Source organism: Glycine soja, chromosome 14, assembly GCF_004193775.1.
Source record: "Glycine soja cultivar W05 chromosome 14, ASM419377v2, whole genome shotgun sequence".
NCBI lineage: Eukaryota > Viridiplantae > Streptophyta > Magnoliopsida > Fabales > Fabaceae > Glycine > Glycine soja.
In genome coordinates this window covers 43,170,651-43,242,739 of record NC_041015.1, presented here as the reverse complement: position 1 = coordinate 43,242,739, position 72,089 = coordinate 43,170,651, and the positions used below count along the sequence as shown (strand labels likewise).

Genomic DNA, 72,089 nt, shown 5'->3' with positions numbered 1-72,089 from the left:
TCAGGGCCATTCGTTTACAGTCACCCTCCACCTCTTACCCATTAGCGATGCTGACATAGTCTTGGGTATAGACTGGTTTCAACAGTTAGGGCCAGTGGTTACTGATTACACCATGTTATCCATGAATTTTCACCACTTAGGCTCACCCGTGGAGCTTTGCGTTGATGTCCAAACTGAGCCGTTGCAATCCTTTGCCAAACAATTCAAAAGAATGATCCAAACAGGATCTACATCATTCTTATTTCATCTGGCCCTTTAACCCGTTACCACTCACCACCCTAAACTTGGCACACCACACCCCATCCCCGAAATACAATTCCTCCTTACCAAGTGTCATACCCTAATTTCTTCCGGGGGTTATTACTTGATGACATGCAACCTTTGGTTAGCCGCTTTGAGATACTTGGCGTCCTTTGTTGCACAATAAATGAAGTCCTAAGACGTGTCAGGAATCAAAAGGAAGCAGGCTTGCGCGATCCGTGAAATTCCGTAATGTGGCGGAAATCGAAAAGAGGTGTTTTTGCGCAATCCGTGAGTTTCCGTAACTTCTTCGAAAGCTAAAAAAGAGTAAATACATAATCCGTAAGGATTCGTAACCTTGCGGAAGGAAAATAAGTATCGTTACGAAATTCGTAAAGTTTCGTAACGTTACGGAAAAAGAATTACCAAAAAAATAGAAGGGGGGTGCATTTAGTAAAAAGGGGGGTACAAATAGCAATCTGGCCCACTTGGGCCTTCCAGATCCTTCCTCCAGAAGGCTGTTGCTTCTGGAGGAAGCAACCTTGCTCGCCTGGGCGAGCTGGGTGGCAAGCTCCTCCCCTATTTTGCTATAAATAGGGGGAGGAGTGAAGGGAGAAGGGGTTCAGCCTTCTTGGCACTTCTCCTTCTCTCGAAATTACTGAGGAAAATTATTTTCGTGAAGAAAATCCAAGCCGAGGCGCTTCCGTAACGTTTCCGTAATGTTTCCGTGAGTAATTACGCGAAGATTCTCGACCGTTCTTCAATATTCATCGTTCGTTCTTCGTTTTTCTTCAGTCTTCAACGGGTAAGTACCTCAAACCGAGCTTTTCAATTCATTCTATGTACCCGTGGTGGTCCACATTTTGTTTCATGTATTTTTATTCTCGTTTTCACTTGCTTTTCATACCCCCTTTTGACGTGCTTAAGCCATTTATTTAAGTCATTTCTCGCCTAATCTAAAAATAAAATAAATTTCCACCGATCGTTTGAATTGTATCATCCGTTAATTTCGGTTAAAATGAATTCCGACCGTTCGGTCGTGCCGTAACCACGTTGGAAATAAAAAAAGAGGTAAAATAATAATATAATAATCAAAAAATACCTTTTAAGTAAAGTAAAGCGAAAAATCAATCGGACGTTTTCTCTTTGGGATTTCTCATTCTTAATTGAATTGACTAATAAACTAAAGTGAAACTAAGGCTAAAATCAACTCGCCTAGTCAAGCTCGTCCACAAAAATAGGGTTTTGAAAGTTTATCATTTCAGTTTCTTACCAAGTAAAATGGATCATTTTTAAGGTCCAACGCCTTAAAATGATCACCTTTCAAGTAAAAAGAATCACTTGATTCACGCATAAGGAAGAACTACGTAGGTCTGATTTCCTCTTCGATGGAGGGTACGTAGGAGCAAAAGCCCCGCTTTTGTCGACCTCAAAAATAAAAAAGGAAATAAAAGGTAAGATAACACAATTTCACAATTCTAAAAATAGGCTGTTGTCCTTTGAGACAAACGTGAGAGGTGCTAATACCTTCCTCAAACGTAAAAACAACTCTCGAATGTAGAATTTTCATTTTGACCGGTTTCCTTCGGTTTTTCCGACGTTTTCCACAAATAAACGTTGGTGGCGACTCCGCGCACCTTTCCTCCTTTGGAAAGCGCACCCGTGAGCCTCGCCTTCGCTCGCCCGCAAATGGGCATGTTGCGACAGTTGGCGACTCCACTGGGGACTTCTTTTTGTGAGTTAGGCCTATTTTAGGAATTGTGGAATTGTGAAACTTTGGGTGTGCTTTTATTGAACTGTGTAAAATGTAAATAAACTGTTGTCTATTTCGCATTCTTTACACTGCATTCTAAGCACCCACGGGTTTAAGTAAAAAAGGGGCCCTACACTCGGGTTCATGGGAATTTAAGGAGTGGAGGTGAATCTATCATCATGCTAGGTCTCCGACTTGCTTGATAATAGTAAAACCTCGTCTAGAGCTTTCTCTCTTTATAATGTGTTGTCGCTGGTATTCCATGCCGCCACAATATTATTATCTTGAGTGATGATACCTCTAGAGAACGGCCGTGTGAGTTATAAATGGTTGGGAAGTAGTTATTAGAGACCCTTAGGTATTATCCCATAGGTTCCCAAATAGGGGCAAAGAGCAAACACGCTCCGTGCCATTTGTTCTCATGCATCTTTTGATAAATAGCACTAGTTTATAGTTTTTTGCTAGTGGTATTTGGTTTCTTTAGAGTAATACGTAACCTTTTTAATGCTACGTCGAGGCGCCATCATGCCCAAACGTAGCATTAAAATTGGGTCTCTACGGTCTCGTATGTATGAATTACCCCTTTATTTTGTTTTCTTTCCATTTCATGCATACGCATTGCATCATTCATGTCGGAGTCTTGATCCACCCCTTTTTTAGGTAAATGATGGGGACAAATCAAAACGGCAAAAGGTTTTATCAAGTCAAGGTTAAAGGTCTAGATGTCACTAGCCTCAAGGAATTGGGACGATTGATGGGACCCCTCCAAAGGCAAGCCTTCCGCAAAGTCTACGGGAATATTCTAGATTTAACCGCAGCGGAGGTATTTACGGAAGCTGTCGTATCCCTCGCCCAATACTATGACCAGTCGTTGAGGTGTTGCACGTTAGGGGACTTCCAAATGGTACCAACTATTGAAGAGTTTGAGGAGATATTAGGATGCCCTCTTGGGGGGAGAAAACCGTATCTTTTCTCCGGCTTTCTTCCTTCCTTGGGCAAGATTGCAGCTGTGATTGGAGATTCAGCAAAAGAGTTGGGTCGCATGAAACAAACTCGCAATGGAGTAGTGGGCCTGCCACGGAAATACTTGGAAGGCAAGGCAAGGGATATGGCGAGCCAAGAGAAGTGGGACCCGTTTGCGGATATTTTAGCTTTGCTGATTTTTGGGGTTGTCCTCTTTCCGAACGTTGACGGTTTGGTAGACTTAGCCGCCATTGATGCTTTCCTCGCATATCACCATAGCAAGGAAAGTCCAGTGGTGGCTATCTTGGCAGATTTGTTTGACACCTTTGATTGGAGGTGTGAGAAAAACAGTGCACGGATTGTCTGTTGTCTACCCGCTCTCTGTGTGTGGTTGATTTCACACCTATTCTGACAAGACACGAGACACCCATGTCCGCTTCAAAGCTATCGCTCATGCGCCGAAAAAGGAAGAGTCGATTGGGACCAACATTTGGCTGGGATAGGGGGCAGCGCGATCAATTGGTTTCCTCGTTGGAAGGAAGGCAAGGAAGGAGTTCTTTTCTCGTGTGGGGACTACCCTAATGTTCCACTGATAGGGACTAGGGGTTGTATTAATTATAATCCCGCACTCGCCATAAGACAGCTAGGGTATCCCATGAGGGGAGCGCTAACCGAAGAAAGTCTCTCGCCTTTCCTTGTGAGGGATCTAGGCGCGCAAGGTCTCAAGGTTATACAAAGAATCCACAAGGCGTGGAGGAGTCCGTTGAAGAAAGACAAGGAGCTTAGAGGCATCCGAAATGGCGTCATCAGAGGTTATCATGGATGGCTAAGAATTCATATACGCGAGGGTTAGATTGGCTCTCCAAATTGAAAGTTATCGATGAGGAGAACTTCGAAGCTCCAGAGGAAGATGAAGAAGTCCGAGCTCTAAAATTAGAGCTAGGGAAGGCGAGACTCGCCAAGGAGAAGTTCAAATCTGCCGCTACACACATCCAGAAGGAGTGCACCGAGTTACAAGAGGAAAACGCGGCCACTGCAAGAGCCCTTGAACAAGAAACCAAAAGGGCCCGTAAGGAGGAATATGGCCGAGAGAAATTCCAAGGAGCATTGTGGGGTAGCAACAATGAGCTCAAGCTCCGAAGAGAGGAGAGAGATCGGTCACGGGTGCATGGCATGATCTTAAAAGAGGAGTTAGTTGCTAGCGCGAGGTCCAAAAGGAGTTTGGCTCAGCACTTGGAAGCCACGGAGCAAAGCATGCTGGCTATCATACGGCAATACAAGGAAGAGTAGAACCAGTCTGTGGCCCATGAACAAAAGCTAGTGGAGGATTTTGCACAAGTGTATGCCGAGAAAGAAGCAAGAGGGAGGGTGATTGATGCGTTGCATCAAGAAGCGGCTATGTGGATGGATAGGTTCGCCTTGACATTGAATGGAAGTCAAGACCTCCCGCGTCTATTAGCCAAAGCAAAAACCATGGCCGAAGTGTGTACGGCCCCCGAGGAGATTCATGGGCTAATCAATTACTGTCAACACATGATAGATTTGATGGCCCATATAATTAGGAATCGTTAGGCTCTCTTGTAACACCTTTGTATAATCTTGGCTAGATGAAAGCTTTGTTCTTTTTATAAAATGAGAAGTTCTGGACTCATCACGTTATCTAAAAACCTTGGGGTGGATCCAAGTGCTCCGATCATCCATTTGCATACTCATGTTTTGGTGGCATACTCACCGTTGTTTATTTCTTTAGGAATTTCATCATAACTAAGAAAACACCAAGGCACCCCTATAACACTCGATCCAGAAAAATGGATAATGAAGAGGGCGTGTAGGAACAGATGAAGGCCGAGCTATAGGCCTTAAAAGATCAAATGGCTTCCATCTCGGAGGTCATGTTAAAACTCCAGAAAACCATAGAGGATAAAGCCATGGCAACCGCCTCCAGTACGGTTAGGGAAGTGGAGCCGGTACTGCAACCCGCTTTAAATTCGGGCCGAGACAGAAACACGGCCGTCTTTGGTCGAAGGTATAGTCCGCAAGCTTATCCTTATGGCTTGCCTCCGGACTTCACTCCCCGTGCCACCCCGGAAGATTTAAGCCAAGCCCCTACTTTTGAGGGGCAACTCCCGCCTTATGACGACTATCCCGGGCAAGACGATGAGGAAGGAGATACCCATCTTGGCCCCCTGCTCCACCTCAAAGATCCGTCCCCACATGAACTACCCCAACCGAACATAGTCCGCCATATCCCGGCTTCACCCACACCTGTAAAAGAATCTGTTCCCTTCACGGAAGATAAGGGGAAGATGGAGGCACTTGAAGAGAGGTTAAGAGCAGTCGAGGGCCTTGGCAATTACCCATTCTCAGATTTGGCGGATTTATGTCTCGTGCCCAACATCGTCATCCCTCCCAAGTTCAAAGTACCAGACTTTGATAAGTACAAAGGGACGACATGTCCAAAAGGGCATCTCTGGATGTATTGCCGAAAGATGGGGGCGTATTCTGCGGACGAAAAGTTGTTGGTCCATTTCTTTCAAGACAGCTTGACCGGAGCAGCAGTAGCATGGTATACCAATCTGGAAGCTTCCCAGATCCGATCATGGAAGGACTTGGCAACTGCCTTCATTAGGCAATACCAGTACAATACGGACATGGCTCCCGATCGGAACTAGCTTCAGGGTATGACTAAACGAGAGCATGAGTCCATTAAGGAATATGCCCAAAGATGGAGAGATCTCGCAGCCCAAGTCGTACCGCCCATGACGGAGAGGGAAATGATCACAATTATGGTAGATACGTTACCCATGTTCTACTATGAAAAGTTGATAGGCTACATGCCAGCTAACTTTGCGGATCTCGTCTTCGCCGAAGAAAGGATTGAATTCGGACTACGAAAAGGCAAGTTCGAATATGCTGCCAATATGGCCCCCAACAACAACAGAAGAGCCCCAGTAGTGGGCGCGAGGAAAAAGGAAGGAGACGCCCACGCGGTCACCACCGCCCCAACGTGGATGAAAGCACCCCAAAATATCCAAAGCTCATACCAGCCCAATCCCCCAAATTTTTTAATCCGAACCGGGAATTCCCTCCCGACTCAAGTAAAAGGACCACCCGAAGCAGAAAGAGCGCCGACCCAACGCACAGCTCCAGCCGCTCCCCGGCCAGTTAATAATACAGCCCCCGGCGCGACCTATAAATATGCACAGCACCCGCCCCCGTAAGACAACTTCCCCCCTATTCCCATGGCATACTCCGAGTTATGGCCTTCATTATTGGAGAATCATTTGGTGGTGGCCATACCCGGGAAGGTCCTCCAGCCACCCTACCCCAAGTGGTATGACCCGGGTGCCAAGTGCGCGTACCATAGTGGAGTTCCCGGACACAACATTGACTCCTGCCTCCCGTTCAAATATAAGGTACGGCACCTAATCAGTGCCGGTTGGCTATCGTTTCAAGAGGAAGGCCCAAATGTTAAAACCAACCCGCTAGCTAGTCATGGAGGGGCTAGCGTGAACGCCGTCGAAGAGGATGGGCCATCGCGGGCAAAGAGATTTGGAGAGGTAGCTACTTCTAGACGCTTCATCTATCAATCACTGCAAGCGGCGTGCATGGGCAGCTAGAAGTGTCCATAGGAAGGAGGGAAGAACCACAAATTTGCATGCAGTCGGAAGAGAAGAAGGTTCCTTTAACCCCCAAGGCCCTAGTGATATGCTTTACTAGGAAAGGGACCGGCTCCACACCCATATACCCCCGGACGGTGCCCAAGCCAACGCCATTTGCATATCAAAGTAATAAGGCCGTTCCGTGGAAGTATACCCCTCCCGCGTCCAGCGAAAGAGTTGCAACCGAAGTTGACTCCCTGTCGGCTAAGGTAACCAACATCACCGGCCTCAGTGGCGTAACCCGTAGTGGTCGGGTGTTCGCTTCCCCTCACCTGGCGGAATTGCCCTCCAAAGGGAAAACGCCCATGGTCCAAGAGCCCACAGACATAGCCACCCCCTCGAAAGAAGAAGATCCTCCAGTGGTAAGAGGGGCCGAAAAGAAAGAAGGACTTCAAGGAAAAACAGTGACTATGGAAGAGGCCCAAGAGTTCCTCCGCCTTATCCAACAAAGCGAGTTTAAGGTAGTCGAGCAACTGAATAAAACTCCGGCAAGGATCTCTTTGCTTGAACTACTCATAAACTCCGAGCCTCATCGTGCGCTGTTGATAAAGGTCCTTAACGATGCCCATGTAGCACATGATATCTCAATGGAGGGCTTCGAGGGCATCGTTAATCATATAACCACCAACAATTATATCGCGTTTGCGGAAGAAGAGATTCCCGTTGAGGGGAGAGGACACAACAAGGCTCTACATGTGTCGGTGAGATGTATGGACCACGTTGTCGCAAAGGTACTTATCGACAATGGATCGAGTTTAAATGTAATGCTGAAGACCACTTTGGAAAAGCTTCCTTTTAGTGCGTCACGTTTTATACCGAGCTCAATGGTGGTGCGAGCCTTTGATGGTACTCGGCGGGAAGTGATGAGGGAAATCGACATTCCCATTCAGATAGGCCCCCACACTTGCAATGTGGGGGCCTATCTGGATCGAGTTTAAATGTAATGCTGAAGACCACTTTGGAAAAGCTTCCTTTTAGTGCGTCACGTTTTAAACCGAGCTCAATGGTGGTGCGAGCCTTTGATGGTACTCGGTGGGAAGTGATGGGGGAAATCGACATTCCCATTCAGATAGGCCCCCACACTTGCAATGTGGTGTTTCAAGTAATGGATATATATCCCGCCTATAGCTGCCTCTTGGGAAGACCTTGGATTCATGCCCTGGGAGTGGTCCCTTCAACGCTTCACCAGAAATTGAAGTTCGCAGTGGGTGGACTTTTAGTGATAGTGTCGGGTGAAGAGGATATGTTAGTGAGCTGCCCCTCCTCCGCACCGTACGTAGAAGCGGCGGAAGAATCATTGGAAACGGCTTTCCAATCCTTTGAGGTGGTGAGCTGCGCCTCTGTGGAACCAAGTCCGTCGCTACCTTCTCTCTCCAATGCGGCCATAATGGTGGCACGTGTTATGCTCAGGAACGGATTTGAACCCGGAATGGGTCTAGGCAAGGACGGCCTCGGAAATGCCGATGTGGTCGATATCAAGGTAAATCCATATAAGTATGGATTAGGGTATGAGCCCGGGATGCCAGGGAGGAGGAACGTGCTGTCAAGATTTCGAGCGGATAGGGTATGGCCCGGCCGTATTAGCCAGTGTTTCACCAGTGCTGGAATGGTGTCCGAGGAGGAGGTGGCCGCGATAGAAGAGGAGTTCCCTCAAGACCCACCAAGTTTTGTGCAACCATGCCACCCCGATTCCCAAGTGGGGAACTGGCGCGTGATAAGCCAGTCAGAAGTCTATACCGCTGATTCAATGTAATTAGAGCATATAGATTTCCTTTCTCCTTTGTTTTGTGAAACCTATCTTATTAAATAAACAAAGAGATCTTGTTTCATCTGTTCTTGCGGTTCCACCTTTTCTCATATCATTTTGCATGTTTTTGTTTCTTTTGTCTTGTTTGGTATAGATATGAGGGTCGATTCTTTGAGGATCCTAACAACGAGGGTTTGACAATCGATTTCGATCGAGATATAAGCCAAACGATAAACGAGGAAGAGGAAGAGGACGTCCTGTCACCAGAGTTGGAGAGGTTGGTCGCTCAGGAAGAACGTGAAATGAAGCCTCACCAAGAAGAAACCGAATTGGTAAACTTGGGAACCACGGAGGAAAAGAAAGAAGTAAAGGTAGGAACCGGTATGACCGCACCTATCCGTCAAGGCTTGATAACCCTTCTTGAAGAGTATCAAGATGTCTTTGCATGGTCATATCAAGACATGCCCGGTCTGGATTCCGACATTGTGCAGCATAAGTTGCCTTTGAATCCTTGGTCTTCCCCGGTTAAGCAAAAGTTACGAAGAATGAAACCCGAGATGTCTTTAAAAATTAAAGAAGAAGTAAGGAAGCAGTTTGATGCAGGTTTCTTAGCTGTGGTGTGGTACCCGGAGTGGGTGGCCAACATTGTCCCAATCCCGAAAAAGGACGGCAAGGTTCGAATGTGTGTAGACTACCGGGACTTGAACAGAGCCAGTCCTAAAGACAATTTTCCCCTGCCTCACATTGATATATTGGTAGATAATACATCCAAATTTGCCCTTTTCTCATTTATGGATGGTTTCTCGGGGTATAATCAAATAAAGATGGCACCCGAAGATGTAGAGAAGACCACTTTCGTCACCCTATGGGGGACATTCTGCTATAAAGTGATGGCCTTCAGGCTGAAAAATGCTGGGGCAACCTATCAGCGTGCCATGGTGGCGTTGTTCCATGATATGATGCATAAGGAAATAGAGGTCTACGTAGATGACATGATTGCCAAGTCTCGGACTGAGGACGAACACCTTGTCAATCTGCGTAAGCTGTTTGGAAGGTTGCAGAAATACCAATTAAAACTGAACCCAACCAAGTGCACCTTTGGGGTAAAGTCGGGGAAGCTGCTAGGATTTATCGTAAGTCAGAAAGGGATAGAGATAGATCCCGAGAAAGTGAAGGCCATCCTTGAAATGCCGGAACCACGCACGGAGAAGCAGGTTCGGGGGCTTTTAGGCAGGTTGAATTATATCGCGAGATTTATCTCACAACTCACCCCTACCTGTGAGCCCATTTTTAAGCTGTTACGTAAGAACCAGACAGTCCTATGGAACCGTGACTGCCAAGAGGCCTTCGAGAAGATCAAACAGAGTCTCGCGAATCCCCCGGTACTCATGCTACCTGTAACAGGAAGACCTCTTTTCCTGTACATGACCGTGTTGGACGAGTCTATGGGGTGCGTGTTGGGTCAGCATGATGATTCTGGGAAAAAGGAGCAAGCCATCTACTATATGGGCAAGAAGTTTACCACATGTGAGATGAATTACTCAATGCTGGAAAGGACATGTTGTGCTCTGGTATGGGCATCACATCGGCTTAGGCAGTACATGCTCAGCCATACCACGTGGCTTATTTCCAAAATGGATCCCGTGAAATACATCTTTGAAAAACCGGCCCTCACGGGACGAATCACTAGGCGGCAGGTACTGTTATCTGAATTCGATATCGTTTACGTCACCCAAAAGACGGTAAAGGGAAGTGCCTTAGCGGATTATTTGGCCCAGCAACCCCTCCAGGATTATCGGCCGATGCACCCCGAGTTCCCAGATGAAGATATCATGGCCCTGTTTGAAGAGAAGCGGACGCACGAAGACATAGACAAATGGATTGTTTGCTTCGATGGAGCATCTAATGCTTTGGGCCACGGAGTAGGGGCAGTCCTTGTATCCCCGGATGATCAGTGTATTCCTTTCACGGTTAGGCTAGGTTTTGATTGTACCAATAATATGGCCGAGTACGAAGCATGCACCCTCGGGGTTCAGGCGGCCATTGATTTTGATGTAAAACTACTCAAGGTGTATGGAGACTCAGCTTTGGTGATACGCCAGTTGAAAGGAGAATGGGAAACTAGGGATCCGAAGTTGATACCCTATCAAACTCACATCTTGAGGTTAGCCAAGTACTTTGATGACATTTCCTTCCACCACATACCTCGGGAAGAGAATCAAATGACTGATGCAGTAGCCACCTTGGCGTCCATGTTTCAACTTGCCCCACACGGGGATCTGCCGTACATCGAATTCAAATCTCAAGGCAGGCCGGCATATTGTTATGCAATAGAGGAAGAACGGGATGGGAAACCGTGGTATTTCGACATCAAGCAGTATGTCGAGAACAAAGAATACCCACCAGGGATTTCTGACAATGACAAAAGGACGTTGAGGAGATTGGCTACTGGTTTCTTTGTAAGTGATACTATCCTGTACAAACGAAACCACGACATGACCCTCCTACGATGCGTAGATGCCAAAGAGGCGAACTTCATGATTGAGGAGATCCGCGAGGGTTCCTTTGGGACACATGCCAATGGGCATGCTATGGCCAGAAAAATCCTTAGGGCCGGTTATTATTGGCTCACCATGGAAAGCGATTGCTGCGCTCATGTTAGGAAATGCCATAAATGTTAGGCATACGCGAACAATGTCAATGTTCCGCCACATCTTCTGAATGTTATGTCCGCCCCTTGGCCTTTTTCTATGTGGGGAATAGATGTCATTGGGGCCATCGAACCCAAAGCGTCGAATGGTCACCGCTTCATTCTTGTGGCGATAGATTACTTCACCAAATGGGTCAAAGCAGCTTCTTATACTAATGTCACAAAGAATGTGGTAGTTAGATTCATAAAGAAGGAGCTGATTTGTCGATACGGACTCCCCAGGAAGATCATTACTGACAATGGCACCAATCTAAACAACAAGATGATGCAGGAAATGTGCGAGGACTTCAAGATCCAGCATCATAACTCTACTCCTTATCGGCCAAAGATGAATGGGGCTGTGGAGGCTGCGAATAAGAATATTAAGAAGATTGTTCAAAAGATAACAGTGTCATACAAAGATTGGCATGAGATGTTGCCTTTCGCCCTACACGGATACAGAACCTCGGTGCGAACTTCTACTGGGGGAACGCCGTATTCCTTGGTTTATGGGATGGAGGCAGTACTCCCATTTGAGGTAGAAGTTCCTTCTCAAAGGATAATAGCAGAATCCGGCCTAGAAGAGTCAGAATGGGCTCAAGCACGCTACAACCAACTTAACCTTATCGAAGGTAAGCGTCTGGCCGCCATGAGCCATGGGCGTTTGTATCAACGAAGGATAAAGAACGCATTCGACAAGAAGGTACGCCCGCGCAAGTTCAACGAGGGGGACCTCGTGTTGAAGAAAATGTCCCATGCTGTTAAAGATAATCGAGGCAAGTGGGCCCCGAATTATGAAGGACCTTTCGTGGTGAAAAGAGCTTTTTCTGGGGGTGCTCTGATACTCACCCACATGGATGGCGAGGAGTTGCCTTCGCCCGTGAACTCCGATGTAGTTAAACGATATTACGCTTGAAGTCTGGGGCAATCGAGAGGACCGTAGCATGTTTTTATTTCTGAGTTTTTCTCGTTCTTCTTGGTTTCCTCTAGGGATTCCCATTCACTGTATTTGTCTCGTTTCTTTGAAAAGAAAAGATGGGCGAGGTTTCAGTCCTCCCTTTGGTTTCAAACCTTGTGTTTTAGATTTGTTATAACTTGAGCCCTCTTCGCTCGGTGTATGGGGTGCCCCAAACGCTTATCTAAAATTGAATCTAACCAGCCTTCACTAAGAAAGTCATCACATTAGGAACATTCATACATGCACATACACATACATATTTTGTGGTAACAGGGGCAGGGCCTTCTTAGGTCACGGTTAGAAGTCGAGACAAGTTGACTGTGGAAACCAACCAAGGTAAGACGATGACCGGACACGATTGGCCATTGGATTTTTTGTTTCCTACTTACAGGTACATAGGGACGGTTACAAGTGGAGATAGGGTCGCGACCGACCGATCGTTGCCCCTTCTCGGCGCTAAACAAGCAGAGAACGTCGCTGCAAGGCAGCCCAGTATCCTTTGCATTCGCAGTTTCTTTTACTATTATTTGTTTTAAATAAAGTAATCGGCGCCTAATTCTAACTTAAGTGGATTCAAGTAGGCAAAACGCTAACCCATAAGAGGGAAGGGAGGGGCATGGTTAATGTTTCTCAAAAAAAAAAAAAAAAGTACAGGTTAGCTCGCCTGGGCGAGCAATCCCTGTACGAAATTATAAAGGGGTGGAGGGGGAACGCTTTCTTCACCCAAAACTCTTCCCCCTCATTTCAAAAAAACCCAAGCTCACGGAAATTACGAGAACAGCAGCCCCCGAGCTTCCAATGTTGAGTTTTTTGCTTCCCTTTTTCACGCTTTAATTCACTCCAACAAGTAAGTATTCAATCCTTGAGTTTTTGCTTCCCATTGGAGTATTTTCTTCATCTTTTGGTGCTCTAAATTGTGAGAACGTGCTTATATTTGTGGGGCAGTTTTGATCTGTTTTTTTATGCTTGATTTCTTGAGTTATGGATTTGAATGAGAAGGCCTTAGGCCTATGTTGTATTCTGAAGCAATGGGGCATGCCACATTGTCCCCATTCTCTTGCAATTTGTGTCCAAACGTGCGCCCACCAAGTGCTCGGTGAAATGCCCCAATGATATATGAATATGATTTTGCAAAATTGGGATGGTGGGGCTGTTTTATGTATGTAGAGACGGCATAGGAAAGTCAAAATAGATGCCCAAATGCAATCCCAAGCTTAGGAACCCAAACTTTTTAAGCTTCAATGCAAGAAAACATACTCATGACTAGGAACCCAAAATTTGGTTTTAGAATTAGAAAAGCATGAAAATAGGGACTTGTTTGTAAGAATTTGGGCTGCCCTATGATTGGTACATTGCACCTAAGTAACGTGGGAAATGCTTTTCAATGGTGTGTAGATATGTGTGTAAATATAAGGGGCATAAAATTCCTCGCCAAGTATGAATAAATTGTTTTCCTAAATGAATGTATGATAGCATGGAATGCCCTTTTGAATGCAAATGTGTGCAGGATGTAATTAGCTTTCCAATATGCATATAAATAAATATGAGTGAAACAATAAAAATTGGTATGGTGTACTTCAAATGTATGTAAGTAGTTTGTGATAGCAAAATGTTTAGGATATAAATTAGGTGTAAAGTTTGACGCCACACTTTGAGCATGAAAGTGTGTTTTCTTTTTCAGAATGTATATAGGTGTATGGCAATTAGAATATGTTGGATGTTCTTGTATGTTGACATGAGTAATAGGATATTTTCTACAAATACGCGTGTGCATGAATGGATCATATGAGTTTGGTCTAAATCAGAGGGATTAGCACGACATTTTTGCGTTAAAGATAAGCATTATCTTGTAAAACTAACTTCCAAATGTTTGTTCTTGCAGGAGATGGCCCCGAGGAATCTTGCCTTAAAGAGATCCAGGAAGGATAAAGCGGTCGAAGGAACCAGTTCCGCTCCCGAGTATGACAGTCATCGCTTTAGGAGCGCTGAACACCAGCAGCGCTTCGAGGCCATCAAGGGATGGTCATTTCTCCGGGAGCGACGCGTCCAGCTCAGGGACGATGAGTATACCGATTTCCAGGTGGAGATAGTTCGTCGGCGGTGGGCATCACTGGTCACCCCCATGGCCAAGTTCGATCCAGACATAGTCCTCGAATTTTATGCCAATGCTTGGCCTATAGAAGAGGGCGTGCGAGATATGAGGTCCTGGGTGAGGGGTCAGTGGATCCCGTTTGATGCAGATGCTATCGGCCAGTTCCTGGGATACCCTTTAGTGCTGGAAGAGGGCCAGGAATGCGAGTACGGCCAGAGGAGGAACCGGTCTGATGGGATCGATGAGGAGGCCATCGCCCAGTTGCTATGTATACCGGGGCAGGATTTTGCCCGGACTGCTGCCGGGAGATGGGTGCGGATCATGCGCACCAACATGACCACCCTGACTCAGATCTGGATGACTTTGCTGCTCAGCAACATCCAGCCCAGCGACCATAATTCCGACCTTCCCCTGCCGAAGTGTCAGCTGGTGTACGCCATCCTGACGCGGATGAGCATTCACGTGGCTCAGTTAATCGCTGATGCCATCTATATATTTGCAGGTATGGCGCCTACCAGGAACCCTCTGGACCCGGATAAGTCCAACAGGGCCCTGGGATTTCCCGCCTTGATCACAGGACTCTGCCAGTCGTTCGGAGTCCCTGTCGCACCTAGCAAGGTGATTCGGCCGCCCATCACCCGAGCTTTTATTGAGAAGTATTGCACGCAGAGATAGGCCCAGGGGGATGCTCCGCAGGCCGCAGACGCGCCGCCACCTCATCAGGCCGGTCCAGCCGGATCGTTTGATACGGAGCAGTATTTGCGGCATTTGGTTCGCCAGCAGGCGGCCAACCACTGGGCACATGTACAGACCCATGATTGTTTTTATCAGATGAGTCTCAGCCTACAGAGCCAGGGCTTTACTTCTTTTCCGTGCCCTACTCCGGACCAGTTCAGGGCAGAGGTCGCATGGCCTGGAGATTGGCCTGAGGCCCAGGCAGGAGAGGCATCAGCAGAGGCACCAGCAGAGGCTCCCGACGAGGCAGATGAGGCCCGCGAGGACGAGGAGATGACTGATTTACTTGATTTCTTAGGAGGAAGCGGGGCCACATGATTGGGAGATTCCTTGATCCATATTTCTTTTTGTTTCCATTTTTCTTGGTATATATCATCTTATTTTTGTTTGACTAAGGGACTAACGTTTGTTTCATGTTTTGACTTTTGTTTTGTACATACATATCGTTTGAGTTGTTACGTCGGTACTTGTTTCATTGTTGTCAATAGTGTTTGTTGAAATTCCGGAACCGTGTAGAGTTTTTCATTTAGGAACGTCGTCCTAAAAATAAAATGAACCAAAAATCCTAATAAAAAGAAAGAAGCGTTGTGAATAAAAGTCATGTTCATAAAGAAAAGAAAAAATGTTTTTATTTATACATGTATGTAAAAGGAAAATGTGTATAGAAGGTTTTTGTGTGTAAATGATGCATGGAAAGGAATTCTTATGTGTGTGAGCAACGAGTGTATATGAAGAAACTTTTGTGTGAACTATAAGTGTGTGTTGGGAAAAATGAAAGATCTTTGAATGTAAATAGGGTTTGTATATAGACCGTGTGACGTAAAGAGAAGAGTTCTAATGCGTGTATAGAAAAAGTTTGTCATGTATAAAAATGTAGATGTACAAAGAAAAGTTTTCCTCATAAAAGGACCACAGGTGTATAATTTTAGTAAATATATATAAAAATAAAACAAAAAGAAAAAAAGAAAGAAAGACCGTGAAGATCGACATGTTATAGTTAAGAAGAATAAATCATTCGTAAAGAGCAAACTTATCTTCTGGAAACAAGGGACTGATGCTAAGAGTTTATTTTCCGGAATGAACCGAGAAAAGGATGGATGAATTCATCAAACTGATGAAAGAACATAACTTGGGAACGTTGGGTCTGTCTGTGTAAATTCCCAACCATAGTATTACAATGCCATAAACGGGATGCTTGAGGGCCCACCTGGCTGTAGCCATGACTAATTTTGCACGTTGTTTTCAAATCATCATTGTCACGCGTGCCTTATGGAAAAATATGGAAGTTCGGCCCAAAATCGACACCTTGACACCCAAATTTGTTTCGCCCCAGATATCAAGATTGGGTTCCCACGATAAAAGACCCCATTGAAACACAACCTTAGACCTTTCTGAACATTGGCCTATAAAAAAGGAATCCTCATTCTTTCCCCCGAAACAAAGGACAGCGGAATCTCCTCAAGGGAGAGCGAATAGAATGCTAAAACCCGATTTCCCAAAGAAAGGGATGGGGAAAGGAGAAGAAAAAAAGAAGAAGGAAGAAATGGAAAGAAAGAAAAAGAAAAAGATGAAAATAAAGAAAAGAACAAAAGAAAGGATAGAAGGATTCCCGATCAAAGATCGAAAGGAAGTAAAAAGGGAAAAGAGGCAATTCTCGATCAATGAAATAAAGAGAATGGAAGATCTTTAGACCAGATAAATTTTCAGCAAGGTAAGGGACTGCCGGCAAAGGAAAACCCATTTTTGGTGTCTCTTCCCTTTAGATTGCCATTCAAGGTCGTTCTCGACTGGCGATATCCCACCCTAAACAAAGAGGAAAAGACCGAAACACCCAGCTTCCTCTCAAAAAAAAAAAAACACTACCCTCGAGAAAATCCTATTGGTCTGTGATCGTACGTTTGATCTTTCATTCGATAGGAAGTCGTGTGCATAATAGAGTCATGGTGCAGTTATGGTGTGGGAATAGGATAAAACACTTGCCTTGTGAGTTTTATACACTATGAGTGATTTATTTTCAGCTTAGCCCGATGTTTCCCCTGCATGTTCATTTTAAAGCTAAAAGTTGACGTCCTGCCCTTCATTCTCGGTTACAAGGAAGATTACCCTTGGCACAAGTATATTGTTTCTCAAAGATATGGTGCTCTCGCGAATGATTTATTTTTCTTTGCAAAAAGCATGTTGTTCCTTTTAGGTGAAAAAAAACTGGTGGACCGTTCGGTCCCGCCCCCTTTTTTCGGAGCCCCATGAATGTTATTGCCTAGCGCTGTTCATGTGTCCTCCACCTTCGAGTTTGGAGCTACGTTTCATGATTGCCTAAGTGCGGACTCTAAAGGCAATCCTCCATTCTCCCCCCTTTTTCGGAGCCCCATGAATGTTATTGCCTAGCGCTGTTCATGTGTCCTCCACCTTCGAGTTTGGAGCTTTGTTTCATGATTGCCTAAGTGCGGACCCTCAAGGCAATCCTCCATTCTCCCCCTTTTTCGGAGCCCCATAAATGTTATTGCCTAGCGCTGTTCATGTGTCCTCCACCTTCGAGTTTGGAGCTATGTTTCATGATTGCCTAAGTGCGGACCCTCAAGGCAATCCTCCATTCTCCCCCCTTTTTCGGAGCCCCATGAATGTTATTGCCTAGCGCTGTTCATGTGTCCTCCACCTTCGAGTTTGGAGCTATGTTTCATGATTGCCTAAGTGCGGACCCTCAAGGCAATCCTCCATTCTCCCCCTTTTTTCGGAGCCCCATGAATGTTATTGCCTAGCGCTGTTCATGTGTCCTCCACCTTTGAGTTTGGAGCTATGTTTCATGATCGCCTAAGTGCAGACCCTCAAGGCAATCCTCCATTCTCCCCCTTTTTTCGGAGCCCCATGAATGTTTTTGCCTAGCGCTGTTCATGTGTCCTCCACCTTCGAGTTTGGAGCTATGTTTCATGATTGCCTAAGTGCGGACCCTCAAGGCAATCCTCCATTCTCCACTTTTTTCGGAGCCCCATGAATGTTATTGCCTAGCGCTGTTCATGTGTTCTCCACCTTCGAGTTTGGAGCTATGTTTCATGATTGCCTAAGTGCGGACCCTCAAGGCAATCCTCCATTCTCCACTTTTTTCGGAGCCCCATGAATGTTATTGCCTAGCGCTGTTCATGTGTTCTCCACCTTCGAGTTTGGAGCTATGTTTCATGATTGCCTAAGTGCGGACCCTCAAGGCAATCCTCCATTCTCCCCCTTCGAGTTCGGAGCCCCATGAATGTTATTGCCTAGCGCTGTTCATGTGTCCTCCATTATCAAGCGTGGAGCCTCTGGTGAATGGGAAATATGTTCTTCTGTTGTTTTCCGGATCGGTTCCTTCGCCAAACATGTGTATATGTATATTATATTCGTTGTTCTTGTTGTTGTTTGTATTTTGTTTTGTGTTGTACAACAAAAAAAAAGGAAGGAGTAGAGACGAGTATCGTCATCACGGAAAGGGCAGGATGGACGAAATCAGTGTCTTATCTTTGCTTTCCTCTTATCTCCGATAAAAAGGTAAGTAAAGAGGGGCAACTGTCATACCCTAATTTCGTCCGGGGGTTATTACTTGATGACATGCAACCTTTGGTTAGCCGCTTTGAGATACTTGGCGTCCTTTGTTGCACAATAAATGAAGTCCCAAGACGTGTCAGGAATCAAAAGGAAGCAGGCTTGCGCGATCCGTGAAATTCCGTAATGTGGCGGAAATTGAAAAGAGGTGTTTTTGCGCAATCCGTGAGTTTCCGTAACTTCTTCGAAAGCTAAAAAAGAGTAAATACATAATCCGTAAGGATTCGTAACCTTGTGGAAGGAAAATAAGTATCGTTACGAAATTCGTAAAGTTTCGTAACGTTACGGAAAAAGAATTACCAAAAAAAATAAAAGGGGGGTGCATTTAGTAAAAAGGGGGGTACAAATAGCAATCTGGCCCACTTGGGCCTTCCAGATCCTTCCTCCAGAAGGCTGTTGCTTTTGGAGGAAGCAACCTTGCTCGCCTGGGCGAGCTGGGTGGCAAGCTCCTCCCCTATTTTGCTATAAATAGGGGGAGGAGTGAAGGGAGAAGGGGTTCAGCCTTCTTGGCACTTCTCTTTCTCTGGAAATTACTGAGGAAAATTATTTCCGTGAAGAAAATCCAAGCCGAGGCGCTTCCGTAACGTTTCCGTGAGTAATTACGCGAAGATTCTCGACCGTTCTTCAATATTCATCGTTCGTTCTTCGTTTTTCTTCAGTCTTCAATGGGTAAGTACCTCAAACCGAGCTTTTCAATTCATTCTATGTACCCGTGGTGGTCCACATTTTGTTTCATGTATTTTTATTCTCATTTTCACTTGCTTTTCATACCCCCTTTTGACGTGCTTAAGCCATTTATTTAAGTCATTTCTCGCCTAATCTAAAAATAAAATAAATTTCCACCGATCGTTTGAATTGTATCATCCGTTAATTTCGGTTAAAATGAATTCCGACCGTTCGGTCGTGCCGTAACCACGTTGGAAATCAAAAAAGAGGTAAAATAATAATATAATAATCAAAAAATACCTTTTAAGTAAAGTAAAGCGAAAAATCAATCGGACGTTTTCTCTTTGGGATTTCTCATTCTTAATTGAATTGACTAATAAACTAAAGTGAAACTAAGGCTAAAATCAACTTGCCTAGTCAAGCTCGTCCACAAAAATAGGGTTTTGAAAGTTTATCATTTCAGTTTCTTACCAAGTAAAATGGATCATTTTTAAGGTCTAACGCCTTAAAATGATCACCTTTCAAGTAAAAAGAATCACTTGATTCACGCATAAGGAAGAACTACGTAGGTCTGATTTCCTCTTCGATGGAAGGTACGTAGGAGCAAAAGCCCCGCTTTTGTCGACCTCAAAAATAAAAAAGGAAATAAAAGGTAAGATAACACAATTTCACAATTCTAAAAATAGGCTGTTGTCCTTTGAGACAAACGTGAGAGGTGCTAATACCTTCCTCAAACGTAAAAACAACTCTCGAACGTAGAATTTTCATTTTGACCGGTTTCCTTCGGTTTTTCCGACGTTTTCCACAAATAAACGTTGGTGGCGACTCCGCGCACCTTTCCTCCTTTGGAAAGCGCACCCGTGAGCCTCGCCTTCGCTCGCCCGCAAATGGGCATGTTGCGACACCAAGTATACCCCCATCTTCCTTATCCCTTCATCCCTTCCCCCACCCCGTCTAATAGCCCACTGTATATCACTTCACCCTTCAACCAGCCCAGTAAACGTTCAACCCTACCATTACCCATTTTTCCAAAAAGCCGAAATAGAAAAGTAGGTCTCTGAGTTACTCAACTCCGGCATGATATGCCTTAGCCACATTCCCTTCTCCTCAGCGGTCCTATTGGTGAAGAAGAAGGATGGTTGTTGGCGGATATGCATGGACTACCGCGCGTTAAATGCCGTTACTGTTCGCGATCACTTCCCAATGCCAACCATAGATGAACTCCTGGATGATCTTAGCAAAGCATCATGGTTCACCAAGCTCAACCTTCGTCAAGGTTTTCACCAAATTCTCATGGCAGAGGAAGACATCTTTAACGGCTTTTCGAATGCACCACGACCACTATGAATACCGTGTCATGCCGTTTGGATTGTGCAACACACCCTCTACTTTCCAAGCCACTATGAGCTCTGCCCTTTAATCGTTTCTACGCAAATTCGCGGCAGTATTCTTCAACGACATCCTCGTCTACAGTGAATCACTACCGGAGCATATAAAAAACCTGGACTTAGTGCTCAGTGCTTTGTTGCAGGGCAAGTTTTATCTCAAGCACTCCAAATGTTTCTTCGCTCAACAACAATTAGAATACCTTAACCATATCATTTCCGGTAAGGGTATTGAACCAGACTAGGCCAAAATTGCCGCCATGGTGCCTTGGCCAATACCGACAACTCAGAAAGATTTTTGAGCTTTCTTGGGCCTCACTGGCTTTTATCGTCGATTCATTAGAAACTATGCCACCCTTGCTGGTCCACTCACGGTGTTACTCTGTAGGGACAAACTTCACTGGTCCTCAGAAACTCAACAAGCTTTTGATTTGTTGAAGCACACTATGACCCAAGCTTTGATCCTCATACCCCTTGATTTTTCATATCCTTTTATAGTTGAGACGGATGCCTCTAGCATGACCATGGGTGTCATTCTAATGCAACAGGGTAGACCCGTTGCGTTCTTTAACAAGCAATTTACACCCAAACTTCAACGTGCTTCGAAGTATGTGTGAGAATTGCACGCCATGACTACCGCCATCCGCAAATGGCGACAATACCTCCTCGGACATAAATTCACCATTTTAACGGATTATCACGGCTTGAAGGAATTGATGACACAAATTATTCAAACACCAGAGCAGCAGTATTATTTGGCCAAGCTTTTGGGGTACAATTATATGATCCAGTTTAAAAGTGGCCACTCTAACGTCATTGCAAACTCACTTTCTCGCATTGAAGAACCCTCTGAGCCAACATTTCTTGTTCTCTTGGTCCCATAATTTGAATTCATGGACCAGCTTTAGGCAACCCTGCAAGCAAGTCCGATTTTCCAACAGAATTTGTCTTCAATTTCCTCTAATCCTGAAGCTTTTCCGGATTTCCAGATGCAAAGTGGTCTGCTTTTACACAAGGGCAACATATGGCTCAATGATGACAATCCATTTTGCCCTGTATTGTTAACGGAATATCATGCCACCCCACTAGGCGGACACCTTGGAGTTGCCAAAACTATCCACCGCCTTTAAGCTAATTTCACCTGGGACCATCTCTGGCGGGACGTCAAGGAATTCATTAAGAATTGCCAAACCTATCAATAAACCAAACACGACACCCGAAAATCGACAGGATTATTCCAACCCCTCCCAATACCATTGGGCATTTTGGAAGATCTCTCGATGGATTTTATTACCAATCTGTCCAACTCCCACAGTTATACGGTGATTATGGTGGTTGTTGACCGTTTTTCTAAAGGGGTACATTTTGGAGCATTGGCTTCACAATTTACAACATTCAAGGTGGCTACTTTATTCCTTGATACAGTCTGCAAACTCCATGGATTTCCCAGGATCTTAGTGTCAGACCGTGATCCTTTATGCAAGTCATTAAATGCATCTTGAAGTTCATCAAAGGAAATAGATAGGTTATTGTTAGAAGGTGTTACCTCTTCTTCGCTATAATAGTTTTTGGCCATGAGATTCAGATTAACAACTTTATTTTCTGAATCTCTTGATGAATTTATATCGTTATCTTCCCAAGTGATGTAAGCTTTCTTTGCTATCTTGTCTTTGAAATTTTTCTTGTCAGACTTCTCTATTTTTTTCTTGAAACTGGGGCAATCAACTCTTAGATGTCCAGGTTGATTTCATTCATAGCACTTTGGAACAGAAGGAAAGTCTTCTCCTTTTTTCTTTGGATTGAAATTTGTTCTTCTTTGATTTTCTTTGTTCCTTATAAACTTGTTGAATCTATTTACTAAGAAACTAAAATCATCATCTTCTTCTATTTCATTCAAGTCTTCTTTGTCACTTTCTTCTTGAATAGAAGACGAGGCTTTAAGTGCAATTCCTTTCTTTTTCTTGTCATTTTCTTCATGTTGATTTAGTCTCATAAGTTCCATTTTGTGTTCCTGAAGATTTCCAAAAAGTGTTGCAAGAGACATGTTAGTGAGATCTCTTGATTCTGCAATTGCAGTTACCTTTGGTTGTCGTTCCCTGCTTAAACATCTTAGAACTTTGTTAATGAGAGCCTCATTAGGAAATATCTTTCCTAATGATGCAAGATGATTAACTATATGTGTAAATCACTTTTGCATATCTTGTATGGCCTCATTTTGATTCATTCTGAAAAGTTAATATTCATTTGTTAGGGTGTTTCTTCTAAATCTCTTAACATTTGTTGTTCCTTCATGGGTTACTTGTAATGTATCCTACATTTCTTTTGCATTCTTACAATTTGAGACTCTAAAGTATTCATCCATTCCTAATGTAGAGGTAATTATATTTTTAGCCTTTAAGTTATATTGTAGCCTTCTTCTTTCCTCTTCATCCCATTTTTCCCTAAGTTTTTCTATAGTTGCATTTCCTACTACCATTGTAGGGATGCAAGGACCGATTTTAATGGCTTTGCAGATGTTTAAATCTATAGCCTATGAAGATTTGCATGCGAGTTTTCCAGTAATAATAACCCACACCATTAAATATATGAGGCCTATTAATGGAGTTTCCTTCAAGAAATAGGAAGTTTGATGAAGCCATAATTATTCTTGAAGTTTCTAAACTTTATACAAGATTCAAGCTCTGATACCACTTGTTGGACAAGTGGCCTCAATAACTTAAGAGGGGGGGGGGGAGGGGTTAATTAAGTTAAAAAAATTTCTCATTTAATTGACTTCTAAATCCCCTTTTAAATCTATATGATAAGAATATTGTAGATGAAGATGAAAATTATATCGACAGAGTACTTCAAGTGCGCAAGATAAATAAAATATGAAAGATAAAGTAATCAAGATAGGGAATAGAGAAATACAAACTCAATTTATCCTAGTTCGGCCACTTCCCGTGCCTACGTCCAGTCCTCAAGCAACCCACTTGAGATTTCCACTAACTTTGTAAAATATCCTTTTTACAACTTCTGAACACCCGAGGGATCCCTTTCCCTTGTGTTCAGGAAACTCACAATTCAAGAGACAAATAGCCTCTTGATCTTAATAGTCTTTAAAGAAAGTAAAAATGTTTTTCTCTCTTTTAGAGAAGAAGATACAAGATGAAGTTCTTAGAAGAATCCTTAATTGATTTGCAAGTGTTTGATCAATGATTTGTTTTTGAGAGGATAAGACAATAAGGTTTTGAAAAAAACTCTCTAAAAACGTTCGTAGGCAAGTCACATATTTATAGGCCCTTGGTGGTTTTTCAAAAGCTTATGAAGGGATGTGAATTTTTAGAGTAACTTTTAAAATTTTCCCACTGGTAATCGATTACAACTCTTTGGTAAGTGGTAATCGATTACAACTTTTAAATTTCAAATTTCAAATTTTAAATTTTCTGAAAAAGCTTTTGTAAAATAATTTTGCTTCTGGTAATCAATTACAATGTTTGATAATCAATTATAATGCCTGGTAATTGATTACCAGTGGAAAAATGCCTTTTTCAGAAAATGTTAAAAATATTTTAAAACCTTTTTATTATCAATTTAACAACTATGTTGTGAGGTCAAACCTTTGCAATCACTAAGAGACTCTTTTAACAAAGATAGACTAAGAGTTAGCTTTCTTCTTGATCTTTGTTTTCTTGGTCTTGATTTGGACTTGAAATAAAACTTGTATTGCTTTTGTCTTGGCATCATCAAAACCTTCATATACATACATTCACACTTCGGTGGTGAGAGAGTCAAAGACAGAGCCGGAGAGGCAAGTGTTGCGGTTAGCATCGGTGTCTTCACAGAATCCATAAGCCTTGGTTTTCTTAGGGGTGGAGAGAGAGAAAGTGGAGGCGATGGTTATGGGTTCCACGGAAGAGCAGAAGTTACGACAATGTTTTGAGTGAGAGGCTAAATAGTCGAGAATGTGAGGGGTTTCCTCCAAGTGGTTGTTTACTTTTTTTTTTTCAATTTTTTCTTAATTAAAACACAATAAGAATGACATGACAAGACTCAGAGTTGTGATTAGTTGTCTGTCTAAAGGTTCTTTTTACACTGATAATGTATGAGTATTTTTATTTTAACTATAACAATGAATTGTACTGCAGTACTTCCTATGTTTTCATTTTTAAGTAAAAAGAAACTGATTTCACCCTTAAAGAGGTGTAGAAGTTTTGAATCTTGGGTTGAAAATTTTAATTTTTTATGTTTAATATTCATTTTAAGAAAATAAGATTCCTAGGAAATAATATTTTTTGGGAATATTTTTTAATAAATTTTTCATAAAGTTTTTTATGAGATGATATGAATCTTACTTTTTCGAGTTTAATTCTTTTTATCATGATAAAAATATTATATTACTTTTATTAATGTGATAAATAATTAAAATAAATAATAAAAAATATGTAACTCTTTAAATTTTGGAAAATTTATCTAAATGTTTTGGATAACTTCTAATAGATAGATTTTAATTTGTTCATCATAAGAAAAAACATGATTACCAAGATTCATAATTCTCAGGAATAATGATTTCCAGACAAAAATAAAAAACTTTCTTCCTTATCAAACACTTTCTTATTAAAAAAATATTTAATTTCATTCAATTACATGAATCTCAATTAAAAATATTTTTTTTCTAACCTATCCTCTCAAAGAACATATATAAAGGAGTGAATTGGCATTTTGGTCCCTGTCTTTGTAGCCATTTTGCAAATTAGTCCCTATCCTATTGAAATATAAAAAATAGTCCCTATCTTTGCATAAGTGTTGTAAAATAGTTCTTGTCATTAAATTCGAAAGTAACGCCGTTAGTGAGGTGCATTATTGACAATCTTAGTGCCATGTAGAGTATCCAACTTTGCTTCCTCTTCTCTCTCTCTCTCTCTCTCTCGTCACTCTCTCTTCTTCTTCTTCTCCTTCTTTCTCAACCAGCCATGGTTGACTTGTTCTTCTTCTCATTGACTAGAAGGAGCCCATGAATATGAAAGTTGTTGTTGTGAGCATGGAGAACGAAAAGAAGAAGTGCGGTTGCTGGGCTGTCCTCAAACGCGACGTTAGAGGTGCGTGCTACCCTCTCTTTTTTCTCTCCTTCTTCATTGTGAATCTAAAAAATAGCCTAGTGTCATGCCACCCTTTCTCAAATGCTCCATTTGAGTCTTTTCCTGCTATATGAGTCTTCTCTCTGTTTCTCGAGCTTCCTTCTGAATCCGCAATAAGTTTGCTCTCATTCTGGGTTTACTTCAAAATTAAAATCATGGAGTTTTCTGGGGAACCTTTTTTTTTTTTGAAAAAAAATGAACTTTTTGTGGCAGGCATTTTTATGGAGTTTAATTATGATGTGGGTAGTTAAAAGATGGATATTTTTCAACTTTCTTAGAACCCTTTTTCTCCATCTCCATGTTTCAGCACTTTAAGCATAGCTAACTTTTAAGAGTATCCTAGATGATCTCCCAAAATAGTCTCCACGTTTCTTTATATTTCATGTTTTGTTTTCTGATAGCATGATAAACACAAAGGAGGTGACAAGCAATAGTGAAGGCACGAAAACTACAGGGGAGCCATTAACAGTTACACAAGTTACACAACAAGCAAATACAGAAGAGCTTAACACAAGGGTGCGAATAGCAAGAAAAGCCAAGAGGAAGGTCATGAGGCCTGCTTACCTCAAGGATTTCGTCTGAATCCTCTTGATCGTGTGGGAATGAGGCTGCTGCGCTGTAAAAGGTCTTGGTGCTGACACGTAGGAGACCAAAATAACAAATTACTGATATTGTTGATATTCTGTAGGCACAAAATGACAAATTCCATTATATGGAATTCAGTATATATATCATAATGTAATAACAACACGAATTCATTGAATGAAAAGCATATTTCCCTTCTTACCTTGTTTTCTGGAGGCACTGGTACCCTCGAAGCCAGCTTTTCTTTTTTGCACCTATCATCTTGGTGCTCTCGTTGATTCCTCCATGGCTGACTCTCCCCTCACCCTTGAAGAAGCCATCCGCAAACTCACAACACACCAAATCTCTCTTGCTAAGACCCTTCAGACCATGGCCTTGAAACTCGATGAGCTACTCCATCGTCTTCCTCCCATGCTCCCTGACCCTACCACTTCTTCCCCTTCTCCAACACCCACTGCTTCACCTGTCACTACCCACAAAATCAAATTAGACGTACCTCGTTTCGATGGTACTGACCCCTTGGGGTGGATCTTCAAGATCACCCAGTTTTTCGAATATAATCAAACACCAGAAAACGAAAGGCTTACCGTCGCGTCGTTCTACATGGATGGCCGAGCCCTGGCTTGGTTCTAGTGGATGACTGGAAATCGCCAGTTCACCTCTTGGCACGGTTTTCTTCAGGCACTTCAGACACATTTTGCCCCTTCGCAGTATGAAGACCCGACGGGAATCCTGTTCAAGCTGACTCAGCGAGGTACGGTAGCGGAATACCTCTCAGCCTTCGAAGACCTTGCTAACCACATGATTGGTCTTCCTCCTCCCTTCTTGCTCAGCTGCTTCGTTTCGGGACTCACCCCCGAAATCCGTCGCGAGGTTCAGGCTCATCAACCCCTGACCCTCGTTCAGGCGGCGGGCCTCGCTCGCCTTCAGGAGGAGAAAATCCTTGATGCGCGACTACACCTCCGCCCCAAACCACCACCACCCTTACCTTCTCCTTCCCTCGGCCAACCCTTTCCCCTCAGAACTATCAACCCTAGTCCAACCCCTCTCTTACCCACCCCTTCCTGTCCCCCACCACCTACGGTCAAGCGTTTAACTTCGGAGGAACTTGCCACCCATAGGGAGCGCGGGCTGTGCTTCAATTGTGATGAGCGCTACCATCGGGGACACCAATGCTCGTCTAGGGTTTTCCTCCTCATCTCTGAGGATGAAGACTCTTTTTCCCCTCAAATAGAACAACCCAACCCACAACCCGAACCCAAACCCGACCCAGCGGACCCGTACCCGGCCCAAATCAGTTTTAACTCAATTGCAGGAAATGTTGCGCCTGAAACGCTCCGTTTCATGGGGGCCATCGGAGACCGCCATGTTGTACTGCTGGTTGACGGTGGCAGTACTCATAATTTCATCCAACACCAGCTTGTCTCTCAATTGGGCCTGACCCCTCGCACTACTACTCCATTACGAGTCATGGTGGGTAACGGACAACAATTGGAGTGCACTAGTGTGTGTGAGACCGTTCCGATCACCATCCAAGCTACTTAATTCACAGTGGACCTCCACGTTCTTCCTATTGTGGGGGCTAACGTTGTTCTGGGAGTCCAATGGTTGAAGTCCTTAGGCCTTGTACTCACTGATTACAACTCATTGCGCATGAAGTTTTTCCATGCAGGAACTTTCGTTGAGCTCAAAGGTGACACAGAGACGACCCAGAGTTCTCTATCATCATCTCAGTTTCATCGTCTTCTCCACATTCAACCAGAGAGTTTGTACCTTCATGTCACTGACCTTCAGGAGGACGATCCTTCTGTGGTCGCCCCAGCCATTGACCCCATTATTCAGGAACTCATTGATCGATTCCATCTTCTTTTAAGACCCCGGAGCATCTTCCACCGGCGAGGGCCACAGATCACCGTATTCATTTAGTTCCCCAAGCTCCTCTGGTGAACATGCGGCTGTATCGCTATCCACATTTTCAGAAGCAAGAGATTGAGACTCAGGTCGAGCTCATGCTTCAAAAGGGTCTCATTCAGCCCAGCAATAGTTCCTTTTCCTCGCCAGTTTTGTTAGTCAAGAAACAAGATGGCACCTGGCGATTTTGTATGGACTGTAGAAGCAAGCTTCATGATGAATCACGATTGATTCAAAGAGTTTTGATGATAACAAAGATGATGACAAAAAACTCAAAAGTCAAGAACACTTCATGATAACAAAGATGATGATCTCAAGAATCAAAGAATGAGTTCAAGATTGAATCAGGAACACTTCAAGGTTCAAAAGGCAATTTGGTTTCAAGAATCAAGAATCAAGATTAAAGTTCCAAGAATCAAGATCAAGATTCAAGACTAAAGATTCAAGAATCAAGAGAAAACTCAATCAAGATAAGTATTAAAAAGTTTTTTCAAAAACTGAGTAGCACATGAATTTTTCTCAAAAACCTTTTACCAAAGAGTTTTTACTCTCTGGTAATCGATTACCAGATTGTTGTAATCGATTACCAGTAGCAAAATGGTTTTCAAAAGGCCTTCAACTGAATTTACAACGTTCCAATTGATTTCAAAATGTTGTAATCGATTACAATAATTTGGTAATCTATTACCAGTGTGTTTGAACGTTGGAATTCAAATTTAATTGTGAAGAGTCACATCCTTTCCCAAAAATGCTTTGTGTAATTGATTACAATGATTTGGTAATCGATTACCAACGATAGTTTTTGAATAAAATCAAAAGATGTAACTCTTCCAATAGTTTTCAAGTTTTTCTAAAAGTTGTAACTTTTCCAAAGGTTTTCAAGTTTTTCTAAAGGTTATAACTCTTCTAATGGTTCTCTTGACCAAACATGAAGAGTCTATAAAAGCAACACTTTGATTTGCATTTCTAGAAGTATTCATTCAACAATTCTTTTGACAACAACTTTTCCACTTTGATTTCTGAATCTCTTTGAACTTCTTCTTCTTCTTTTTGCCAAAAGCTTTCCAAAGTTTTCTGGTTTTCCAAACCTTGAAAACTGTGCTATTCATCTTTTTCATTCCCTTCTCCCTTTGCCAAAAAGAATTCGCCAAGGACTAACCGCCTGAATTCTTTTTGTGTCTCTCTTCTCCCTTTTCCAAAAGAACAAAGGACTAACCGCCTGAATTCTTTTGTGTCTCCCTTCTCCCTTGTCAAAGAATTCAAAACGACACTGTTTGAGAATTCTTTTGATTCTTCCCTTTCCCATATACAAAAGATTTCAAAGTAATCGCTTGAGAATTCTTTTGTATCCCCATTCACAAAGTTTCAAAGGTTTAACCGCCTGAGAACTTTGTCTTAACACATTGGAGGGTACATCCTTTGTGGTACAAGTAGAGGGTACATGTACTTGGGTTGTTGACTGAGAACAAGAGAGGGTACATCTCTTGTGGATCAGTTCTAATGGAGGGTACATCCACTAGGTTGTTCAAAGAGAACAAGGGAGGGTACATCCCTTGTGGATCTTTGCTTGTAAAAGGATTTTTACAAGGTTGAAAAGAAATCTCAAGGACCGCAGGTCGCTTGGGGACTGGATGTAGGCACAGGTTGTTGCCGAACCAGTATAAAACTCTTGTGTGTTTGTCTCCTTCTTCCCTACTCTTTTAATTTCCGCTGTGCACTTTAATTCCCGCTTTTACTTTTGGTTAAGTTTCTTTTCTATTCTTCATTTACTTAACAACATAGTAAAAGCCTTAGAAGAGTAAATTTTTAATTAGTAAAGGTTTAGGAATAATTAATTCAACCCCCCTTCTTAATTAGTAAATGCTGTGCTTGATAAATGTTAAGGTCAATTCTTTCTTTTCTTAACAGTGCTTTTGAACCATTTTGTACTTTTGGTCAACAATCTACTGTAGAAAAGTGTGATTCGTGCATCCCTTTGTTGCATGTATTGGCTCATACCTTTGCACCCTGGGTCGTTGATTTTTATGCAATATAAAAAATCATAGTTTTGAAGGGCATTGTCATTGCTATTCACTCTTTTCTTCACCGAATATTCCGGATTCTTTTATCTTTGGTGGTTCTTTATGGTTTAGGTTTTCATCTAATATAGGGCCTTTTTTTAAACAGTTACAAGTCGTTGAGTGCTTAAAATATATTTGTTCTATTGCTCATCCTGATATAGAAATGCATGTGAGCATTCTACGAGTAATCTTTTGTTCCCTCTTATTGTATGGTGAAATTAAGTTCATTTGGCCACTTAATTAAACTACCATCTTCTATATATCTTTTATTCAAAATGCCTTCATCTTTTGGATTTTTTTCTCTACAAAGCCCTTGGAGCAAAGCTTTGAACAAATTGAAGTTTATAGGGTTTGGGTTTGATATTGGAACCCGTTATTTATTATTATTATTATTATTTAAGTTACTTAAGTGCTAAACTGCTAGTGTTTTCTATTTGTTAATTTTTTATATGTTCTGATTTCCCATGTAGAGATGGATTCTTTTTTGCTGTAAAAGAAGTTTCACTACTTGATCAGGGGAATCATGGAATGCAAAGTGTATATCAACTGGAACAGGTGGGATTTTACTCTTTCCACTGCTTTGTATTTTCTTCATACTTTAGGGGATGCTTGATTTGAGAAGAATGTTTCTTATTTTCATTTTCTGCTTTCACTTTTAATTACAAAATTAACACTTTGTTTCCATCTTGTTTCTTATTTTCAAAAGTTTGTGAAGGAAAGTGGAAACAACTTTTATTGTTATCTGTACACATTTTGAAAACAGGAAACAGTGAAAACATAAAACATTTTCTCGAATCAAACGACCCCAAAACTTTTCCATTAATAAAAATCCTTTGATGAAAAGAAAAAGGCACTACTAAAAAAAAGGCTTTCTACATCGGTCAGTTAACATCGGTTATTGCAAAAACCGATGTTAACGAAAGCGCGGTGGCATTTTTGTAAATAAATGGAGTTACTTAACATCGGTTTTATAAAAACCGATGTTAACTACTTAATGTTAACATCGGTTATTTAAATAATCGATGTTAAAATGATGTTAAGATGAATATGTTAACATCGGTTTTGTAAAAACCGATGTTAACTTCATAGTGTTAACATCGGTTTTGACAAAACTGATGTTAAGGAGTTGAACTGAACATCGGTTTTTTGAGAAACCGATGTTACCTTGTTGAAGTTAACATCGGTCTTTACAAAACCGATGTTAACAGATTCATCCTAACATCGGTTATCCTTAAAAAACCGATGTTGATGTTGTTATGTTAATATGTTAAAACGTGTTGAAATTTCAGAACTCGCGCGCTCGAAAACCCTGCTGCACTCTATCTTCTCTTTCTCCTCCCACCCGAAATCTGCTGGAAACCACTCGGTCGACACCCGCATTGCCCCACATTCATTTCAATATTGTCGGAAACCGCTCGCTGGAACCCACAGAACCTCCTATCGAAGAAAAGTCGAAGAAAACCCTACATTGCTGTTGGAACTGTGGGTCGAAGAAAACCCTACACTGCTCTTGGAACAGTCGTGGGTGCTCAAAGCTCAAAGCTTTCTACGCTGCCAGTTAACAAGGTATGAGCTCTACCTTAGTTTGTTGCTCTTCTTATTAAGTTCTTAATCAGTGCGGTGGCATTGTCCGAAGGTTCTTATCAAATTATTGGGTCATTTTGTCCACTTGGCTAACCATATAAAAGTATCAATAAGAATTGTAATGTGGGATTTCATTTTGTTGTGGCAGTTGATTGTGCTTTATGTGGTTTTCAAGCTTGACGAGAGTTACACACTGAGCAAAGTTTCCATCCTTGCCGGTGATGGTTTTCACAACTTGAAGGTAAATTTTTATTTTATTGGTTTGGGTTTGATTGGGATGATTATGCTTAATTATTTGGTGTTGACTTTGGGAACATTTTAGGAGATTAAGACCGTGGAACTCGTGAAGCCAACTGGGTGGGTTTATCTATCCTTGTCTGGAGCTGATCCTAGGTAAGTACAGTGTTCTTTCTATATCCAGTTTTTGTTGGTTTAAGTTTGTATCCAGTTTTTGTTGTTTGGAGGCGTGGATTTTTGTTTTCAACGAAATTTTGTGTGCATGTTTTGGTAGATTTCTAGCATAGAGTGAAAATGAATTAGTATACTTTTCTTCATTTTTTTTCTATAAAAATTTAGTGATGTTCATATTAATTGAATGATTTGCTTTCATTGGAAAAGATTGTCATATCCTTTTCTTCCAGTGTCTAAAATTAAGTGGTTACAGGTATTATAGAATACCCCTGTCATCCCTAATACTTTATTTGTAATTTGTAACAACACAATGGTTGAAAAAACTTTTTGGTCTATGCTAGAAATTAATGTCATCAGGACCTGGGCTCTTGTCATTGCCACATTCCCAAACAGCATTCTGAATTTCAATCTCCTGAAAAGGGGCCACAAGCATGGAATTCTGCTGTTGGTCTATGGTTTTGAAAGTGATACCATCAATCTTAGGTCTCTGAAAATCTGCTTCTTGGAATCTGTTGGAGAAGAAGGTTCTGATTTCTTCCTACACCTTATTAGGTTCATCTGTCCATTCACCTTCAATAAGTAGTCCTTTGATGCAATTTGTATTTCTATTTGCATTCACCCTGATATGGAAAAATCTAGTGTTGCAGTCTCCCTCCTTTAACCATCTTGATCTACATTTGTGCCTTAGCAATGCTTCATGGGCCTGGGCAGCTACCCACAAATCTTCCTGCAGCTTCTTTCTTCTTGAAATTTCTAAATCAGTCATCTGTCTATGCAATGTGTCCTCCTCTAATTTATTAAGCTCCACTTCCAAGTGCTGGACTTTTTTAAAGCTATCCCCATATTCTTCCTTGTTCCATATCTTTAATCTGCACTTCAACCTTTTGATTTTTTTTTCTTTTAATACATATGCAGCTCTATTGATGTTTTTTAATTCCCCTCTCAGCTGCCATCATATCATCTCTATTTTCCATATCCAATATAAGCCCCTTAACCTTATTGGCATCTTTCCCATAAGTCAAGCCCATTTCCTTTAAAAGAGCACATTGCAGCTCTATTGGGTCCTGTTGTATTGAAGGCATGAAATCAGTTTTAGAAACTGAGTTTGAGTCCACAGCTGGTTCCTTAAACTGTTGGGCCTTTCCATTACTTCTCAACACCTCCTTTCTTCTCACATAAACCTTTGTGGCAGAATGAGTTAGGCCACTTATCTGCTGGCCCACTTCCTCACTTGCTACCTTTAAGTCATATTGACCAAAGGGAACATTGACCCTGCTTTTCTTCTTTATATTCGAATTGCTGTTGTGAGGCAGAATTACCTCAAGAGGCAAATCTTTCTCCTTATCCCCCTCTATGGCTATTTCTTTTTTTTTTGAACGGCCAAAATTAAGATCTGTAAATGGGGAAGTCAGCATGTGTACAATAGACAATACCAAAAAATCAATTGCAAAAGTATCCAAGTTGACTTCAGGTATCAAAAGATTTTATCTGGTTTAAATCAAGTGCCACTCAGTTAAAACACCAACCATGGCACTTAACATAATCAAGTTAAGAATTCATAATACTCTCAACTCCAACCATCAGTTTGTTTTTTATTTTTATTGGTGGGGGAGGGGGAGGGTGAAAGAGATAGGTCAAAGTATCAAATAAAAAACAAAATTCATTATAAACATGCACAAGATAAATGTTGTCATTACTGAGAGCCCTTGAAGTGTTCTATGGGACAAATAGTCCGTTTGTATAACTGTATGAAAAAGATATGAAGGTGGAAGTGAAAGCAAATGAGTATATAAAACAGTTTTGTTGAATTATCTTAGCAGGCATCAATCTTACCTTCAATTTGAATTCAAAGTTGTTAAACAGTGCTCAACATCCTCAATTCACCAATTTTCTCCTTTATTTTATTTTCTTGTATAAACCAACAAGGAGAAATGAATAAGAACTCCATTCTCCATCCCTCACATCATATACAACATTAATAAGGTCATTGAACTTTATGCAACAACAATTCTAGGTAACCAGCAATTTGCAAAAGTGCAGAGCAGGAATATCAGAGACCTTACCTTTTCAGCTAAAGTGCTAGAAAATTCCTCTCTTAAAGCATGTTCCCTCAATTGTGATTGCGTGTTTGTGTACTCCTGCACAATTGCTGCCTTCTCTAGAGTAGCTTTTGCTTCTCTAACAGCAATGTCATACTTTCGCTTCCACTCTTCAGCCTCCTCCCGAGGAAACTGACATTGCTCCCTTGCTGCAGGTAACCTTGCTTCACCAGCACTACTATGTGACTTGGGGGCTGCTATTTCAGAACTAGCTTGGTCTTCCTCAGATTTATGCCTTGATAAAACTTGTTCATATTTTGTTTTCCAATCCATGGATTCTTGCTTGATAGAAACCAATATTTTTCATAAGCTAGAATATGTTACATTCCATTTGACCCAAGGGATCTTCTTTTGATCGTGCTCCCCCCCCCCCCCACATGAAATTCCTTTGCAAAGAGACCAATCTATCAGCTATTCTTTGAGGTAGTTTAAAGAAAGATAGCAGATAGATTGGTAAAGCATTCAAAACAGAATTTATCAAAGTGACCCTGCCAGTCATAGATAAGCTTTTCTGATTCCATTTAGTGAGTTTAGCTTCAAAGGCACCCATACCACCTGACTTGAGGATTTGACACCAATAGGAATACCCAAGTAGTGAAAGGGGATACCCATCTGCCTACAATTCAAAAACTGAGCAGCTTCATGAGCCCAATTAACAGAATCCCAAAGATAAAGATTTTTGTTTTCCAACCAAGTAGCTTCGATAAAGATTTTTCAGAAAGGCCTCTCTCATCAATCCAATGAGACCTTCAAGATACCCTTTTTGATTGAGCCATGAATCCACCACCCTAAAGGGCTTGGGACCCCAATCAACCAGCTTAGTTTTCAGAATTACAGAGCAGTGTTCTGAGTAGTCTCTGTGAAGAACATGGTGGGAGGAGTCAGGCCATAGGGCTAACCATTGGTCTGAAACCAGGAATCTATCAAGTCTGCTCTTGACAGATCCATTGGGCCTAAACCAAGTGAAATTACCACCAAAACCTCTAATTTCATGAAGATCCATATCTGAAATCCAAGCATTAAATTCTGAAATGTCAGAATTATCAGCCCCTCTTTGAGATGATCCAATACGTTCCTCCTGGCTTCTTATGCTATTAAAATCCTCAAGGAAGCACCAAACACCATTAGGATTGGCCAACTTCAGCTGTCTTAACTCATCCCACAGAATTCTTTTCCCAGGTAGATCACAAGGGGCATACACATTGACTATGAAAAGTCTCTGGTCTTCACTAACCCATGTTCCATCTAATAATAAAAAGCTATGGCCTTTAATTCTCCTCTCCACTTGAAAAGCTGAGTTGTTCCATAAACAAAGCTATGACCTTGTGGAATATTTTGGCTAATATGGGTTACACATATCTAGCATATGTGGTGGGGCTAATGCTAATTTTTAAGTTTGTATTGGAAGGTGGCTATTAGGTGCATTGCACTTATGTATAAATCACCAGTAGTACTTCTGGTGCTGCTGTGTTTATTATGAATAATATTCTGGTGCTGCTGCGGGACTGACTACCTACAAAATCAAATTTAAGGGCTAGACAAGTGCAGATTTTGGATATGACATGCCCCTTTTGCAGAAGGGTGGAGGAGAATGCATCCCATCTTTTTATCCATTGCATTAAGATCCAACCTATATGGTGGGAAACAATGTCTTGGATAAATTTGAAGGGTGCCCATCCATGGAGCATAAAAGATCATTTCATGCAGTATTCCTCTCTGCAAGTAGAAGGCATCAGGACTAGGAGGTGGCAGATTTGGTGGTTGGCGGTTACATGGTCCACTTGGCAGCTTAGAAACAGAAGTTTATTCTCCACTGCAACTTTTGATGGAAACAAACTGTTTGAAGACGTGACTTTCCTAATATGGACTTGGCTTCATAATTTGGAGAAGGATTTCTCAGTGCATTTTAATCAATGGTCGAGTAACCTACGACAGGGTTTTTTGCAATAGTAGGGGCTACAGTTTACATTAAAACACATGTATTTTTTCCATAATTTGGTTCCAAATCAGACTTTTGTTGTCTGCTTTGAGGAACCATTTATATGGAGCCCAACTTTGTAATAGTACCTCTGGTACTTCTTTTATTATATATATATATATATTTATTTATCTTTGCCGATAAAAAAAATATAATATATCTTTTGCCTCTCAAAAAAAAAAAAACAAAGTAAGCCCCCAACGGCCTGAACAGAGGGTACACTGTCCCAAGAGACAGTGGAATCCCCCCACATTGACTGACAAATGATTTTATCAAATTTCTCCCTTTTTGTTTCTTGAATACACACAAGATCAATCTTATTAATTAAGTTGAGTCTCCTTATAGGAGCCCATTTAATCCCCCTTCCCAACCCTCTAGAATTATATGATAGGATAATCATGAGTGATGATTCATGATACCCCTCTCAACTGCCACAACTTTGTCTCTCTGCTCCATCTGGATCATCAAGTCCCTGACCTTATGGGTTTCCTGACCATAGGTGAGGCCCATATCACTAACTAGAGCCATTTGATTTTCCAGAGAGGCCTGGTTACAGATGTTGGCTCTCAGGTCCCTCTTGTAATCTTTCGAACAAGCTTCATAAGGCTGAGGGGTTATTTCTTTGGGGGGTTCCAGAACAGATTGGGCCTCTACATTAAACTCCTTAAATTTCCTTTCTTCTAACATAAAATTTCAATACAGAGTTAGTTGGGCCTATTGTTTGCTGGCCCAACTCCTCCCCTTCCTTTTGAATATTAGGACCTACGGATAAAGGAGGTGGAGTCTCCAAGCAATTAAGTTGCTTCTTATGCCAAAATATCCATAATACCCTCAGTTTAGTAATGCGATTCATATACTCATGAGTTAGTTGCTTCTTATCATTGATGGCATCCTCATAGCATTTAATATACTCAGACTTTTCACTTTCACTGGTTTGCAATCTCTTATTAAGCAGGGCAATCTTGTCTTCAGTCAATCGATAGTTTAAACTGAGAGTCCCGTTCAACTTTATTTATCAGTCTCCTGATTAAGTCTAGTACCGGGCCTTCAAAACTAGGGTCACCAACAAGTAAACTATTAAAAGTCAATTTTAAAAGAAACAATTAAAAAAATTTTCTGGAGACAAACCTTTGCTGTAAGAAGACATCAACTTTTTGCCACTTCTCTGGAGCTTGAATGGATTTTTCATATTGACATAAAAGAGCATGAAGAACCTGCACAATTATATAGCCAAAATAAAACTTTATCTACCCTATATGAAATATTCTATTTAGAACAAAAACCACACAAGCGATCCTATGTATCACCAACCAGAAAACATTTACTTCAAGATTCTAATTGCAAACTAGCAGAAACCCTGCCAGGCTCCCAATAAGGAGCTGATGTAGTAGAGAAACACAGGAGCACAAAAGCTTCCTTAAGTCAAAGTCTCGAAGGGCCAAGGGAGGAAGTCATAGTTTCTTTAAGTCGAACCAAGGCTTCCATTGCCACTGGTCCCCTTGAAAATTATCCTTTTTGGTAAGCTCTGTCAGGGGCTTAACAATTTTTCCCATAGTCCACCACAATTTTTTTGCAATAACTTGTCAAGCCAAGAAATTCACACGCCCTCTTAACAAATTTAGGTACTAACCAGTCTAATATGTATAACTAGAAGCCTTGAACTTTTGCAGGATATGTTCCAAGTATTCAACTGATTTCTTCCCAATATGAAATTTCTTCTTTTTTGCCTAAAATTGGTGTTGGAGCAAAACTTCTAAAACAAATTCAAGATGCAGAAATGCACATTTGTCAATCTGGGCTATTAATTAGAATGTTATAAAATAGCACGAGCAACTGATATTTGTAGAAGAAAGAGATATATTTTGTGTAGAGGAGCTTCTTGGATGTTTTATTCATGATCATTACAAGTTTTTATGGACAAAATTGTAAATCCTTGTACATCATCTTCATTATTATAAGTTTTTTGTGGAACTTACAAACCCTTTCTTCATAACAAGTTTTTGAGGAACTTGCAAACTCATTCATTACAAGTTTTTGTGGAACTTGCAACATCACTAGATATCATAAATTCATAATGTCCCTTGTGTGATTGAAAACTTGTTTATGAATTCTCCTCCTCACAAATGCAGATTTGATGATAGCCCGATTTCAAATCCATCTTTGAAAAATAGTTAGTACTTCCATAGAGTTCAACTAAGAACTCATCAACAATAGGTATAGCCGTATAGGATACTTATCTATATAGAATAGTAGCCCTGTTTAAGGACCTATAGTTAACACTTAGCACAACCTCCAAGTGTGATCCTTCTTTTTTATCCAATAATTGCAAGACTAAAAAAGGGCTAGATCTCGGCCTTATGATCCCTGTTTGTACTCTATAGCATTCGTTTTACTATAAGGCGATCAATTCCATCTTAACACTGCCTCTAAGTGTTATCCTTCTTTTACGTGCCTCTCAATTCCCTCTTTGTGATTGTGAGGATATCAATATGGTCTTACTTAGACTAAATTCTGTCTTTCATGCAGCTTGATTGCATATGTACAAATGCCCAAAAAAAGTAAGATTATTACAATGTTGCCAAAGTAACCTTCAGTCCACGTCCTTAAAGTCAAACAATACCATGCAAATCATCTAGTATTGCAAGATAATAACCATACAGAGAAACCTGAAAATTCCGGACCAAACCCCTAAAAGGAACCATTTTCTAGTCTCAAGCGGTAAGAAAAAGATTGATTTCATTTAGCAACTGTGGCAGACAAGAAAAAAATATCAAAAGCACGAAAAATGTGTAATAGTAAATCACTTACTGCTCCCTTCTGGTTAGTCAACCTTCATGATGATGGAGGTCGGGAAAATGAGGAAGCAGTAGCAGCTGCAGCAACACGTATTCTGCAAACTAGATAGAGGGAAGGAAATGGATGCAGGACAGAATCAAACATATTATTTATAATGTCATTTAGCCTTTTTTATTTAATTTGCTAAACACTAAATTATGCTGCCATACTTTTTTCAGATTCCATTAGGAGCGATTTTAGCCATTGTTGATCCTGTGGTCATTGCTGTTTGAAAATTCAAACTGGTCCTGCGGTCATTGCTAGAAAGTCAATTGTGTAGAAGCCTCGAACTCAGGTATTTATATCTTTGATTCGAAAACTAATTTGAAATTGTTGTTGTATGCATTATTGGTATATTTGTAACTTATGCTATGCCTGTCTACATGACCTTTCTTTCATTGGACTGATATGTTCATGCCTCTCTACATGACCTTTCTTTCATTGGACTGATATCTTTGAAGTATTTACTGTGATTTTAACTCTCAGAACTTGTTCATTGTTAGTGTTGAATGTTTTTGTAATTTTATCTACTGCCGTTCTCTATATATATGTTGTGACTGCCACTGCCCTTCTCTCTCTCTTGTATTATCTATATATATGTTTTTTTATTGAACTTTTGGTAGAGAAGATCCCATTACATGCAGCTCCCCACACCCAAGTATCCATAAACCTATAAAACATGGAAATCAGTGTTAGGGACTTATCAGCAGAAACTGAACTCTTGTTCTTCTTTACCGATTCAACAATAGCTCAGCAGTGGTAGTACCCATGAGCCTGCAGAATCTGCACATAGCTACTGCAGAATCCTTTCCATTCAAGGCAGCAAGCAGAAGTTTCAACGAAAGTCTCCTCTCCCACATAGCTACTACCTTCTCAACATTATTGGAATCAACATCATCTAAATAATTACCTTTTTTCTTTCTCTTTCTCTCACACACCCCCATGATGTCAAAAGTGGTTATTTTCTCTTTATTCCTATCATCAGTCCCGACCATGTCTTCATATTTCTTTCTATCTTTCTTCTTTTTTTAACCTTTTGGAAGATTTCGATTTAACCTTCCCCTTCATGATTCTCTCTTTTCATTCCCTATTTTGCTTCGCGGCACAGTCATTAGAATAAGGAACACAATGGAAGGCAATATCCTATGCAAACACACAGTGCATCGCTTCGTGTGCATCTTCAACACACACAGAAACACACACACACACACACATACACAACCACACACACACACACACACACACAGCCACACACACAGAAACAAACACACACACACACATAAACACACACACACACAGACACACACACAGAAACAAACACACATACACACACACACACACAGAAACACACACACACACACACACACACACAGAAACACATACACACCCACACTGACATACACACACACACACATGATACACACCCTCCTCCGGTTCCTATGGTTGCATTGCCTCCAACATTAGTGGCTTCACTTTGCAGCATGTGGAGGCCTTGACTTCCACTGGAGCTCATGCCAAGTTGGTTGTGCATGCCTTGCTGCTGTTGAAGCACTGAGAAAGGCTGTTGCAGTGATATCCCCAAGAGTATGATGTAGCTGACCAGCCAATGGAGATGGTTGTGGTTGAGAATCAACTATTGCAGCTAGGTACATGAGATTTCTCTGCAGCCTTGATTGGTTCCTGAAATAATGAGAAGATGATCATTATGATGTTTTAGGACCACAACAAAAGGAACAGAAGAGGAGCGAGAATCCGATGCTAAGATGTTAAGGGCAAAATCCAATAATTGTTTCGGCTTTCTATCTCAAGGCAAGCAAGGAGAATTTTGATTTCTAGAAGAAACTTTTTCGGTTTATCTAATTAAGCAACACCTCCTTAATGAATTTGTCCAAGTTCATGAATGAACAACCACTGGGTGTAGTGGCTTCCTCTGCCTTCTTCTTCAACTCCACGATCTTTTGTCTCATTTTGTTTCCTTTCTCTCCCGCCATGAAGTCATTGACTAGCTTCTCCACCTCTTTTCTCTTGACATTGGTATCAATTTCAATCCCAATTTCCCATTATTTGCAGATATATATACAGTTTGTTGGCTGATCTGCAAAGAATGGCTAACACAACATTGGAACTCATGATACACACAGACCCTCATGATACACACACACACACATATACCCAACTACAATAATAAAGCATAAGCACCCTTGAAACCCAGCATTTGAAATTAGTTACATAAACAACTACTGATGTCTATATTTGTCTGTAATTGAATTTTACCTTTTGTATATTCTTGTATGTGATCAGTGTAATTTGCTATATAAACAACTATTGTTCATGGTGAGTGAACCTTAGATTCCCGTTTGAGACTGAATGCAATGACTCTTGTGGACAGTTTGCATTAGTCATTGTATTTAGTCTTGAATTGTCCGTTTGGACAGTTTGGGGAGACTGGTATTTTTATGTTAGATTCATTCGTGATGGTTATTATTATTTTCGTTAATTTGATTAAATTTCGATTCAATGCATTTCAAGTTGTTCTCCGAGTGCATACTTGATTATCGGGAAATTCATTTGACCGATGTCATGTCGTGTACTTGGAGACCAATGCGAAATGCTGCCGAAATTTAGTCAAATTTTTGTAAATAATGATAACCCTGACGTTTGAAGCTAACATAAAAGACATTTTTCCTAAATGGGATAGGGCCACACCTATAAATAAAAAAGTGAGATTTTCATGCATGAAATTGCTTAGATGGATCGAAGTTGGATGAATGAAAGTCGCATGAGCCCAGAATATGAGGATGACGTCGAACAGTTCTTGCAATTTGCTTCAGAAAGAGGTCGACCAAATGAAGAAGGAAAATATTATTGTCCTTGCATCAACTGTTTGAATGGAAGACGACAATTACTCGATGACATACAGGACCATCTATTGTGTGATGGGATTAAGAAGAATTACACGACGTGGATATGGCATGGTGAAATCACAGACACTTTGAGTGGGTCCTAATCTGAACCGTTTGATGTAGAAATGGGAGATCGGTTAGAGGACATGATTCGTGACCTTGGACAAGAGTCTTTCCAGCCAGCACACGCCCCTGTGTATCAAGGATTGTAGAGTGATTCTAAGAAGCCTTTGTCTGCAGGGTGCAAGAATTCCTTAACCCTGTTGTCTGCTGTGTTAAGTCTGGTTAATGTGAAGGCCAGGTATGGGTGGAGTGACAAAAGTTTCACCTCACTGCTTGAGGTAGTGCATAATCTGCTTCCAAAGGACAACACATTGCCTAAAAGTTACTATAAGGCGGAAAAGATATTGTGTCTGATGGGTATGGAGTATCAGAAGATTCATGCTTGCCCCAATGATTGCATACTGTACAGGCATGAATTCCAAGAAATGTCGAAATGCCCTATCTGTGGGACTTCACGGTACAAAGTGAAGGATGAAGAAGAAAGCAGTACTGATGAAAACTCGAACAAGGTCCCCCCAGCGAAGGTTTTGTGGTATCTTCCAATCATTCCAAGGTTTAAGCGTCTTTTTTCTAATGAGGATGACGCAAAAGACCTTACATGGCATGCAAATGGAAGGGTTTCTGATGGAATGGTCCGTCATCCGGCTGATTACTTGCAGTGGAAGAAGATTGATGGTTTGTATCCAGATTTTGGGAAAGAGCCAAAAAATCTTAGACTTGGACTAGCCAGTGATGGAATGAATCCATATGGCACCTTAAGCACTCAACACAGTTCATGGCCAGTTCTGCTAGTAATTTACAATTTGCCTCCTTGGTTATGCATGAAGCGAAAATACATGATGTTGTTTATGATGATATCGGGCCCAAGACAGCCAGGAAATGACATTGATGTTTATCTAAGTCCGTTGGTTGAAGATCTGAGAAAGTTATGGGACGAGGGGGTTGTAGTGTTTGATGCGTTTCGCAAGGAGACCTTTGAAATACGTGCAATGCTTTTTTGTACCATTAATGACTTTCCAGCATATGGGAATCTCAGCGGTTACAGTGTTAAGGGTCATCATGCATGCCCCATCTATGAAGAAAACACAAGTTACATACAACTTAAACATGGCAGAAAAACAGTCTACAGTAGGCATCGCCGCTTTCTAACAGCCAATCATCCTTACAAACGACTGAAAAAAGCTTTTAATGGAAGTCAAGAGCATGATATTGCGCCGATACCGTTGGCTGGTGAGCAGGTATATCAACGGGTTCCACACTTGAATACTGTATTTGGGAAGACCCAAAAGAAGGATAAAAGTCAGAGTTGCATATGGAAGAAGAGGTCCCTTTTCTTTGATCTTCCGTACTGGTGTGATCTTGACATTAGACATTGTATTGATGTTATGCATGTGGAGAAAAATGTTTGTGACAGTGTGATTGAGACGCTCCTTAACATTCAAGGCAAGACGAAGGATGGCTTGAATACCCGTCAAGATCTAGCTGATATGGGTATGCGATCACAGTTGCATCCAAGGTCTGATGGGAAGAAAATTTACTTGCCCCCAGCCTGCCATACTTTGTCCAAGAAGGAGAAGATAAGTTTTTGTCAGTGTCTTCGTCGGGTGAAGGTTCCACAAGGATACTCTTCAAATATTAAGAGCCTTGTGCAGTTGAAGGAGCTTAAGCTTGTAGGGTTAAAGTCTCACGATTGTCACGTGCTCATGCAACAATTGTTAGTCGTGGCTATACGAGACATCTTGCTAAACAAAGTTAGGTTAGCGATAACTCGCCTGTGCTTTTTCTTCCATGCTATATGTAGCAAAGTCATTGATCCAGTCAAGTTTGATGAGTTGGAAAATGAGGCCGCAATTATACTGTGCCAGTTGGAGATGTATTTTCCCCTTGCTTTCTTTGACATCATGATTCACTTGATTGTGCATCTGGTCAGAGAAATCAAATGTTGTGGTCCTGTTTATCTACGGTGAATGTACCCGGTTGAGCGATACATGAAGATCTTAAAAGGGTATACAAAGAATCTATATCGTCCAGAAGCATCTATTGTTGAGAGGTACATTGCAGAAGAAGCCATTGAATTTTGTTCAGAATACTTAAAGAAGGCTAAACCTGTTGGGCTTCCTGAGTCTCGGCATGATGACAGAGTGGGTGGTAAGGGTTCAAGAGGACTGCATGTGATCACTCCAAGTGTAGAAGATTTGTTACAAGCTCACTTGTATGTCTTGAACAACAATAATGAAGTTTTTCCATACATAGTTAAGCATGAAGCTTTAGTCAAACAGAATAATCCGAAAATGTCAAAGAATTGGGTGTTGAAAAAGCATAACAAGACTTTCTGTGATTGGTTTAAAGATACAATCTTTGCAGATGAGAATGCTTCAGAAACATTAAGAAAGCTAGCAGATGGGCCTAAAAGAAATGTTATAACCTGGCAAGGATACGACATAAACAAGTATTCATTTTACACAAAATCACAAGATGACAAAAGTACAATGCAGAACAGCGGGGTCACCCTAAGGGCTGAATCTCAACACTTTGCAAGTGTGAATGATGACAATCCCTGTGTAGCTTTCATCCCTTACTTTGGGTTCATTGATGAAATTTGGGAGCTTAACTATGTGAAATTTACGGTATGTGTTTTCAAATGTAAATGGGCTGACAGCAACACTGGTGTGTGCACCGATGATATAGGATTTACGTTGGTAGACCTAAAGAAACTTGGTTACCACAATGACCCTTTCATCATGGCAGAACAAGCTAGACAAGTATTTTACGTGCAAGACCCTTATGATGAAAGGTGGTGCGTGGTTCTGCAGGGTAAAACAATTGGTGTTAATGTAGAAGATGATGATTCATACATGGACACCTATGTTAGTCCTTTGACCGCTAACGTTGTCGGAGAAGAAGAAGCTGACAATGTTCATGCTAATCGAAATGATCATGATGAAGGAGAATTGATTAACATCATCTAATGTAATTTTCTGCAGAGACAGAGGTCACCAAAGCAAGTAAGTGACAGCTACATTTTTCTCTGATTGAGGCATCGATTTTTCGTTTTAGATGGTATCCTTAGGACTTCATCCAGCTGATGTTTGTCACCAGTTTTATCATCCACCACCCTTTTCTTCTTTGTCTTCTCACGTTTATTGTTGTTAAATCCATATTTATGCGTTCTTCCCTTCTTGTCTTGTTTTATCACAACTTTAGCCGAATCTCCTATCTTCAGCACAGTTGAATCTCCTGTCTTATTCTCCAATGACACAATTTGATGGCCTGTATCTCTTTTCTTCGTATATTCTAGTGCTTTAGCTTCAGAATGCATAAAGCAATCTGAATTTTCCAGTGATCACCAAAGGCTTCTGCATCAGCATTGACACTCTCCACCCTCTTTGGTTTATGCTTCTGTGCTGCATTCCGTGCTTCCTCCTTATAAATCTCAGATTTATTAGAGGTTGCACTAGAATGATCAACACCAATCTGTGCTTCTTCCTCGTCTACCAGCTCAATATCTTTCCTTTCAACTTTTGTTTTGTAAATTGTAGTGTAGTTTACAAAAGCAAAAGTGAAACGAAAGATATTGAGCTGGTAGAGGAGGAACAGACACGGATTGGTGCTGAATCTTCTAGTGAGACCTCCAATAAATCTGAGAATTATAAGGAGGAAGCACGGAATGCAACACAGAAGCATAAACCAAAGAGGGTAGAGAGTGTCAATGCTGATGCAGAAGCCTTTGGTGATGACTGGAAAATTCAGATTGCTCTATGCATTCTGAAGCTGAACCACTAGAACATACGAAGAAACGAGATACAGGCCATCAAAGTGTGTCATTGGAGAATAAGACAGGAGATTCAACTGTGCTGAAGATAGGAAATTCGGCTAAAGTTATGATAAAAACAAGACATGGAGGGAAGAAGGCATAAATATAGGTTTAACAACAACAAACGTGAGAAGGGAGAGAAGAAAAGGGTGGTGGATGATGAAACTGGTGACAAACATCAGCTGGATGAAGTCCTAAGGATGCCATGTACATGTGTATTTCTAAAGATATACTATTTATATTCCATCAAGCATACATTGACTGTTGATTACATGTAATAGACTTTTTATAACATGGTTGGCCCAAATCACAATTCAAAAGCACAACTACCAATCTTTCGGAGTCCTTTGATTAATTTGTCTTGTCTCATTCTGTGGTGGGGTTTTGTTGGGTTTTATGTTTTTGGAAGGTGGCACCTTGGGTGTCTTGTATCTGTTCTCCTAAGTACCTCTCATACTGTTATGTTTTATTAATAATATTATACTTTTTCCTTCCAAAAAAAAACTTATGACTGATCCTCTTTTGATTAATCCTATTTTGTATGTTGTTGTATGTTATTGTATAAAAGATCATGGGTTCTCCACCTGCCTCCACTCCTCCTCCTCCTCCTCCTTCTCCTTCTCCTCCTCCTCTTCCTCCTCCTTCGGACGCATCGGCTTCACCGTCTGCCGTGAAGCGGACACGCAAAGCCTCACGTCTACGATTGTTGTCCACTAGACCACCTGGTGCTGAGAGACCAGTGGTGCATGTTGATCCTGCTACCGGGAAGGCTAACGGTCCCCACAGGAAGAAATTGAGAACATATTTGGGGATTGTGGTGCGTGATAAGGTGGACGTCACCTACGAGAACTGGAAGGAGGTCCCTACTGCTCAGAAGGACCTGATTTGGGAGGATATTCAAGTATTTTTCTTTTCTTATTTGATTTTGTTTAATTAATAGCCAAAAAATACATTATTGTAACAAATAAACTTTATTTGATGTTGTCAGGCGGAATTTGATATCCCAGAGGCTTCTGACAGTAGGACGAAAAGGAAGTTACTGCAGACCGTGGGGGAGAGATGGAGGCAGTTTAAATTAGACCTCAGGAGGAAATGGGCCCTTGCAGCCGATCAAGACGGTGTCGAGGACACTGTCTGTAAGAAATATGGCATCAACAAGGAAAAGTGGGTCCAGTTTTGCCAAACTCGCAGAGACCCTTCTAGGGAGGTATGTTCCTTGCCATTTAAGTTGTTTTTCATATTAAACATGATGTTGTTATACTTCATTCTACCCATTTCAAACATTATTGTTTAATTTTTTCAGGATGTGCGCAAGAAGGCACATGCCATCCAGAAGCAGAATACTGCCCCCCACGTTTTGTCTCGTGGGGGTTATGATTATTTGGAGCAAAAGCTCCTGGCTGAGAAGACGAAGAAGAAGCTGGAGGAAGTTGCATAGTCAGGAAGCGTTGATGGCGTCATCGACCCTTCATCCCCGGTCAGACGCCACGTGAAGTGGAAGATGGCCCGCACGAAGAAGACATTGGAGATGACGACTGAGGCCGCAAAGGAAATCGCTGAGAAGATTGTAAGTCATTTTCAACTAACCATTACAATTATATTTCAATATTTTGAGAATGCCATGTACCACTGTGTGTTTTCTGTGCAGGATTCCTTTGAGGAGCAGGCCACACAGGGATCGTTCGTCCCCCATGGACGTCAGGATGTTCTCGCCGCTGCCATTGGACGTCCAGAGCACCCTGGACGTGTCCGTGCTACTGGAGCCGGTGTCACCATCAAGCAATACTTTGGATTGGCTCCACGGACGTCCCGCAGCGCTTCCTCCCTGCCTCCTAACAAATTTCAGTAGTTGACCCAGCAAATCAGGGACCAGCTAGAGGAGTCCATCACAGAGAAAGTGACGAGGCAGGTCATGGCATCCTTCAGCCACATGCAGTCCCAGCTTCAATCGCAGATGCAATCTCAGGGACTTGCAGTGCCTCCTGAGCCTCTGGTTGGTCCCTCTGGTCCTCGAGTGAGCATAAAGGGGAGTTGTGTTGATCCCTCAGGAAACGATCCTGAGACGGGTGACTCTGACAGGTGCGGCTTGTACATAGAAGCAGATTCTGCCCGCCTGGTTGCCATGGGGAGAGTTTATGAGGGATCCACTGTTGTTCATAACACTCCTTTGTTGCCTGGCCAAGTAAAGGTGAGTGTGGAGGAGGTTACAGATGCAGATGCTCCAGTTCCTGTACCCACTGATGAGGTTTCCTTAGTGGGGCAGGCACTTCACACCTTCCTTGCTTGGCCGACACATCTGGTGAAGTCTTTATCACAGCAGGTACTTATTGTCCTTACTATATGTTTCTTCTTTTTAAATTAATTCATTAAGCGTGCCTCAAATTAGCCTATTTAACTTTGTTTCATGAACAGGTAGCTGTGTCTCCGGCAAAACCACCTCCGAAGCCCGATCCGGAGGTCGATGATCCGCTTTATCTGATGACATTGACCATCCCAGAGCTTTTCTTGAGGCCTTATCAGGTTAGATGGGATGCCATCGTATTCGGGGTCTTTAATCTAGATTTCCCCCTCTACATAAAGCACGAAGACCTCTCCGAAATCGCACACGGTGGTCAATGTCTCAGCATATCAGTGTTACAGTTGTGGATTCTGTAAGTCATTATATATTACTTTTAATTACCTAAGTTATTGCTTTCAATTCATAAATATTTAACTTTGACTTAACATAAACAGACATCTCACTGAAACATGTATGCGAGTGGGGAATTCTGATATCTATGGATTCCTCGAGCCACAGTCCATACAGAGGTCTGGGTAATCGCAGTTTGAGTCTGAAAGTTAAAGTTACATAAAGAGTTGGATGCAGAGTTCACAACGCGATGTCTATCTTGGAGCCTACCTAAATGGGTAAGTCACAAAATAACTAAATTTATTTAATGTTTACTAATGTACTAACCCATTTTAGGTTCCACTACAGTGGACACTGGCAGATGGTGGTCATCCTACCCAAGGAACACCTAGTTGTATGGTTTTGTTCATTGCATAACAGGCCAGAAAACTACCTTAAGGGGATTATTAATAGGTTAGTGTTCTTTTCAATACATTTTCATTGTAATACCTCAACGTACAACACCAGTTCTTAATTGTTACTCATCTGGAACAGTGCTTTAAAAGGTCTTGATGATGCTCCACAGCCTAAATCAAAGGCTTCTGCTGGGTGGATTGTTGTCAAGGTACTTCCACTTATATATATTTCTTTATGTGTCTGTACACTAGTTGTTTAATTAATATCCAAATTTCATTATGTATTTAGTGTAATAGACAAAAAGGAAGTACTGAGTGCGGCTACTATGTGATGCACTGGATGTCCACCATCATTTTAGGAACTTTTAGGAATAATTGGGAAGCGGTAAGTTTATATTTCAAACAAAATCGATTTATTTATAATTTGTATTACATTATTAACTTATTATGATTTATTTCATCATGCAGTATTTTAACGATCCTAGACCATTGGAGCCAGAGAGATTAAAGGCATTGTGGATCCAGTGGGCACAGTTTTATCTCCGAGTTAGAGATCAGGCCTAGGATTTAGGGACAATGGTTTTTTCCTTAGTTTACTTTGGTTTAACATTTTTTACATTTTTGACATTTTCTATGTAATATGAACATTGAATTCATTTGATGATTGTTCTTTATGATAAATCAATTATTTGATGTTTATTATCATTAAAACTGCTTGAAAGCATAATAAAATGTTTATTTGCTATGAATTGAGCTTGAAATTGCATTTGACAGGTACAATTTTGGGTTTACTGTAAAAATAGAAAGTATATATAAAAAAACTTGAAAACAACATCGGTTATTAACAAAAACCGATGTTAATATCATAAACAACATCGGTTATTTACAAAAACCGATGTCGACATGAACCTTAACATCGGTTGTAATAGAAAATCGATGTTAACGTTTGTAAATTAACATCGGTTATTTGTGTATAACTGATGTCAACGTTTGTATTTTAACATCAGTCATCTATAGATAACCGATGTCAACTCTTGTACATTAACATCGGTTAGTTATAAATAACATATGTGAACATTTGAATATTAACATCGGTTATCTACACATAACCGATGTTATACACAAAGAACTACACCAAATAAGTGTATGGATCATCAACATTGACATCGGTTTTTTAGCAAAACCGATGTTAATGGAATATATTAACATCAGTTTTACTGCAAAACCGATGTCAACGTTCATCATGTGTACACTTTTTTTGCTGTTGTTCATTGTGTTTAACAACGGGTATTTAGAGAACCGATGTTGTCATATATATGTTAACATCGGTTCTACAAAACCGATGTTAACATTGATACATTCAACATCGGCACTTTCAACATCGGTTTTAGAACCGATGTAGAATGTTCTAAATAACCGATGTTGAAAGTGTATTTTCTAATAGTGAGGTTTTCTTACCCAAATACTTATGCTACCTTTTGCAGTATCTTTCAATTTTTTTGAAAGTTGATTAACTGTATCAGTATTTATTTTATCCTCAATATTTTTCCCTTTATATTTCTTTCTCTCGCTGTGCCTCTTCCACCCTATCAGGAAATTACACTTTTGAGTCAATTTGAACATGAGAATATAGTTCAATACATTGGCAAAAAAATGGTACTTTTCTTGTCTTTTCCTTTACCCTTTATGTTCAGTTTGATATTTTCTTGTCATGTATCATTGTTGAATCTATGCTGATAGTTTCCGTCACATCTTGTATTAAATGTCATTGGGCTTAAGACTCTTCACACATCTGAAATGTTTAATTGGGTTCTTTCTGTGTAGTGGACAAATTGTAGCTTGAGCCAGGATTAGAATTATATGTTTGACAGTGCCTACCCCTCTGAATGAAAAATGAGAGTATTTGTGTGGCATTTTAGATTTAAATGATGTCATCGTAAGCCATAAAATGTTTGATATTTATATCAAGGAGGATCCACAAAACTTTAATAACTAAGAATGTAAAAAATAAGATCACCTGGAAGTCAGGAAGTAAATCATTTTTGTAATATTGTGGATTTCTCCAATGATAAAATGAAGATCATTTTAATCTTTTTATTCTAGGTGAGTGAGGCTCACTATCTATATTTTTTCATCCAACGGAGTAGAGCATATAATTCAAACCGAGATTACTTTTCCTGCATTTGGTTCAACTGCCAGGGTGTTGTGGGCTTGAGTGCAATACAAAGGGTCAAATAAGTGAACATTACGTGGAGATATAATCTTTATTGAGCTTGTAACCAAAGGTTCCCTTCTAAACCTCTACCAGAGATATAATCTTCAAGATTCTCAAGTATCTACCTATACAAGACAGATTTTGCATGGTTTAAAGTATCTTCATGACCGAAATATTGTTCACAGGTGACCAATTTATTTATTTATTTAATCTAGTTTTCGTCCGTGATATAGACCACTTCTGGTTTTTTTTTTATAATCTCCACTTCTAGAAAAGCTATTATTTACGTCTTTGATTCTAAATTGGTTGTAGAAAACCGTCTTAGAAAGGCTCACGGTGGCATTTTTGTAATAAACTCAAATGTTACGACCACGTTTGCGTAAAACCGCCTTTGAAGAGTTTACGAGATGGCAGAATGGTAATTTTTTACTAGGGTACAAAGACGGTTATGTCCTAAAGACCGTCTTTGTTTTCTTAGTCGCGTATTGACTACTACCAAGAAGCCCTAGCATTTTCGCGCTCTCGTGACTTTCGTGCGAACCTAGCTACCTCCCTCATTTTCTTTTGTCCCAACCTAGCTCCCTCATCCCCACTGTTATCTAGCTTTTGTGCTGCCGTGTCCCATGCCTGTTGTTTGAGTGCCATCGAAGGTCCCCCGCATCGTCTCCCCATAATAGGTTTTATACATGGTGGGCTAATTTCAGGTCAGAGGAGGTGTTCATGTTTAGGTGTCATAATTTTATTTTAATTTTGTGCATTTTTAGTGGTGTTGTGTGAAAATGCTCTGCTCTTGGTTTTTGATTTGTTTTTCCTGTGGTTCAGTTTGGGTAGCTTCATGTTTGATTGTGTTGGTTAGAATGCAGGTTATCAAGGCCAAAAAGACAAGGCTTGGGCGTGCCCAGAAGACCAATATATGCTCATTATTCTACTGCATTGGAACTCTAGTTGTGTTAACCGGTGATTACTTGTTGTATGCTAGACCATTGGATTGCGCCTTCCTGGTATTTTCTCTTCTTTCCCTTTCATGATTTTTTATTTAATATTTAATCGTGTGGACTGTATGGTTTATGTAATGCTGGACCATTTTTTGTTTCTTTTCTGGGAACGGGTGTAGTACTAACAAGGTACATGCTATCCTGTACATTCTTTGTTTGGGGTTTCTTCATTGTACATATAATTGTTGTTTGAAAATTGAAGCATATGTTTGTGTGATTAATTTAATAATTTTGCAATTTTAAAAGTGAATAAAGACCATGCGCTATGGCAATGGTTCATTATCTATCAGCAACAAAGATTCAAACAAAAATTTCACCCAAAAAATATCATCCTCAGAATTTCTAATAGCTTCTAAATTATTAGGCTATTAGTTGGTGTTCATATCTTTGTTGCAACAACGAGAAAATCAGATTAGGTTCCCAAAACTAACATCCACGACAACTTCATTGGCACTGAAGATGTTTTTGCATTAAAAAAAAACTTTTAAGTGATTTTTTTTAACTTAATAAAAGCATAGCAGTAAGAATCCAAACACATACCTCAGCTTCATCCTTGGTCATTCCCTCTTTCCAGGCTTGGTCAAAGAAACCATACAAGTAACTGGAGCCAAATCCTGCAAAAGAAAAATCAAGTAAACCATAGCTTTGCAAACAAAAGCCATGCATCCCAAGGAAAATGCTAACAGGCTAGAAATTATAAATTTAGAAATAACAATGAACACAATAGAAAACCCATGCCCACATTTGCAACAAGTAATTGATATCAAGGGAATAACATGGGCAATTGATACAGAAAATATATGTATATAGGGATACTCACATGTTTAGCTGAACATGAATACAGAAATAATAATAATAAAATTGTACTTCAACACATTTTTAACAGTGAAATACCTCCGATAGCAAAAGGTTGTTGTACTATTGTTCCACCCAAAGGAACTCCATAAATTTGTCCACCTTCATATTTATCCCATCCACCAACAATTAACCCGGTCTCTAAGAAATTCTGCCAATGAAAGTAAATGTACAACAAAGCCATAAATATTTGAGAGAGAAAGAGCAAAAGTGGGAGTATCCATCAAGCTAACACAATAGTGGATCATTCGGTAATATTTGGAATCAGAATACTTAGTTTTCCTATATCATTTAATGTCTAAGTCTAGTATAAAGATTGAAAATGGTTAGCAGCAATGACAACTATGTAACAAAATTGTGTCAGTATCAATTCGATTCAATTCGAGGTGCATCAATCTATTGTCAATACTTTTTAAATAGTCTGCCAATATTTCCCAATGAAAACAGGTAAACAGAACAATAATTAACTTGCCTGCTTTTGCCCTATTTAGATACCCACAGGCCTAGCTTGTTGAAGTGAATGCACATTGTTTGTTCAGTAAATGGTTCTCTGAAAGTGGCAAGCTGGTATGTATACATGCTTTTATGTTTCTCACTCTTTCTTGCTGTAATGGATTTGGTTGTTGAAGTGAATGCACATTGTTTGCTTATTGTTTGTTCAGTAAATTAGTTCATGTCATCCCCATCTGGACACTTAAACACATACAAAATTGTTTCCTTTTTATCCCTTTGTAAGATTCCAACAAATTTTGACTTTCCTAATAGATTTTGACTTGGGTAATTTAGAATGCACAGAGAATTATGTGGTTTATTTAGTATAGTCAGAGTTGAGAATATAAATGCAATGTATATTAGTTCGCATGTGAAAAAAGGTGTGTAAGGTTGCCCTACTATTTCTTTGTTTGTATTCATTTTGTGTAGATACCACACTGTATTAGTGCCTTACTTAAAAGTGGAATCAGACAAATTATCTGTAGTTTCCTGGAAGTGAATGACCATTGACTTGCATAACATTATGTAAAAATGACCACACTAATGTTGCTTCTGAAATAAAATAAAATAAAACTTCTTTCAAAAATATTGTTTAAATGTAAAAATGTTAACTCAGTTTAAATATAAAGACATCAAAAGATATGATGAAGATGCAGTAAACACATGCATGAGAATCATAAAGAAAACCAAGACAACACACACAAATTTATATTAGTTCATCCATAAATCTTGGAGGCATCTCTAGTTCCTATAACTATATGATTTTCATTAACATAGACACCAAATACAATGTACTGTATCTCCTCAAACATCCTCAACCTTTACAGGATTCTTCTTCAGCCTTTACAGGCACCACCAGTATTTTAAACCTCCGTAGGTTTCACTACTCAATATTCTTCTAGCCTCTACATGGCCTTCACTATTGTTTTCTAACCTCTGCTAGCTTTCCACTAGTATGAGTGCTTACCTGTATAGGCCGTCACCATTATTGTGCAAGCCTCTACAGGCTTTTCACCCGTATTCTCAGTCTATGTAGGCTCCACTCAACCCAAGTACTATTTCACTAGTCTTTCGAAGCTTATTGTCCACCTTAACATCAACCTTGTTTTGTTCACAACCAACTCCAACAAGAGCAATCCCCAAATTGCTCTTCTGAGTTTTGGAATCACAAGGTTCAATATAAGGACAAACTCCTTTAACATCTCTTAGGATAATTTGTTCAGTGTGGATCCGCTTATAAAGGTGTTTATAAACGCTCTATAGTGTGTGAAGAATTTGCCTCTAATCCTATATTATTTTGGCTAACAAAGACTTGTATCAAAACTTAGATGTTTTCTCTATTCAATTCAAGCTCTTTTCATCATACTCTGTATATTTTATTTCCCTTCCTTATAATGAAGTTTAACAAGTCGAGGTCATTTTAAATCCTTGAGGTATCCGTTTGTAGTAGATGGAAAAGATTGGAAGTCGTTGAAAGTGTGAGTGGTCCCTTTCACATTGCTGGTTGTTGGCTGTCTATGCTGTATTTAATGTTGTTTCTGAACTTTTTGTGTTGACACCTCTACTTGCCTAAGCAATCTTATGATATGGATTAATCTAACTACAATTATATAACTCTATAACAAGTTATCTCTAAGTAATATACGACTATAATATCAATGCTCAACTGTCGAAGTAATTAATCAATGTACCTTTACAATTATGATGAATACAGTTTCATCCAGAAAGAAGCTGTAGGACATTGTGAACAACACAAATATTAAGATAGTAGAAATTTGAAAAATAAAAGTAACTTCATTGAAGTAAATAACTCTAGAAGCAACACTTTCCTTCTACACCAGGATCTGGATCACCAACCAGTTTCCACTATTTGGAACTGATTTATTTAAAGGAAAAAAGGGAAGAAATTTTAGTCCCTTCAATTTCCTTTGTTTCTCCTCCAAACTTACAAACGAAATAAGATATTTTGATTTCCCTCCCCTCCTACCAAACAGTGGTAGGTCTCTTGCACAATGCCCTTCATAAATTGATTACTAAAATTATTTCTCCAATAAACATCGAATCTAGAAAAAGATGCCTTCCTAGGGGTAAAAAGTAAAAACAAATATTGACAGCAACAGGGAAAAAAGAGAAGGGCAGAGAGTGTCTATAAGATACACTTTGATAGCAGAAAGCCAAAAGCATTTAACTATACCAATCAAGAAAGAGGATTGCAAAAGTAAGCACAGATAGAAATAGTAAAAGAAATGTCCTGCTGCTATTCCTCTGAATGGCTCGTGAGAGTTCTATGTTACCAAGCTCAACATTCTTAGTAGCTTCAACAGCCTGTAAAAGGCAGCAGAAGAACTATTATATTTCTTGGAAATTGGAAATGCAACTATTTGTGCAGATTAAACATTTTGTACAATACAATGTTGAAACCTGTGAAAATATATACCTTCATAGTATGAATTGCTAATACATAGAGTATGGATATTAGGATTTTTAGGTGATTAAAATACAGATTATTTATTTTTAGGATCACTGGGTTATCAAGTGTCTAATGTATATACTAAGTTATTCGATCATAAATTTTCATAAATGATAAATTTGTTAATTTTTTTAATAATTATCTTAAAAAATTATATTAAAAATAATTTCTGGTTTTTTTGATAATGATAATAATTTGTTTTACACTTAACGATATTTTTTCTTAAAAATTTTAATAAAGAAAATACTCGAGTAACATTTTAAATCATTTTTAATATTTTATTCATAATGTATTTTTTTTTTAACTATACCAATATTATCATATAATGTATTTTTTTTTATAAATATGAGCAATATAACAAGTTAAATAGAAGTTTTATATAAATATATAAAAAAATATTTTTTTTATTTTTATAATTGTTTTACGTGCTAAATTATTTTATTGGGATGAAATAGTATTTTTCATAAAATAAATAGAAGTTAGTGAAGTTTAGCATTGATAGTCAATTTTTTAAAATAATATTTATAGATATTTAGGTTTATTTAGTTATTAAAATTTAAAAGTAATTATTCGGAATATATTATCTAAGCAACTACTACTAAAAATTATTAAAAAAATATATTTTTTTCCTAAAAATCATTTACTAGCAAGTAGCAACTTTGAGGTAATTCAGAAGTTACCAATAGTTTTATTATTGGTAGATTACCGTAAAGTAAGTGTTATTTTAATTATTTTTTAAAGATAAATACTAACCAGTATTCTTGAATATTAGTTAAAGAATTAAAAAAATATATTTTAAGTGAAATGTGTAAAGTAATTTTTTCTTTTAGTTCTTTAGCAAATGTAAGAAAGGGACATGTTAGTGAAATCCTTTTTTTTTAATGTACTTCTTTAAATGCCTAACTTTTGGAATGTGTAAAAATTGTCTATTTATCTCATAAATGTGAGAACTGTATAAAATTGAATATGTGTGAGTGTGAGAGATCCTTCCTTCTCACGGTTTTCTCCCTCCTTTCAGTTTCATCCTCATTCGAATTCATTAGTACGTAGCCTAGCCTATCCTATCCTAATTCCTAGCTTCTTTGGTACAGCACAATAGAAACAACTGTCATATTCATATATCTACTGATGAAGTAAAAGGCAATTGTAATAAGTATCAACACATGAACCTATTATTTGATTATTTTTTTTCTTCTACTTCTTAGCTATTTTTTTTCCCATACCTAACAGAACAAACAAGTATAACACTTGTAAATGAAATTTAGTTATTCAGATTTCAGATGGATTTAAAAATCCAAAGTTGATGAAAGAGGTGACAATGTTTGGGAATTAGGGGTGGTTTGGGGGTCACAATGATGAGAGGACCTGTTATTAATTTCACACCACACCTACTGAATTTGAGTTGATAGGCACTGCCAATGTTGCTTGTGTTGCTAAATTGAGGCTTGAGGAAATTTGGATCTGAACTTAAAATTCTGGCTTTGTATTGTTAACTCATCTCATAATGTGGCTTTGTGTTTCATTTTTATTTGTTACAAAACTGTACTCCTAGTGTGGTTGTAAATTATTTTTATGTTTTTAGGTTGTACTGTCAAACGTTGCGTAGTCTGTTGAGGATAGAAGTAGACAAGTAGTTGCTGGACTGAAGTTACACTCATCCATTCATCTGTAGTGTCACCGCAAGCAAAGGTTTAGTTAGTAGCCTATTTCGAGGTATGTATGTGATTCTGAAACTTATGTCCTCATTTATTACGTTGTTGCTTGATATGTAGCCTAGAGATTCCTAAATATTAGCAGTTAGTTACTAGTTAGAGAGTATGGAAAGACGGGTATAGCTTAAATAGGAGGTTAAATAGGGAGTGGGATTCAGCTTTGTTAGAAAAGGGTGTAGTGGCTTGGTTGTAAATAGGCGATATATATATAAACTTTACAACAGATAACAAACACTTTTTCTTAACAATAAGAACATGTGGGCCGAGCTCATATACCAAAGAGTAAATCTTATTGACTTCCATGATAGTAAGTTGACTCTCAACACTTTGAAAACAAGTGGTTTAGTGAGATAGTTATCAATTTTTTTAGTATCATAGAAATGACATAGAAGAACTTGGTAGAAAATGATGGCATAATAAGTTATTTTAAGAATTTCTATTTTCCTTTGTTTCGACAAACAATAGAGAAAATAATTTATGAATTTAGATGAAATCATCAAAGTGCTTCTAATTCTGACTACAACACTGTACCCGCCATCTCTTTTTCATACTTGAGATTCTTCATCCTAGTTAGCTCATCAAGTGACCTTTCTGCCTCCTTCTTCAATAAACCAATTTCACTCAAAAAATTAATTTAATATATATTATACTTAAAAATTAATTTTAACATGCATTTTAGTTATATTTAATTATTTAAAAGTAATTTATCAAAATTAATTCTATTTCACTTTAAAAGTTTGTTAACAAGTTCAAAATACAATAATTTTCTTGGATTCCTGAAGAAATTTATTATTTAAAAGTAATTTATTATATTAATTTTGTTAATATATTAAAATAGATTGTTCAAAACCTGAAGTAATTTGAGTTTATTAATATTATATTAATTTTGTTATTATTTAAATTACTTCTAATTGTTCAAAACCTGAAGAAATTTTCTATTTATTTATTTTTACTTAATTTTGTTCACTTAACTTAGATTCATAGATTGTATATGACTTTAGTCATTTGAGTTTTTTTTTAACTAGTTGCCTCACAATAGTTTTTGATTTAATATATTAAAACCATGGGGTTGATATCATTTATTGCTGACCTGATATTTAACCGTTTATTAAAATTATGATTCAACACCCAACTAATTTAACATGGTGAGGATTCCTGAAAAGTGAAACCTAATTATTTCTTGATAATGACCTAATTTGTTGATTGTTTGTTTATATAGAAATGAAGTGGAAAGAAATAAGAAGCAGAAAGATAGGATCAAAATATTAAATTTTTACCATTTGTTTGGAAAAAAAAAGGAAAGGAGTTATTTTCATGACATGGGATCTATTAGAAAACATCCTCCCTCCCTAAATCTTCATTTTCTTTTCTTTTTGTTAAATTCTTAAAATTAAATAAATATCTATAGCGTAAATTTTTTTAAAATTAATAACTAAGTATTGTGATAAGAAAAAAATAATGGAACAAAACAATACAATTGTCAAATTAAAAATAATGGATTTTCACCCTTCTTCTTCGCCCCCAACCCTCCACTACTTGTATTTTTCATTAAAAATAATCTTCAAATATATAAAATTATTATAGGTGACAATTTTTCTAATAACTATATGCTGACAATTTAAACGTGAAATTAATCTTTAGTTAAATTAAATAATTTGTGTTAATTGATTCATGTGTATGGTTTCATTATTATAATGTCTTTGTTCCAACACAGGCTATGACAAAGCATTTTAAAAAGCCATAGTTTTCTTTGTTATGGTTTTTGCTTTAAAATTTATTGATAGTCTAGTTCTTTCTATTGAATAATTGTCTCTAGTGCCTTAGGAGTTATGATACGACATGATTTTGAATTTTAACAAGGAGACTGTCTAGTATTTTTATTATAAAAAATAGTATGATCCGTCGCTGCCATGCCCCCCCTCTTGGTTCGATCCCATCTCCGCCTACATCTCCAGTGTTCTTCTAGGTTGTGGTTGTCTGTGAAAAGGGGTGATATATATCAATAATAATTAATTAAACTTTTTGGGTGCTTCTAGATGAGTTTTGATGCAGATCCTATATTTTAATGAGTGGATGTATGTAGCTGCATGTGTGCACTAATAAGTTCAGAAAATTTAAATTGTAGAACATTATATATAAATATATATATATATATATATATATATATATATATATATATATATATATATATATATATATATATATATATCCTAAGTAAGAAGGTACTGATGCAGTTTGATCAAAATATGGCATGGCATACATGCATAATTCCTATCCAACATGATGTGAAGATATATTGGTGAAATTATATACCAACTGATAATAATAAAAATAATTATAAACAAAAAATATAATGTAGGTTAGGTTCATTTTTACCTGCATGAATGGTATTGTTGACCTTAGGAATTTGACAAGAAGTGATATTAAAGTTTTCTTGGACACATGATAAGCCTCGATAATTTTAGCAGTTAGAAAATCAAAGAGAGGCTTAGCATAAGATGTGAAGCTCAAGGATTGATTCTTCACAATTGGTATCGACTCCTCCTTTAAATAAAAAAACATCACAAGAAAGCCATGATTATTATCTTTTGATGAAGTCATCAAATTAGAATAAACTGTTTTTGTATTTGGGACTCAGTGATAACATGTTAATATATTAAGACTTTTTTCACAAAATATTATGACAGAACTAATTAGAAGCATTTCCTTAGTTTTAGAACTTTTTTCAATCGAAACTGGAGTTTCATCTTGGTAACCAAAGAAAAAACTCCAATTGTAATTGAAGAACAATACTAAAAGCACCTAAAGAACTATACTAAGTTTTGTCAAAAATATTGTTCAAATTATAGACATTATTTCCTTTCCCATTGTTCAATAGACTACTCTAGACTACATATGAGAGCTATAAGATTAGTTTAGTGGTTGAAGAGAGAAGGAGAGAGGGAGAGGTCACTCACACTCCCTTTTTGGCAGTGTTTTAATACAACAATAGTATCTGTTATGTTTTTCAATTTTGATTATTGTTAATTTCCTTCATTTAACAATGAATACTTTATTTGTATGCCATTTTCACATTTATGTCGTTATTTATTATATTGTTGGTTCACATGAAACTATTGTGTAGTACTACATTCTACTTCATTGAGCGAGCCATAGTTCCCCGTTTGAGGTTCAATACAACGATTAATACGGATAGTTTGGATTAATTGTTGTATTGAATCTTGAATTGTCCGTTTGGACAGTTTGGGAAGACAAACTTTTTTTACTTCATTTTCACTTAAAATTTAACTACGTTGTGTTATTTTTAACTAGATTTCGGACACTGCATCTTGCTTTGTTCTCCGGGTGCATACATGATCGGGGTGAATCGTTGTCACCACTTTCATGTTGTGTACTTGGAGACCAAAGCGAAATGCTGCCGAAATTTAGTTAAAAATAACACAACATAGTTAACTTTTAAGTGAAAATGAAGTAAAAAAATGTTTTCCTGAATGGGGTAGGGTCACACCTTTGGTTTAATAAAAGAGAGGTTCACATGCATATCGAATAATGTATGGCGCCTGACAGTACAACAAAGATGGATCGGCGTTGGATGAAAACAGCATGCATAACTGAAGAGTACGAAAATGGGGTTGAAGGTTTCTTAAAATTTGCTAAAGATAATGCATCCGACAATGGTGGACTATACTTTTGTCCTTGTGTTAAATGTTTGAATGGGCGACGACAATGTTTGGATGACATTAGAACACACCTTATCTGTGATGGTATCTGTCCTACTTATACAAAATGGATATGGCATGGTGAGTTACCAGAAATGTCATCAACCCCTCCAACCGCTCCAACTGATGAACAAGTCAGTGATCAAATAGAAGACATGCTACGTGATCTTGGACAAGAGGGTTTTAGGCAAGCAAATGCACCATATTATGACACCTTAGATAATGATTCAAAGATTCCATTGTTTATTGGATGTACTAAGTACACATGGTTATCAGGGGTGTTAGCTCTGGTCAATTTGAAAGCAAGATTTGGGTGGAGTGACAAAAGCTTCAATGAATTACTGTTGTTATTAAAGAATATGCTTCCAGGAGATAACACGTTACCAAAGACTCATTACGAGGCAAAGAAGATATTATGTCCTGTTGGAATGGAATACCAAAAAATGCATGCTTGCCGTAATGATTGCATTTTGTATAGACATGATATCCCCGGAGCGTTCAAGTGCCTCTAATAGTTCTGCGGCTACGATAACCCCGGATCAGTTGGTTCAAATCATAGGTAATCTCAAGCAAGAGTGGACAAAAGAGGTAGAAGATGCAAGCAAAAAAAAATGGACATGCTGCAAAAGGAGTTGGATGCAATCAAGACTGAGTTGTCCCAAATGCAAACTCAACAGTCAGCCCCTGTACAACCGGCTAACCCTAATGTGTTGATTACACGTGTTAGCACCAAAGAAAGTTGTGCAGAAGCTATTGCAAATGTTGTTGCTGGGGACCCATCTGCGGTTGAGGAGAATACCATGGGGTTGTATGTTGTTTGTGGCGACAGTAAACAATTGGTGGCCTTAGGAAAGGTGTATCAAGTTGGCGGCATGATACACAATGTTCCTTACGCAGATGAAGTCGTGAGGGTTTCTGTGGTTACTGTTTATGATGGTGATGCAAGGGTCCCAATTCCCACACCTGAGATTGAATACGTTAGGGAGGCCATGAACACATTCATTGGCTGGCCAACTAATCTTGTCAAACCTTTCTCCGTTGTAAGTGAAATGATTTTCCTTGTGGTTCCCCTAAATTAAATGGCATATTCCAATAATGGTTGCTAAATTAAATTTAATATTTATTTTATAAAACTATGTAGGATTCCAATCAAGATGTAAGGAATCCAAAAGGACATGTTGATCGGTCAAATGCAGGTGTTGCAAAGGATCCACTTGGAGAAATCATGAAAATACTTTATGAAGTGTATATGAATCCAGTGGAACTCCCGTGGGAGGCTAGCCGATTTGGAATTCCAAATATAGATGCCAAATTTTACATCACACATGCTGATATGGCTGAAATAATATCAGGTCACAAGTGTTTAAACATTTCTATACTACAGCTATGGATGATGTAAGACATTTAATTACAACCTTTAACCCTAAATGTTATCATAAGCAACAAATTGTAAATGTAATACATTTGTGGTATAATGATTGTATTGTCTTTCAAATAGGTATTTGGATGAGTGTGCTACAAGCATAGGTGATGGCTCAGTGTATAGCTTCCTTGAGCCTCAATCAATACACATTGGTAAAGAGGACCGTCAACAATGTCAACTTTATATTGAGACATGGGTGAAGGAATCACAACGATGCTTGAACTTAGGAGCATACTTGCATCAGTAAGTTAAATTTTTTTGTGGCATTTAACAAATGTTATGATTTCTAAACTTGCTAATTATAATCGTCAACTTCAGGTCACATTGGCAACTATTTGTTCTCTGTCCTAGGGAAAACATGGTTGTTTGGTTTTGTTCATTGCGAAAGAAGCCTGATGTTAACATAAAAGCCGTAATAAATAGGTACGAGTGTAATGTACTTAAAGATAGCCGAGCTGTCATTGTTGTTGAATATGTAGCGTAAATGTTTGTTATAAGTAACATCGTATATAATTTCGTTTACTAGTGCAATGAAGACAATAAGTAGTTCTTTGGAAGGCATGTCTCAGCAAGGTCCACCTCGGTGGATTGAACCCAAGGTTAGATGGTCGTTTAGATGAACCCCTATGTAATTTTTAAAGGGTACAAGGTATAATAGTTATTTTCACTGATAAATATAGAGTCATGTTCAAAGTGGAGGGTGCGAGTGTGGATACTATGTGATGCATTGGATGTGGTGCATCGTTAGTGGTCGTTTGAAGGATGACTGGAACAGGGTATATATACAAAGTCTAATTTCAATTTTCACGTTAGTTGATATTTGTTTAATTATTAATAATGTCTTCCATTGTTAATTTTGTAGTGGTTCTCGGATGGATCAGCATTAGATGTGGAGGCCATGACAATAATTCGAAAGAATTGGGCAACTTACTTTTTAGCTATTAGAAATAACAGATGCTAAATATGATGTACATTATTATGAATGAATACATTTTCCTTTAATGACACCCTTTAGTGGTATATTTTAATGAATTGTTTCATGTCACATTAATGTTTTTTAAAAACCTACGTAATGGTTTAGTAAGGAGTTTATGTATTCTGAAATTGTTTTGGTTTGTTGTAGTCTCGTATTAGAAAATATATATTTTGATAGGATGAGTGCAATTTTCTTAGAAATTGTACTCCTACTATGTATGTACTGCACAATTGCACCTTCCATCAACTTAACAACACGTAGTTACTTGTGATAGCACTTGTATTATTTTTCTTCCCATTACCGCAAGGCCTGAAGTGGTAAGTAGATAATGCCCTGCGTGTATTATTATAATTTTTTTTACCATACATGATGCATAATATGATCATTTTATTTATATATTTAGCTCATTTTATTTTATTTATTATTTAATACATTATATAATATTAAAATATATCTTTATTTTACTATCAAATTATTTTATATTTAGTTTTGAGATAGCAAGGAATACTTTCTAACAAACTCCTTCAAATACACTCTAAAAGATAGTGTGTTTAAAAGAATGATAGAAAATGTGTCCTAACATTTTTCTTTAATTTTTTTATCAAATAGTTAATATTTATTTTTTAAAAAAAAATTGATAAAAATAATAATTAAGGATTGCAACAAAACCTTGATTACAAATAATAATGAAAATAACAAAATGATAAAATACACATCTCAAATTTTAGTGAATGTAACACATTGATTTGATTTTAAAAACAAAGAATGATAACAAAGTCTAAAAAAAATGCTCTACAATTGCTGCGTAACACTATGGGTTTTTTTAGGTCCTGCAATTACATTGTGACTACAATTGTGACCTATCAACTGCAATTGTATGCAACTTCCCACAATATCAACAATTGTGATGAAACTGCAAGAGCAACTATAATTTACAACTTTACTATTGCAATTTAAAACCGTGTCCAATAACATTGTTGGATTTAAAATTGAATTTTGTACCAATTGAATGACAAACATGGTAATCTCATCTGTGATGAGAAACATAACATTGAAAAATTAAAAAAGAGAATTCAGATATGCTCTTTGCAAAACATTTTGTACAGGCAAATTCGAGAAAAGAAAAGGAAATACAAACATTGAAGGAAACATGTTTTCAAATCTACCAATAATTAAAATGAAAAAATGATAAAAAAGAAAAAAAATCTTAATATTTACTAACAGGCAAATGACTGTTATCAAGTCACCTTCATTTGGGGATGGTATTTGTAGATGGTGGGACAGTTTCCTAATCTACTTCAAAATTCAATTTACCACAAAGTTTAGAAGTAAAAGATATGTTTGCTAATAGAGCCAACATTACAATGATGGTTTTCGTGAAAACGTCTTTGAAATGTCAAAACGATGTTGTTTTTACAAAAACCATCATCGTTTTTGATAATTCATAGATGGTTTGACAAAAACCATCTTTGAACATGGCCAAGTTTGAAAGACTCGTGCTTAGCTTGCCTGTTCCCAATTCGTTCACTCCGACACCATCAACTTGTTTGTGCACCTCGCTCTACGTGTGTTCACTCTGCCTCTAGCAGCACCGACATCGTGGTTCTCTCACCGTTGAAGTCGTTGTCGTCGTGATGGGTTCGTGAGAGCATTAAGTTGTGCTGCATTGGTACGTATGTGTCTACTTCCTTTCCATTTATTTCGTTTTCCATGGTGGCCTATGTTTTTGTTCTTGGTTTTGACCTTTTTTAGTTCATCTGTTTGTTGTTTCTTTGTTGGCATGCATTCTTACATTTGAAATTAGCTTAAGTACAATTGTGGGTATTTGTTGATTGGTTGTTCTCTGTGTAATGATGATACTATGATATAAAGGGCACACATGCCTCATACACATTGAGAGGCACTGAAAGTATTCAAATGTATGTTCTAAATTCAATGAAAGTATATCTCCTTTATCGAATCTCTAAATTGTACTTTACTAAAAACTCATTCTTTTTCAACAAAAAACAAGAAAGAAGAAACCCATTTCTTCCTTCAAAGTTGTTTGTGTTCCTGTTGCAACTTTACAAAAACAACAAATTGGTACCATAGGCTTCTTCTTAAGGAACCAGTGAGAGTAGTCACCATGGACATAGAATTCAATTGTTCACCAATTGCTCCTAGCCTCCTACCATGTTTTACATAGAAAATTATCAAATTTGAATTGTGAGAATAGACACTTAGTTGGAAGCAATGGATCTTTTAGGAAACTGTAGAAGAGGATTATGAAATTCCTTCTTTTCTAGATAACCCCATAATGGCCTAGATCAAGGATATAAAGGACCAAAAAACAAGAAAGTCGAAGCAAAGATATGTTTGTTTGTCTCTGTTTCATCAACTATCTCCATTCCAATCATGTCACTCAAATCAGCAAAAGCAATATGAGATTATCTCAAACCAAAGTATGAATTGAAGGGAATTTGATCAAAGATCTTGAACTGCATAGAGATTTTTTTTTTAACTATATATTGTTTGAATCATTTTCTATCTTCAAACCTATCATTAACTCATACATTATTTGCGGAGTTTCACAGATTTCTAGTTTGGACTTAATGCTTCCCACTAAAGCTATTACCTTATCCTTGGTCTATGTTAGAATGTGGGTTAGAGCCTAACTCAATCCTACAAACAGGCTTATAAGATGAGGATTGTTCCTGCTCACTTATATACGTTATATTGGTGCTATCTAAAGCCAATAGGATTTCAACATGTCCCTTTTAGCCCACAGCTATCCACCACAAAGTGGGACTCCAACATATCCTTCTTCTGCCCACAACTACTTATATGTAATTTAATAAATGAAATTTATTAATCTTTATCTAATAAATACCATAATATATATATATATATATATATATATATATATATATATATATATATATATATATATATATATATATTGATTTTGAGATATACACTTATTCCCAACAAATTTTTAAAAGAAAGTGAGCACTTATATTTTATTTGGTAAACATGAGCTAAAAAGTGATTACTGATTCTAGTTGAATGCTAAATAGAAGCCCGTGTAATCCTAGTACAAAGCATTATATTTACTACGCAACTAGTTATCCACTTAGGTTTTGAATTTAATTTTATTTGAATTTCTGCGCTATATTATTTTAAAAAAATGAAATGACCGTGAAGCCATATAGGGACTCCTAAAGGCCAAAATTATCCCTATTTTTTGTCCTCTTTTGGGAACTGCATATTGATTTCTCACCATTGCCTCATCTGAGTCTTTCAAATTCATGTTCTGAATATTGACTTTAGATTTTGTAACTTACACTACTACAAAAAGCTCATATAACATTGACAGATTAACATCGGTTTTCTACAAAACCGATGTTAAGCTAAATGCGGTGGCATATTTGTAAATAATGGATATTCCTTAACATCGGTTTTTCAAAAATCGATGTTAATTAAAAGACTCTAACATCGATTTTTGAAAAACCGATGTTAACACCATTAGTTAACATCAATTTTTGAAAAACCAATGTTAACATATCATACGATAACATTGGTTTTTTGGAAAACCGATGTTAACGTCTTTTAATTAACATCGGTTTTTTAAAATCAATGTTAAGGTATGATTTTTTAACATCGGTTTTTCTTAGAAAACCGATCTTAACGTTAACATCATTGGATTAACATTGGTTTTTTGATTGAAAACCGATGTTGGACTTATATTTTAAAATATCAAAACTCAAGCCCTACTACTTTCCCCGCGCTCTGTTCTTCACTTGTTGTTGTTCTTCTTTGCTTCTTCTTCTTCGTGACTGTCAGTATAGCTTCTTCAGCTTCTTTGTACAACTTCTTCGCGACCGTGACACGTAGCCACGTTACCTAGGTACAGATTCTCTTCTTCTTCTTCTTTGTAACCGCAAGGACCTTAGTCTTTGTTGTCTTCTTCTTCTTCTTCTTCTTCTTCTTCTTCTTCTTCTTCTTCTTCTTCTTCTTCTTCTTCTTCTTCTTCTTCTTCTTCTTTGTTTGAGGAACTTGTGCTCACTGCAAGGATGTTTGTTTGTGTGTGTTGCAAGGAGTTGGTTTGTGGAAGTCGTGCTCGCGGCAAGAATTAGGTTTTTGCTCGCAAGGTGTCATTTTAAGTGAGGTAAACTATTTCTTCTAATTATTGTGATATCTTCATCATGAGTAGTTCATCATGAGTTTTGCATCTAACATCTTACAATATGAAGGATACAAGTAACATGTAAGCATGAATTGTTGGTTACTAATGCAGTTGCAGTGAGTTATATCATTTTATTCCCTTTTTCCTGTTTGGTTTGTGATCAATGTTGTCATCAAGTTTGTAAATTGTGTTTTTTGGTTGTTTATTTATAGACAAAGGGAGTCGATTCTGCGGCTTCTACATCAAAATATGGATCTGGGTATGTCTTTTTCTACAATTATTGTTTCCATGTTATACCCTTTAGAGTGTCTCTTTCTACAATTACTTTTGTGATGAATATACGACACTGAAGCAAAAGAACAAACATGGTCTATAGAATTGACTAAACAAACCTTTCCCTGTATGCCATATTAACACATACTAAAGACATCCTATTCCCGTGTTGTTAAAATATCTAGAGGATGCCCCATAATCCATATCAAATAGGAAACAAATATGAAAACCACTCCTAAGAGATCATCTTATATATTTTAAGAGACTTTATTATAATGAGGTTATGAGATGTATCCTTAATCATTGTTCAGGGTGCTCACTCATGAGTAGTTCATCATGAGTATGGTTATTTAAAGATTATTATATTGATAATGCATCGATTTTGGAATATTTTAATATGTGAGACTTAGAGTACTAAATGGAATGGTGCCTTTTGGACATGTATGGGACTTGCAGACAACAATTGGTGTAGAACCAACTTTAATTTTTTATCTTCTAGATTTTGGTTGTTGTGCAAATAATATTTATGACCTGAATTGTATTTAGTATGTATTACAATCCCTTTGAGGCCTTAGATAAAATGCAAACTGTTTATGACTCTTTCAGACACCCAAAATAGTAGTTTCAATGTTGTACACACATATATTAAGGGAATAAGCTGTTGAAAGATACATATATGCCAGTTAGTAATACGATCGTAGTTGATAGTGTATCCATCTTCACCATACTGTGCTTGGCTGCTTGCAAGTTGCTTGAGTGAAGTTATTATTAATGCAATAAATATAGTACTGCTTCTGTAGGCCTCTTCTCTTATTTGTTGGTGGCTTTCTCTCGGTTCTTACTTCACCCGATTTGGCCCTTGTCATTATACTTATGTGATGTCTCACAAGCATTAAGTTGTGGATCTAGTATAGTGCAGTTTGTGAATTTTTTTTTGTCTTTAGCATTTTAGTTTATAAGAGTAAAGAGATCTTCATTAGTTTAAGTAAACTCACAGCTTAAGTAAATTAGTTCAAATTTTGTCGGGAGATAAGTAAGTTCTTTTATTTTAAGTTTAAGTAAATTAGTTTTGTTGGTTATTTTCTTTTTTAATTGTAAGATTTAAAAAGTTATCTTCTATTTTAGTTCACTTCTTAGTTCTCTATAGGTATAAGATACATTTGCTTGTGACTCAATTAAGCTTCTTTTAGTGGTGACCCGATCGAGGTACGAGGAAAGCTTCAAGTCTCCGCGCCATTGTTTTAGATCTCACTGCCATTGTCACTGTTTCTGTTAAAGGTAAGCTTGGTCTCTTTGTGATCATGTACTCTTTTATATAAATATATGATTTTTCGAATGAGGAAAGGGAAATGGAGGGGAGAAAAGGGTGGGAAGCAATAGAGAGAGAGAGAGAGAGAGAGAGATAGAGAGATTGTGTTAGGAGTGTTTTGGATGAGATCAACAATTTTACAGTTATCCCTGGCTGATGTAGCAGGTGCTGAAAACTTGTAATCTGAAACACTCTTAAAATCCATGTTAAGTACAACTTGGGTGTTTTTATGCACCACAGTTGGATGGTTTTAAATTAAGGGATGCTTCTTTGGTTGAATTAAAATGTGTGCTTTTGAGTATAAATTAGGGGTTTATGCAAAATTTCTCTCTTTTGTGAATTTTATTTCAATTGATAGCTTTCTGCTTACTTGGTAATCCAATCATTACAATCCGAGCTTTCTTATTGTGTGGATCCTCCATTTGAAAAAAGTGCATAAATTGTCATATGGCCTTTCTTAAGGTTGAATCATGTATTGGTTTTCTTTCCGGTGCTATCTATTTTGTTGGATCAAGTGGTCTCGGAATAATTAAGAAGGGGGAATTGAATTAATTATTACTGAACCTTTACGAATTAAAAAATCTACCCTTCTTAGGCTTTTACTATAATGTTAAGAAAGTAAAGAACAAAAATAGAAACTTCACCAAAAGTAAAAACGATAATTAAAGTGCACAGCGGAAATTAAAAGTGTAGGGAAGAAGAAGACAAACACAAGAGTTTTATACTGGTTCGGCAACAACCCGTGCCTACATCCAGTCCCCAAGCAACCTACGGTCCTTGAAATTTCTTTTCAACCTTGTAAAATCCTTTACAAGCAAAGATCCACAAGGGATGTACCCTCCCTTGTTCTCTTTGTAACAACCAAGTGGATGTACCCTCCACTTGAACTGATCCACAAGAGATGTACCCTCTCTTGTTCTCAGTTACAACAACCCAAGTAGATGTACCCTCTACTTGTACCACAAAGGATGTACCCTCCAATGTGTTAAGACAAAGTTCTCAGGCGGTTAGTCCTTTGAAACTTTGTGAAGGGGATACAAAAGATATCTCAGGCGGTTAGTCCTTTGAAATCTTTTGAATAAGCGAAAGGGAATAGTCAAAACAATTCTCAGACTGTGTCGTTTTGAATTCTTTGACAAGGGAGAAAGGAGACACAAAAGAATTCAGGCGATTAGTCCTTTGTTCTTTTGGAAAAGGGAGAAGAGAGACACAAAAAGAATTCAGGCGGTTAGTCCTTGGCGAATTTTTTTTGGCAAAGGGAGAAGAGAAAGAAAAATGAATAGCAGACTTTTGTTTTCAAGGTTTGGAAAACCAAAAAACTTAAGAAAGCTTTTTGCAAAGAAAGAAGAAGAAGAAGAAGTTGAAAAGGATGTTCAAAGGTTGTGTGTAAAAGATGTAAAAGTTTGTAATCAGATATTCAAATGCAAATCAAGGTCTGGCTTTTATAGACTCTTCATGTCTGGTCAAGAAAACCATTAGAAGAATTATAACCTTTAGAAAAACCTGAAAACCATTGGAAGAGTTACATTTTTTGATTTTTATTCAAAACTTGTCACTGATAATTGATTACCAAATCCTTGTAATCGATTACACAAGGCTTTTTATGAAAGGATGTGACTCTTCACAAATGAATTTGAATTTCAACGTTCAAACACACTGGTAATCGATTACCAATATCTTGTAATCGATTACACCATTTTGAAATCAATTGGAACATTGTAAATTCAGTTGAAAGCTTTTGAAAACAAAACTTTGCCACTGGTAATCGATTACAGGAAACTGGTAATCGATTACCAGAGAGTAAAAACTATGGTAACTTAGAAAATTTTGTGAAAACTCTTTTGAAAAACAAAATTGTGCTATGTTTGTTTTTTGAAAAATCTTTTCAATACTTCCCCTTGTGAAGTCTTCTTGAATTCTTCTCTTGCAACTTGAATTCATCTTTTCTTGAATCTTGAAATCAAACTTCTCTTGAACTTGATCTTGAACTTGTTGACTTAATCTTGAAATCATTCTTTGGGCTTTTTGTCATCATCTTTGTCATTATCAAAACTTCTTGAATCAACTTGATTCATCATCATGAAGCTTGCTTCTACAATCTCCCCCTTTTTCATGATGACAACCCTGAAATCAAGAAACACATACACATACTTTTTTCTAGTCGATCACTCACTTAATTCTCCATATTCTCCCCCTTTGTTTTTGAGTTTAAGCTTCACTTGAAATTAAGTTAATTACTTATGTTCTTGATTTAATCCCTATTTCTCTCCCCCTTTGGCATCAACAAAAAGCCAAAGTGCGTAACAAATATAAAACATACATAACTAATCATACACAAGATATTCATTGAAAAATCTAAACCAATCATGAAGCAAGAAACATGAATAGTTCAAATATATAAAAACCACATAGTCATATAACATAATTCATAATTGTTCAGTCATATTATGCAAATAAAAGAAATACTAAATTGTTCAAATGTCATAATAATATAGCCAAATACACGGCTAGAAATCAAAGTATAATAGAAAACTAAGATGATGGTGGTGGTGGTGGTGGTAGATCAAAGCTTATACGAATGTAAGAAACATCTTCTTTGACCTTGGTGATCCTTGACTCCATCTCATCGAATCACATGTCT

General features: G+C 38.6%; 2 protein-coding genes and 1 non-coding gene across 3 annotated transcripts; all 3 read left to right on the top strand.

The window, feature by feature from the left end:
* Positions 1-61,801: 61,801 nt before the first annotated feature.
* Positions 61,802-62,972, top strand: LOC114384087. Its single transcript, XM_028343759.1, has 3 exons — positions 61,802-62,342; positions 62,444-62,697; positions 62,801-62,972. Exons 1-3 carry the CDS (start codon positions 61,914-61,916, stop codon positions 62,970-62,972), a joined length of 855 nt encoding a protein of 284 aa, XP_028199560.1. The 5' UTR covers positions 61,802-61,913.
* Positions 62,973-62,980: 8 nt separating this feature from the next.
* Positions 62,981-64,014, top strand: LOC114383543. Its single transcript, XM_028343226.1, has 4 exons — positions 62,981-63,148; positions 63,252-63,324; positions 63,406-63,501; positions 63,588-64,014. Exons 1-4 carry the CDS (start codon positions 63,084-63,086, stop codon positions 63,684-63,686), a joined length of 333 nt encoding a protein of 110 aa, XP_028199027.1. The 5' UTR covers positions 62,981-63,083; the 3' UTR covers positions 63,687-64,014.
* Positions 64,015-69,559: 5,545 nt separating this feature from the next.
* On the top strand, positions 69,560-69,642 carry LOC114385555. The gene has a single exon (XR_003660924.1). It is a non-coding gene; the product is annotated as a small nucleolar RNA R38 (small nucleolar RNA).
* Positions 69,643-72,089: the final 2,447 nt, after the last annotated feature.

Bases quoted from the DNA above. Each gene is read 5' to 3' on its own strand.
- LOC114384087 (XM_028343759.1), top strand. From the start codon at position 61,914: ATGGACATGCTGCAAAAGGAGTTGGATGCAATCAAGACTGAGTTGTCC. The intron at 62,343-62,443 runs GTAAGTGAAATG...AAAACTATGTAG, and splicing joins TTGTCAAACCTTTCTCCGTT to GATTCCAATCAAGATGTAAG. The intron at 62,698-62,800 runs GTAAGACATTTA...TCTTTCAAATAG, and splicing joins ATACTACAGCTATGGATGAT to GTATTTGGATGAGTGTGCTA.
- LOC114383543 (XM_028343226.1), top strand. From the start codon at position 63,084: ATGGTTGTTTGGTTTTGTTCATTGCGAAAGAAGCCTGATGTTAACATA. The intron at 63,149-63,251 runs GTACGAGTGTAA...TTCGTTTACTAG, and splicing joins ATAAAAGCCGTAATAAATAG to TGCAATGAAGACAATAAGTA. The intron at 63,325-63,405 runs GTTAGATGGTCG...TGATAAATATAG, and splicing joins CTCGGTGGATTGAACCCAAG to AGTCATGTTCAAAGTGGAGG.